The sequence below is a fragment of the Hordeum vulgare genome, chromosome 1H (assembly GCF_904849725.1).
Source record: "Hordeum vulgare subsp. vulgare chromosome 1H, MorexV3_pseudomolecules_assembly, whole genome shotgun sequence".
In the NCBI taxonomy this organism is placed as follows: domain Eukaryota; kingdom Viridiplantae; phylum Streptophyta; class Magnoliopsida; order Poales; family Poaceae; genus Hordeum; species Hordeum vulgare.
In genome coordinates, this window is record NC_058518.1 from 351568749 (window position 1) to 351640837 (window position 72089).

The window sequence follows — 72089 nt, forward strand, 5'->3', positions numbered from 1 at the left end:
TATAACGGATATTGACCCTCTTCTCCTTGTGAGCGACCTTCTTGAAGGTCTTCTTCTTGGGAGGCAGACCAGACGTGGCAGACCCCTCGGACACCTCTGTGTTGCGAAACTGTTTGGATGCCGTGTCCCGTGGGGGGTTCGAACGGCGAGCAGAGCCACCTGTGACACAGAACACAAAGCGAAAAAGAGGCGACAAGAAAAGTCAAGGCAATGAATCTTGAAAACGCAGAAAAAGGAAACATGCATTGCTAAGCAAAAGAAAAACAAAAAACACCGTGAATGCTCCTGGCGGTAGTACCGCCACCCCTGGCGGTAGTACCGCTGGGGCCTAGCGGTAGTACCGCTACCCCTGGCGGTAGTACCGCTGGGGGTCATAGCGGTAGTACCGCTACTCCTGGCGGTAGTACCGCTGGGGCCTAGCGGTAGTACTGCTGGGGGTTTTGACTTTCAGATCTGACAAATAAAACTCGTTTTCGAGGGCATGGACTGAATATGAACACTAAGACGTACACCCCAGCCCTACTGTCATGAGGAACACATATTAACACGAGGTACAAACATGCCTAGGTAGGAGAGAGCACGTTTTAGATCTAAATCAAAAGTTCAAGTATTCGATCTAAGACGATGAAATCCTAAACCATGGCAGCAATCATAACAACAAACCATTGGACCTATACTCCCCTCAAATATTTCCTTCATGCCATCCAATAACTAGCCATAGGATCAACAAGATGAATCCAATCCCCAATGCTCCTAACCCTAGAACACGAAGAACAACCAAATAGAAGAAGGGAGGAGCTTTTGTTACCGGGATTCATGGCTTTGGAGGAGGAAGAAGAAGTGAAGCAGCCCTTCCACACCAACGGGGAGAAGGAGCTCCACAAAGTGAGATCCAATCGAGGGGGTTTTCGGTCTAGGGGAGGGTGGAGCCGCGAGGAAGAAGAAACAGATGGGGAAATCGGGCTCCCCCTCCCTTTATATAGCCCAAGGGGTACAGACAGCGGTAGTACCGCTGGGGTGCAGCGGTAGTACCGCTGGGCTGGCGGTAGTATCGCTGGGGTGCAGCGGTAGTACCGCTCCCCTGGCGGTAGTACCGCTCCCCCTTGAAACCCTAGAAATTTTCTAGCCGGTCGTGGTAGATTTTGAATCCTGGCGGTAGTACCGCCATACCTGGCGGTAGTACCGCTGGGGTCCTGGCGGTAGTTCCGCTACCCCTGGCGGTAGTACCGCTGGGGTCCTGGCGGTAGTACCGCTACCCCTGGCGGTAGTACCGCTGGGGTCCTGGCGGTAGTACCGCTACCCTGGCGGTAGTACCGCTGTACATGTTTCAACACGGCTAAGGAAAGCGGGAAAACTTGGGCACATGACAAGTGAGCAAAAAGGGATGACTTCCAAGAAAAAGTACTGACTTGTCATTGTATAACCTCTCCTTTATACGCAAGAGAGGATGGAGGGGCGGTGGCCGAGGCCACCTATGTTTGAGACAATGGTATGACACCACGAAGAGTTATCCTTGGGTTCATGACCAATGCTCGTCTTTGAAGCACAAGTACCATTTGACAATGGCTAAAGTGAAAGACTAGATTGATTTACGCATAATGGGGGGAGGGAGAGTTCATTGAGAGAACAACACTCCCCCTATGTCTATGCCTACATCTAGACCAAGATGGAATGTGAAGTGAGGTGCAATATGCCTAGTTTCAATCCACATTACTTGAATCAATGATATTTAGCTCATGCCTTAACTCCCGGAACCTTGCTTCATCTAGTGGCTTGGTGAAAATATCTGCAAGTTGCTCTTCAGTGTGGATGAAGTGAACCTTAATATCACCTAGCTTGATATGTTCACGGATGAAGTGATGACGAATATCAATATGTTTGGTTTTGCTATGTTGCACTGGGTTGAGGGAAATCTTGATGGCGCTTTGATTGTCACATAGAAGAGGCACTTTGTCACAAGTGACACCATAATCCTTTAAAGTTTGCCTCATCCATAGCAATTGAGCACAACAACTTGCAGCCGCTACATACTCAGCCTCGGTGGATGATAAGGAGACACAGTTCTGCTTCTTTGAAGACCAACTTACCAAAGAGCGACAAAGGAATTGGCATCCTCCAGACGTTGACTTCCTCTCCACACAATCTCCAGCCCAATCTGAGTCAGAATAGCCAACTAGATTGAAGTTTGCTCCTTTGGGATACCAGAGGCCAAAGTTTGGGGTATGAGCCAAATATCGAAAGATTCGTTTGACAGCCATGTAATGACTTTCTTTTGGTGCGGATTGAAACCGTGCACATATCCCTACACTCAACATAATATCCGGTCTAGATGCACAGAGGTAAAGGAGGGATCCAATCATGGAGCGGTATACCTTTTGATCCACAGCTTTACCATTGGGATCACTGTCAAGCTTGCATCTGGTTGGCATGGGAAACTTGACCGGTTTGACATCTTCGAGCTCGAACCGCTTGAGCATGTTTTGAGTGTATTTGGCTTGTTTGATGAATGTCCCTTCGAGACCTTGGTTAATCTCGAACCCGAGGAAAAACTTCAACTCTCCCATCATGGACATCTCAAACTTCTCAGTCATTAGTGCAGCAAATTCTTCATTGAATGAAATGTTAGGGGAGCCAAAGATAATATCATCAACATATAGTTGGCATATGAACAAATCCCCTTTAACCCTCTTAGTAAAAAGAGTGGGATCAATCTTCCCAATTTCAAACCCGCGATCTTGTAACAACTCAGTAAGGTACTCATACCACGCGCGTGGGGCTTGTTTAAGGCCATAGAGTGCCTTATTGAGTTTGTACACATGATTGGGGAGCTTGGGATGTTCGAATCCCGGGGGTTGTTTGACATATACCAACTCATTCAAAGGACCATTAAGAAATGCACTTTCCACATCCATTTCCTGTAATTTTAAGTTATGATGAGAAGCAAATGCAAGTAACATGCGAATAGATTCTAGACGAGCAACAGGGGCAAAGGTTTCACCGTAGTCGATACCCTCGACTTGGGAGTAGCCTTGAGCCACCAATCTTGCCTTGTTTCGAATCACAATTCCATTTGCATCTTGCTTGTTCTTAAATATCCATTTGGTCCCAATGACATTATGTTCCTTCGTTGGTCGAGGCACTAAATCCCATACTTGGTTGCGCTCGAAGTTGTTAAGTTCTTCGTGCATGGCCATAAGCCAATCCTCATCATCGAGCGCTTCCTGTACCTGTTGAGGTTCACAATACGAGACAAACGCGTGATGCTCACAATAATTCCAAAGCCGTTGACGAGTAGATACTCCCTTTTTTAAACTGCCAAGAACATTCTTCATAAGGTGTGATTTGCCTCTCAGTTTGTTCGCATTCTTGGCTGCTCGACGCTCCAAGAGTTCTTCATTAGATAACGGAGGTGCGTCACCTTGTGTCACTTGTTTGCTCTTGCGTCTTGAGCCGGTTGTTGGAGCTCCAGACGGGAATTGTGAGGCAGTCTCCTGATCATCTTGTCCTTCGACTTGAGCAAGTTCACTGGTTTGGTCTTGTATTAGTGGTTGCTCTTGATCTTGATCTCGTGTTGGTTCAAGGTCTTGGGATAGTGCTTCAGTGGGCATATCACCATTGGTAGGCAATTGATCTTGACCGAGAGCTTGATCAACTTGTTGAGAGTCTTCTCTTTGTTCATCGGAAGCGTGTGGGGCTTGTGGGGGTGATGGCTCCACTTGAGTAGAGCATTGTCCTTCTCCTTCGGCCACAAGGGGTTCCTCAATGGGGAGTATTTGACCAATCCCCATTCTTCTTATGGCTTCGGGAGGAATTTCATCACCTATATCACAAAGACCACTTTGCTCCACTTGGGAGCCATTATTTTCGTCAAACTCCACGTTACACGTCTCCTCAATTAGTCCGGTGGACTTGTTGAGGACACGGTAAGCATGAGAGTTTGTAGCATAACCAACAAAGATACCCTCATGTGCTCTAGAATCAAATTTAGCTAACCGAGCTCCCTTTTTAAGAATGAAACACTTACAACCGAATACCCGGAAGTACTTGAGATTGGGTTTGTTTCCAGTTAGAATCTCATACGGAGTCTTGTTCAAGCCTTTGCGGATGTAGAGCCGATTGGACGCATGGCATGCTGTGTTGATGGCCTCTGCCCAGAAGTTGTATGGAGATTTGAATTCTGCCATCATTGTTCTTGCAGCGTCTATCAAGGTCCGGTTCTTCCTTTCTGCCACGCCGTTTTGCTGAGGGGTATATGATGCAGAGTATTGGTGCTTTATTCCCTCATCACCTAGAAACTCATCTAGGGTGTAGTTCTTGAACTCGGTGCCGTTGTCACTCCTAATCATCAAGATCTTTGCTTCATGTTGACGTTGCGCTTCATTGGCAAAGTTGATGACCGTTTGTTGAGTTTCACTCTTCCTTTTGAAGAAATATACCCAGGTATATCTTGAGTAATCGTCAACAATGACTAAGCAATACTTTCTGCCTCCAAGACTATCAAATGTTGGAGGACCAAACAGATCCATGTGAAGAAGTTCCAATGGCCTCTTAGTGTAGATAAGAGTTATTGGACGATGAGCAGTTTCATGAATCTTTCCTTCAATGCAAGCACTGCAAACACGATCTTTAGCAAAGCTCACATTTGTTAGTCCACGAACATGGTCCCCTGTCAGAAGACTTTGCAAAGATCTCATATTGACATGAGCTAAACGGCGATGTCAAAGCCAGCCCACGTCAACTTTAGCCATTAAACATGTCGAAGTCTTAGTGGGTCGCTTTGAAAAGTTTACCACATAGAGACCATTTTCGACATGTCCAACATAGGCTACTTTAAGAGTCTTGCTCCTTAGGAGGACCACAGTGTCAATATTAAAGAATGTGGAAAAACCCATGATTGCAAGTTGACGAACGGAAAGTAAATTGTAGGCAAGAGACTCAACAAGCATGACCTTCTCAATAGACAAATCTTGAGAGACGACCACCTTACCAAATCCCAATACCTTTGACGAGGATGCATCGGCGAATTGGACATGGGTGGGCATAGATGGAGAAGGATGCACATCCACCACTAAGTCCTTGCTTCCGGTCATATGATTTGTTGCTCCACTATCGAGCAACCATGACACCCCACCGGAAGCAAACTCCTGCAATAGATCAAGGCTTGGTTTTAGGTATCCATTTTTTAATGGGTCCTTTCATGTTAGAGACAAGGGTCTTAGGAACCCAGATAGCCCATTCAATATCTTCATCGTAGGAACCAATAAATCTGGCATAAACATGCCCATCACTAGCACAACATAACACATATGAGGAATTGAGTTTGCCGGCTGTGTTAGTAGGAGCGGCTTTGCCCTTCTTGAGGTTCCCATAATCCACCTTGTTCCTGTTCACCTTCTGAGTCCCCTCACCCTCCTTGACAAAGATGTCCATGAGGGTGAGAGATCGTTTGTTCTTGTTCTTCCTTTTACCTTTTGACTTGGAAGTAAGTCCAAGTCCTTCCTTTCCTACAACACCCTTTTGAGTGCTCAGGAGATCGTTCAGACTCTTCTCACCTTGTCTGCATGACACAAGGCCCTTCTCAAGTTTCTCCTTTAACTTGGCATTTTCCTCCACAAGATGAACATGCTCACAACAGGGGTTAGTTGCACAAGTATTATCAATTAACACAAAGGGAGGACAAGTAGAGATCTCCTTGGTAAGCTTTGCTTGGAGTTGATCATGGGACTCTTTCAGAGGGAAATGAGCACCTTTCAAGGCTTTGTGGGCCTTGTCAAGTATGTCAAATTCTTCTTTGAGTCTGTCACGGCCAACCTCAAGAGCATACTTTTCAGATTTAAGCATGCGAGTAAGAACAACATCATGATCTAGTTTCTTTTGCATTTTAGTGCAGTCATCGTTATATGACTCCTCAAGAGCCAAACGAAGAGTGCGCTCTTCTTCTAGAGTACTAGATAATTCGGCAATTTCATCGGCATAGTCACGGCTATGTCCATGAAGCTCGGAGATGGTCTCCTCATGAGACTCAATGAGGTCAGTGGCCTCACCCAGTTGTTCCAAGAGGGCAACAAAATGCTTCTTGGTTTCTCCCTTAATAGTGCATAGAAACTTATCAAGATCATGCTCATTAAGTTCTCCAACATCACTATTTTCTACACAATTTAACAATGAAGGAGCAGAAGCAATGTTGGTCTTAATGATAGGAGTTACCTCATTGGTACCTTTTGCCATGAGGCACTTGGTGATGTGGTTCTCGTTGGGGGCGTTGAAGAGAGACACCTTCTGGGAAGGGGTAGTGGCTATAGCAACAGTTGCCGTTGCCACTGTATCATCATCATCATCATCATCAGAAGGATACTCCTCCAGGGCCACCATTCCTTTTGGGTGAGGTTTCTTCACAAAGTTGTTCTTGATTGGAAATGATTTGGTTTTGTCTTTGCGAATGAGCTTGCCTCCGTTGTCTTCTCTCTTCTCATAGGGGCATTCTGCCACGAAGTGACTCACGTTGCCACAGTTATAACATGTCCTTACTCGTTGTTTGGGTTTGAATCCACTAGAGTTGTTCTTGTTGAAGGTTGGTCTTGAGTTCCTTTTATTTCCCTAGAATTGCCTTGATGCAAGAGCCATGTGCTCATGATAGGCATACTTTGTGTCTTCTGGGCAGCTCTCCTCTTCCTCATCTTCTTCTTCTTCTTCAAGCATTGCTCTTGCTTTCAACGCAAGTTTGGGTGAAGTGGTTTTTGATCGGACACGAGCAAGTGCATTGTCGGCTGTTTCGTTCATGATTGACATTGCAATGAACTCATCCAACACTTCACTGGAAGACAAGGAGTGAAAGTCTGGCCGCTCACGAATGACAGATGACATGGCTTTATTGAAAGGCATGATGGCTTTGAGAAACTTGCGCTTGACCCAAGTGTCATCCACATCCTTACTCCCATGGTCTTTTAGTGCCACAACAATAGCCGTCACCCTCCGATAGAGATCACGAGGGTCCTCTTCTTCCTTCATCACAAACTCATCGGCCTGATCAAGTATCACTTCATAGTTGGATCGTTGAATACTTGAGCTTCCCTTGTACAACACCATAATATGCTCCCAACAATCCTTGGCCAATGTGAAGGGACGTAAGTGGGGAAGATCTTCAGGTGGCACAGCAGACTCGAGAATAAACAGCGCAGAGTGATTATATTGATTGTCTGCATCTTCTCTTGGAGTGAGGTTGCTTGGGTCATGGGGGTAATATCCTTGCTCGATAATTCTCCACAAGTTTGTTGAGCTGTGATTCAAATGATACTTAATAGAAAATACCCAGTTAGAAAAGTCACCTTTTACAAGTTTAGGAGGAGGACCAACAGGATTAAGACGAGGTGCGAGAACGGGTCCTCCATATGTCATGGGAGGTGGAACCGAAGCATGTGTTCCCGTTCCATCTTTTTCGTGAGGTGAAGCAAGTTGCATACCTTTAGCCGCTTCCTTAGAGGAGTTGGCCTCCGAATCGGAAATGGTGGGTTTAACCACTAAAGCCGGTTCGGGTGAACTTTTAAGACCATCAATTAATTCCTTAAGCATGGTTTTGACTTCGCTCGTCAAGGACGTCTTGAGGGCGGCCATAGCTGTATTCAAGTCGTCCCTTGTGACGGAAGTCAAGTCCATGTCCTCGGGTTGCCCACGGTTAACTTCCTCTCCGCCTTCCATACTCTTCGGGTGGTTAAACCCTTAATAAAGAAACCTCGCTCTGATACCAATTGAAAGGATCGATATGGTTGGCTAGAGGGGGGGGTGAATAGACAACGACCACTTTTTAATTAATCTTAACAAGTTAAGGTAAACACTATACGGGTTCACAAATAATATGACAAAGAGGTGATCCCTATAGATGCTACCAACAAGACCTATTAAGGCAAGTAAGATATAGTCACAAGTAAAAGCAAATACAAAGTAAAGGGTAGAGATAACCACAAGTGGAACCGATGGAGACGAGGATGTGTTACCGAAGTTCCTTCCCTTTGACAGGAAGTACGTCTCCGTTGGAGCGGTGTGGAGGCACAATGCTCCCCAAAAAGCCACTAAGGCCACCGTATTCTCCTCACGCCCTCGCACGATGCAAGGTACCGTGATTCCACTATAGGTGCCCTTGAAGGCGGCGACCGAACCTTTACAAACAAGGTTGGGGCAACTCCACACAAAGCTTGGAGGCTCCCAACAAGACCACGAAGCTTCACCATAATGGAATATGGCTTCGAGGTGACCTCAACCGTCTAGGATGCTCAAACACTCAAGAGTAACAAGATCCGCAAGGGATAGGAGGGGGAATCAACTTTTCTCTTGGTGGAAGTGTGGATCTAGGCCTTCTCAACCAATCCCTAAAGAATCAACAAGTTTGATTGGGTAGGGAGAGAGATCGGGCACTTTTAAGCTTGAGGAGCAACAATGGAGCTTAGAGAGGTAAGATATAGGGTTCCTCAGCTAGAACCCTTTATATAGTGGGGGGAAAAATCAGACCGTGTTCCCACTCTCTGCCCGAGATCCAGCGGTACTACCGCTGGGAAGGAGCGGTACTACCGCTGCCCGGCGGTACTACCGCTGGTTGCAGCGATACTACCGCTGGGGCTTCCAGCGGTACTACCGCTGGCACCAGCGGTACTACCGCTGGCCCCTTGGTAGTGCATAAGCACTACTACCGCCGGGAAAGTATTCGCAAAAGGGTCCGTCCACGAACTACCGCTAGGTAGGTGGAACAAGGCACCTGGAGCGGTACTACCGCTGACCAGGGGGCGGTACTACCGCTGGCTAGCGGTACTACCGCTGACCAGGGGGTGGTACTACCGCTGGCTAGCAGTACTACCGCTGGCACCAGCGGTACTACCGCTGGGGACCATTTTGCAGAGAAGCTCAAGACGAAGTAGGCGAGGGCCGCTCCAAACACAGAAGGGGAGAATTGTGATGAGTGCGTGTGTAAAGATAGATTCCACCCAAACCTTTCCACTACGGATTCCCTCTTAATAGTACGGATTTCCTATGACTCAAATAAAGAGAATCGTAGAGAGCGCCGTGTTTCCGTTCCAGAAGAGAGGAGTTTCCGTTCCAGAAGAGAGGAGACGAGTTGTCTTGTGCCGTTGACGAGTGTTACCTGAAACCTTGACACACACGATTAGTCCTGTATGGTACTGTCATCAATCACCAAAATTACTTAGGCATAAACTATGCCTCAACACCTATTGCTTTTGACCTTTCTCACCTGCTTGTGTTATGGTTTAATCCATATGTCTAGCAGCATTCATTAAAATCCTTTGTGATTTTCCTATGATCTTATTGATTCTACCTTGGTGTGAATTCACACAATCATCTGTTGAGACTCATAAATTATCTTCCGGCTCAGACGTCCTTCCAGACGGAGCTGGTTATCAGCAAATCAACTTTGATTGATTGTCCATCTAAGTCCATTCAACTTACTTGTATTTGATCGGAGCATCTCATTAAGATACACCAACCTAAAAATCCTAATTCCTTTGGTAATTAAGTATCGATATTTTTCAGATGTTATATAATTCGATGCCTTGCGTTTTACCCCCCTCTGATTAAGTACCGATACTCGCATCAGATCTTTTGTGGACTGCCAGATTCATTCTGGGTTATTATCCGACGGCATCCTTTGCTTTCGAAAATTCTTGTGATTGCTTCCCCTGACACATGATGCCATTGGTAAATTGTGTCTTCTCCTTCTGATAAGTTGTATCCTATGCCCTTGTCAACCATGCTCTTCAAGCATGTGTTGACTACTCTTGAAGTTTGTGGTATAGGTTCCTAGGATTCCCCAATGGGTTGAACCTATGCCTTTCTAAATCAATATGAACCGAAGAGTTTTCACGAGTCTTGCTCTTCTGGTGTTTTGCCAGATAATCTTTTTAAGCTACAACCTGATCAAAGGCGAGGAGTAAATGGCAGGTGATGCATTGATGAAGTGGGAGTCGACCTTGAACATTGTGTTCATGCCCATGGAAACGACGCTGATCTTACCATAGAAACTTCTCGTATCAATAATCATTCATTATGTGGTTTAATCTGGTATCTATGGTTTGGTACTTTGCAACCATGGTTCCGACCATGTTGTCCTACCTTGATTTCTTTCTCAGACGAGTTAAAGTACTTATCTTCTTCAGATCAATACATTGGTCCAAGCCTTAATGTGGATCTGCCTCCGAGTGTTGTCCCTCGTATCCCGAGAATATCATAGAGCTACATAACTTCTTGTGAGCTCCTCATTAACTATGATATTTTCATTAATACCAGTTTTCCTCGTGTTTGAGTTGTTGGACACTCAAGGACACTGATAACTGAATTGAGTATGCATTGCAATTCAACAACTCTTAGTAATCTTCTTTGCTTACAAGTTTGTACTCGATCATGTCATTCCAAGCTTTTAAGCTACATCATCATCGTCATGTTGGAGCTTGACCATGCTATCTATGTCCTCCATCTCTGGAACACATTTCCAACTGTGTGTCAAGCTCACATCGAGCTTTTCCACATCATATTGGTCGTTTTCAAAGGCAATTTTGATTCTGAGCTAGCAGTCTTATCTGTGATTCCGACAACCTCTTGCTTCATCATTCCCTTGCTTGACATCGTCGATGAACGATTACATCTTCGTGAAGCTTATCGGAAAATGTGTCGTGATCATCATCAGCATCCCGAGCTCTTATAGGGTATCAATCGAATGCATGATGAGAAATGCCATCCTTGCCCCTCGATGATTTGTATTTTCGTCAACAACCTTTTTTGCCTTCCCTCCAACACAAAGTGTTCATGTTTTGTGTTGTCCCTTAAGTTCCTTGATATCTAGCTTATGTTATCTTCTACCTTGGAGTATTACCATCTTTATGTCAAGAATGTTGTGACCATCATTGCACCTCTTAAGAATTCTTTATATAGTAATACTTCTCGCCATCACCATTCATTTCTTGGTCCCGTGTTATTTCAAACCGGAATACCAACAAGTGAACTCTGATGTGTGATCCCAATACTTATGGCAACCCTATTGCCTTGAGGTTAACAACTGATTGTTTCCTTCTTAGTGTGTTGGGTGTTGACTCATCATTTTGACATTGGTCGTGCTACTCCGTCTGTATTTCCGAGCGCACCATTCAACCAGTGTCTAATTGTTGTTGTTCCCTCGAGCATACGAAATTATGCCATTTGACTTGACAAATGCTATCTCCTTGATATTATAAATTTTGGAAATTCAACCATGTCAAAACCTTGAGGGATTTTGTTGAGCCCATCAGCCACACCCTCAACTTCTCCATGTTCCACGATGAAGCTCTTGAAAGCATTATCCTTGTGCCTAGCTCATGAAGGATATGTTTGATATGAGAAGTGTTTTCCCAAGGTTCACGTACAATCCTGTCACCGTGAATATATGAAAGTTTTGTTTTGCTTCCTCTCGGGAAATACCAAATCATTCACGCATGTGCGAAGTGTTATATGTTTTGAAGATTTGTTATCTTCACTTCATATAACTTTCCCTTAACAACCCAAGCCTCTGACTGATTTGGTCAAGGAAAAGAAGTTCCTTCATAAGAGCTAATCCAAACTTACACATGGAACCTTGTTATCCTCTGTGATGGTTTCCAAATGAGGACTCAGTTGCATTTTGATGTAAAAATTCTATGTGGGCGCGAATGTCTTGACATTGTGTTCATATGTCTTATAGTCGAACTCATGATTCAAGAATTGCTTGTGTAGCTCATATCATGAGAATCTTGCATCTTCATCTTTCTTCTCAGGCATCTTGAGTCTGAGGTGTCCCGACACCAATCAGATCTGATTCTCGGGCATTTATGGTGGTTGGAACATTTTCCAATAATTATAACTTTGGTCTTATGTAACCCGGTATGGTGATGTCTTGTCTAGCACACCGGGCCGAAGGACCTATTGTTATAAATTTTACCATATGTAAGATCCGCCATCCTTTCATGCGGAAACTATATGACTTATTTCATAAATTGTTCCTCATGGTTCCTCTTTGTATACCCGTAAGTCCGACCTTTATCTCATGACCATGTCAATGCTACCGCGAAGCACGGATGTGGTACTTCAAATGTCAACAGGAACATTGGAAGCGCAATGCTAAATTGTTCTTGATCAATTATCCAAACCGTATCGCACGGGTAAATATCATGATTCTTCTTGCCTCTTTATCTAAAAAGTTATATACTTGATGACCTATCATGTATACCATACCCTATTTTTTCCCTCGGGAATGGTATACTTTAATACTTGTGTGGTAGCACATTTTCCTTCCCATTGATATTTTTTACCTTTCTTGTGGCATAACTTATCTAAGCAGTGTTAATTCCCTGCTTATGTAAAAATCTCGCTATACAACTTTGTCAGTAAAACCCTGTTACTAATGTGGATAACATTCCGGTAACCGCCGGTGGACGAGAGCCTGCCTATTGGTCCGCCTCGTTTCAACGAGCGGGAAAATGGTTCTATTCGTCCCCCGCCCTTGGTACCGACGTTGTTGCCAACATAACTGACATGTTATCCTGTGACATATCTTGTTATCAAGACCATATAAGATGTCGTCGCTCTGCCCACTCTCGGCCCACATGGTGGACCCATAACCCAAAGTTCCACAGGATTGAAACTTGACTCTCCTGTACATCTTTTACTCCAAGGTATCCCTTACACTTGGCTTCGTATATAATTTTCGAGCCACCATTCAATGGACCGATCACTCTTAGGTCCAGATGTTATCTAGCATGTTGAAGACCAATCCCGCATTATTCACGTGAATCTGAAGGCTGCTCAGTCTCGTCAGAAGAGTTAGTATGACCAGCATCATCAAGATATGGTCTATAACCTGGCAAAAAGGCTTATCTTCGAGTCACATCAATGAGAGGTGCACACCATTTTGGGATCAAGGGCAAGCTAGCTCCTCGCTATATTGGTCCTTTCACTGTTCTCGAAAGGCGTGGAAGAGTGGCTTATCAATTGGAATTGCCGACAAACCTTTCTCAGGTTCACAATGTCTTCCATGTGTCTCAGCTCCGCCGTTGCTTCAAGGATCCTACTCGAGCAGTGGACCATGATATGCTTGAGCTGCAACAAAACCTCTCTTATAAGGAACATCCGGTCCGCATTCTCGACCAGGCCGAACGTCAGAATCGTCGCAAGGTCACCAAGTTCCTTAAAGCAGTAGTCAAATCACTCTGAAGATGAAACCACTTGGGAACGCGAGGATCATCTTCGTGATGAATACCCCGAGCTCTTTCCTTCTACCTCTTAATTCTCGGGACGAGAATTCTTGTTAGTAGGGGAGAGTTGTGACGCCCCGGTAAATTAAACTATAGTAAACCTATGCAAATGGTGTCACGTCACCGGGATTACTATTGGTAATCTCACGTAGCTTCAAACCGATTCAAATTCAAGTTTAAAATAAAATCAAAACAATAGAAGTTTCCGAATCTTAAAATAAAAATGTCGGAGGAGTTATAAAAATTCCCTAACGAATTCTACAAGTGAATCGGGCTTTTTTGAATTTTTTTATAATCCCTATATAATTAAAACAGAAGCTATATATGAAAAAATAAATAAAATAAAGTAATTTAAAAAAAGAAGGAAGAAAACCCCTGGCCCAACTGGGCCTAAGTGGCCGAGCCGGCCACCCCCCATTCGGCCCACCCACCTCGGGGTATATGACCCCCCGGGGAGAACCCTAGCGCCCGAGTGCTCCCTCCTACCACCGCCAAAAAGGGACGAGGGCAACTCCCTCGTCAGCCCACTCCCCTCGCCACCTACCGCGTCACCCCCACCAACCGGCTCGTCGCTCGCGTCCCCCCTGGCGCTCGTTCCCCCACGCCCACCAGATCTCGCTCGGCCGCCGCCCCTCGCCCTCAACCCCCAACGGCCGCGCCGCCTCGCCCCCACCTCGCTCTCCCCAGCACCCACCCCGCCGGCCGACGCTCCCGCTCGACCCCTCCACTCCGCGCCACCGGCGCCACCATCCCGAGGCCACCGCCACCCCGTCCGGCATCACCCCTCCATCGCGCCTCCCTCCTCCTCAGGCCGACCCCGCCGTCAACCGACCGGCCCTCCGGCGGTCCTTCACCGGCCGGTGCCTGATACGTCTCCAACGTATCTATAATTTTTGATGGTTTCATGCTATTATCTTGTCAAACTATGGATGTTTTGTATGCCTTTTATATATTTTTTGGGACTAACTTATTAACTCAGTGCCGAGTGTCAGTTCCTATTTTTTCCATGTTTTTGACCCCTTTCAGAGGAGGATTTTGAACGGAGTCCAAACGGAATGAAACTGCCAAAAAGATTTATTCCGAAACAGAAAAAGATCGGGAAGCCGGAGAATCAGGGCAGGGGGCCTGCAAGGACCCCACAAGCCCTCATGGCAAGAATCGGGATGTCATAATAGCATTTAATAATTAATTAAATTTGTTTTTAATTCCTAAATATTAATAAAACTTTACAAATTAATATAAAATAAACCGTACGTCCGATCAAAATATTTTCAACATGAAAGTTGATCAGCAGAACGAGGCGAACCCGGATACGTGGTCCATTCGTTTGTCACGCGTCCCTAGCATAGAAAACGTGGAACTTTTCCATCGTTTTCATTCTGACCAGTAGTAGCCAAAGACCCGGGAAATATCATCTGATATATTTCCGACCCGTCTATGACGGATGTTACTGCGTTAGCTCATGCCTAGCATGCATATTCCCATATCATGCTTAGTGTTGCACGTGTTGCTATTATTTATTGTTTCTCCCCCTTTTCTTCCGGTAGACCCCGAGACTGACGCTACTGTCGGGAACATCTACGACCCTGTTGACCAGCCATTTGCTGTAGAGCAACAAGGCAAGCAAACCCCCCTTGATCATTCCTATATTGCTTATTCTTTCTCCCTCATGACTGCATTAGTTTTTTTTGCTATTGTTGTAGTTAGCTCCTATATCTGATGCATAGCCTAATTTTTGATGAACTGCTACTTTCAGTACCGCACTTTAAACTGTTTAGTATAGGTGGAGCAGTCTTCCCCTCTGACCCCGTAGTCCAGTTGCCCCGCTTAATTATCAAGTCTCGATCCCTGATTGACGAGCCAGACCCGACACATCACTACACCCCCCCTTAGTTGTGCGACGCTACAGAGATACTATCGGGTACCGAGGGTGACACCTCGCGAAGTACTCCTGATGATATCTCTGTAGTACAGCTAGTCCGTCGTGGTTATCGAGGGTGATTCCTCTTTAACCATTCCCGACGATGCCTCTGTCGTGCAACCCCTCCAGTGTGGGACCCTCGAGGGTGATTCCTCTAGGTCCACCTTGACGGATACATCGTTTGGAATCCAACGAGGGTGATGCCTCGGATCCCCCTAATGTTACAAACCACACAGTTACTTGACCATGTTACTCGGATCTTTGATGAATATATGTTAGGCGGGTGGATTCTCGCGTGGTTGTGTCATTGACTTAATTAAAATGATGATGGATTTGGGTATTTGATTTGGGTTGGTCGAAAGGCCTTATTACGCACTAACCGTCTGCGTGGTAAGAATTATGGGTACTCGACGTCGCGGTATCAGCCAAAACTCTTCAGATGTCAGCGATGGAGCGGCGCGCCCGAGTGGTCCCGAGATGCATCACTATTGTATTAAGGGGTGCTAGGACTGACATCGGCCGCCCACGCATCGTGCAGGAGCGCGAAGGGTAAGTGGGCCCACGAACCCTCTGTGCTTAGGAGTTAGACTCGCGGGCTGGCCTCTCTGCTCAGCTTAGGTGGGGCTGCGACGTGTCGACATTTCGAGGCTGGGCATGACCGAGAAAAGTGTGTCCGTCCAGAGTGTTATCGAGCGCGTCGGGAAATATGTTGTGCACCCCTGTAGGGAAGAGCTTATCTATTTGAATAGTCGTGTCCACGGTTACACGACGACTTGGAGTTGTGCCATGATCTTATACAACTACAATTGATACTTAACTGGTTTTAGTTGCCTCGGGATTGCTTCCTCGCAGGGAGTCGAGGGAGGATCTCTGGGCGTGACCTCATACTAATATTGCTGCAACAATATGACTATTAATTGTGTTACCTTGTTCTACTCTCGTCTATTGCTTCAAGACCCTGAAGATGCTAGTCTTCGATAGGACTAGGCCTTCTCTCTATTCTTGCATTGTTGCAGTCAGTCCACATATAAAACCCCTTCTTTGATACTGATGCATACTTAGCATAGTTCTGATATAAGTCTCGCGAGTACTTTGGATGAGTACTCACCGTTGCTTTGCTCCCCCTTCGCCCCCTTGATCCGTTGCTGCGACCAAATGCTGGAGCCCAGGAGATGGAGTATCTCGCCGACGACGACTGCTACCCCGACGGTGCCTACTTCTTTGTAGAGGCCGCTGAAGACCAGGAGTAGTTAGGAGGTTCCGAGGCAGGAGGCCTCGCCTCGTTCGATAGTGTCTCTTTTGTGCTAGCCTTCTCTAAGGCACCCCATGTTTTATGTTTGTACTCAGATATTGTTGCTTTCACTAACTCGTGTGTTTATCGAGCTTCCGTATTCTAGCCCTCGAGGCCCCTGGCTTGTAATATGAAGCTTGTATTTGTTTTGTTTGTGTCTAGAGTTGTGTTGTGATATCTTCTCGTGAGTCCTTGAGTTTGATCGTAGGCATTTGCGTGTATGATTAGAGATAAGATCGAGGGCGTCACAGTTTATTCTGCAACTCCTATTTCGAGTTACTAATATTACCAGCTGAACTGTATCAAATACCCAGGAGCTACAACAAGCACTGGTAAGGCACACGTCAATAACATGTATAACAAATATACTTTTGTTGATATTGTCAGCCTTCTTATCTGCCAAGCATGTGGGGGTAGTTCCGCTCTCAGTGACCGCTCCCCTTATAACAAAAGCACTCAGTCTCGAGTTTGGGTTCAACCTTGGATTTCTTCACTGGAGCGATAACTCGCTTGTCATCCTCAAAGTTTCCCTTTAGGTACCCTTCTTGAAACTAGTGGACTTACTAACCATCAACACTTGATGCTCCTTCTTGATGTCTATCTTCATGGTGTCAAACATCACGAATAGCTCACGGATCATCATCTCCATCCCTATTATGTTATAGTTCATCATGAAGCTCGAGTAGCTTTGTGGCAGTGACTTTGGAGAACTATTTCAAATACTATCTTATCTGGAAGATCAACTCCCACTTGATTCAAGCGATTGTAGTACCGAGACAATCTGATCACATGCTCACCGATTGAGTTATTCTCGTTCATCTTGTAGGCAAAGAATTCTTCAGAGATCTCATACCTCTCAACACGGACACGAGCCTGAAATCTTAATTTCAGCTCTTGGAACATCTCATATGTTCCGTGACGTTCAAAGCATTTTGGAGCCTCAATTCTAAGTCGTAAAGCAAGACGCACCGAACTATCATGTAGTCATCAAGACATGTCCGTGAGATGTTTGCAACATCCACAAATGACGCTTGGGGGGTAGCGCACCGAGCAGTGCATTAAGGACGCAAGCCTTCTGTACAACAATTAGGACAATCCTCTGTCTATAGACCGAGTCCGCATAATTGCTACTATCATCTTTCAACTTAGTTTTCTCTAGGAACGCATAAAAAATACAGGGGAGCTACAACGTGAGCTATTGTTCTACAACATACTTTGTAAAGACAACTTAGACTATGTTCATGATAATCAGTTCAATTAATCATATTACTTGTGAACTCCCACTCAACTCAACATCCCTGAGGTTGTTTGAGTGTGACATGATCCAAATCCACCAACCCAAGTCCGATCATCACGTGAGATGAGGTGGTTTCAATGGTGAACATCTTCATGTTGATCATATCTACTATATGAATCATGTTTGACCTTTTGGTCTTCTGAGTTCCGAGGCCATGTCTGTACAAGCTAGGCTCGTCAAGGTTAACCTGTTGTATGCGAACGTAGAGTCTATCACACCACATGTGAAAATTTGTCTTGCACCCGTTGTAGGCGAACGTAGAGTCTATCATACCCGATCATCATCTGGTGCTTCGAAACGACGAATTTTGGCAACGGTGCACACTCAGGGAGAACACAATTTTATCTTGAAATTTTAGTGAGGGATCACCTTATAATGCTACCGTCGCACTAAGAGAAACAAGGTGCATAAAAGGATTAACATGACATGCAAACCATAAGTCACATGATATGACCATGATCTTGTTCTTTTGATCTCCATCTCCAAAGCACCGGCATGATCTCCATCGTCACCGGCATAACACCATGATCTCCATCATCGTGTTGCCGTCAGGGTTGTCGCGCCAACCATGCTTCTACTACTATTGCTACCATTTAGCGATAAAGTAAAGCATTACATAACGCTTGATGATTGACACACATGTCATACAATAATTAAAGACAACCATATGGCTCCTGCCAGTTGCCGTTGCATCGACATGCAAGTCGATATTAACTATTACAACATGATCATGTCATACATCAAATATATATCATCATGTCTTTGGCCATATCATATCACAACATACCATGCAAAAGCAAGTTAGACGTCCTCTAACTTGTTGTTGCATGTTTTACATGGTTGCTATGGGTATCTAGCAAGAACGCTTTTTACCTACGCAAAACCACGAGGTGATACACAAAATTCTATTTAACCTTCTACAAAGACCACCTTTGTCGAATTCGATTCAACTAAGGTGGGAGAGTCAGACACCCTTGAGCCATCTTATGCAACAAAGTTACATGTCTGTCGATGGAACCGGTCTCTCGTACGTGGACGAGTAAAGTTGGTTTGAGCCACTTAATGCCACAATACCGTTGAATCAAGAAAATACTAAGGAGGGAAGCAATCTGAATACCAACGCCCACAAACTCCTTTGTGTTCTACTCGCGATGTCATTACGCATAGATGTAGCTCATGATGCCACTGTTGGGAACGTTGCATGGGAAACAAAAAATTTCCTAGGCACACACAAGATCTATCCATAGAGATGAGAACCTATGAGAGGAGAGATCAGATCCACATACCCTTGTAGATCACTAAGCGGGAAGCGTTAAGAAGCGCGGTTGATGTAGTCGAACGTCTTCGCGATCCAAATCGCATGTCGTCCCGCAATCCAATCACGATCTAGTGCCGAACGGACAACACCTCCACGTTCAACACACGTACAGCTTGATGACGATCTCCGCCTCCTTGATCCAGCAAGCGAGTGCGGGGAGGTAGATGAGTTCTTCGGCGACACAACAACATGGTGGCGAACTAATCCGACAGGGCTTCGCCGAGCTCTACCGAACTAATCTAGAGGAGAAAGATGATATAGAGAGGAGAGGGCAGCACGTGGCTTTTAAAGTGTTTGGTTGCCCTCAAACCTCCACTATATATAGGAGGAAGGGGTGGGAGAAGGCGCCCTAGGGATTCCCTTAGGGCCTTGGCCGCCGGCCAAGAGGTGGAATCTACCTCCAACAAGGAGGTGGGCGCGGGGGAGGAGTCATACTCCAACAAGGACTCTTCCCACCCTCCACCTTTTTCGTCTTGGGCGCATGGGCCCTCATGGGGTCGACTGCCCAGCCCACAAGGGGATGGTGCGCCACTTATTGGGACCATGTGTCCCCCGGGGTGGGTGCCCCCCAGGTGGACCCTCGGAACCCGTTCGTCACTCTCGATACACTACCAGAAATACCCGAAACTTCTCCGGAGCCCGAATACCACTTTCTTATATATAAATCTTTACCTCCGGACCGTTCCAGAGCTCCCCGTGATGCCCTGGAACTCATCCGGGAGTCCTAACAACCTTCGGTCACCAACATACATAACTCAATAATATCGAAACGTCACCGAACATTAAGTGTGCAGACCCCGCGGGTTGGAAAACTATGTAGACATGACCGAGACACTTCTATGGCCAATAAAAAATAGCGGGACTTGGATGCCCATAATGGTCCTACATATTCTACAAAGATCTTTATCGATTGAGATTCAGTTAATCCCATACGTTGTTCCCTTTGTTTATCGGTATGTTACTTTCCCGAGATTCGATCGTCAGTGTCTCCATACCTAGTTCAATCTCATTACCGACAAGTCTCTTTACTCGTTCCGTAATACAAGATCCCGTGGCTAATTCTTTAGTCACACTGCTTTCTAGCTTGTTGTGATGATGTATTATCGAGTGGGCCCTGAGATACCTCTCTGTCACATGGAGTGACAAATCACAGTCTTGATCCATGCCAACTCAATAGACACCCTTGGAGATACTTGTACAACATCTTTAGAGTCATCCAGTTATGTTGCGACGTTTGATACACACAAGGTACTCCTTCGGTGTGAGTGAGTTGCATGATCTCATTGTCATAGGAACATATACTTGACTTGTAGAAACAATAGCAATAAGCTAATACGATCAAATGCTACGTTCATAGATCATTCTCCTAATGATGTGATCCCGTTATCAAATTACAACGCATGTCTATGGCCAATAAATCTTGACCATCTTTGGTCAACGAACTAGTTCTTTAGAGGCTCACTAGGAACAGTGTGTTGTCTATGTGCCCACACATGTATTTGAGTTTCCAATCAATACAATTCTAGCATGGATAATAAACGATTGTCATGAACAAGAAAATATATTAATAACTAATTTATTATTGTCCCTTGGGCATATTTCCAACACTTTCTAGTACTTGAAATCTTCCCTAATGCCGTAAAATGTTCCTCATTGAATATGAAATCAGCGTGACGGGGTGTGAACAGATTCCCAATAAGGGGTTCAAGGTACTTGATAATCGACGGCGATTTATACCCCACATAGATCCCCAACTTTCTGTATGGGCACATAGATGTCAGTTGTGGTGGTGAGATCGGGATGTATGCAGCACACCCGAAGTTATGCAAATCGAAAATGCTAGGAGGATTTCCATGTACCAATTTCATAGGGGAAAACTGTGATATGCAGTTGGCCTCAATTGTATTAAGTCAGCAGCGTGTAAAACAACGTGGCCCCAACAAGAGGTTGGATAGTTGCAATTCATCAATAAAGGTCTTGCAATGAGTTTAATCCTCTTAACCAATGCTTCAGCCAAATCATTTTGTGTATGGACATATGAACCAAAGTGTTGAACTTCAATCCCCAAAGCCATGCAATAATCATTGAAAACATGTGAGGAGAATTCTGCAGCGTTGTCCATTTGAATTGACTTATTTTGACTTTCATGATAATGGGCTTGCAACTTAATGAGTTGCCTCATTATTTTGCCAAATGCACGATTCCGTGTGGATAGAAGACACACATGTGACCATCATGTAGATGCGTCAATCAGAACCATGAAATACCCGAAAGATAGACAATGGTTGAATGGGACCACAAATATCTCCTTGAATACGTTGAAGGAACCGAAGTGATTCATCTAGTATTTTGAGGTGTGAGGGCCTCAAAATTAGCTTTTCGAGGCACAAGATGTGCACAAAAAATCAGAAGATCGAGGAAATTTTGACTCAAGCAAATTATGACCAATGGAATCGTTAGTAATTTTTCTCATCATCCCTATTCCAGGATGGCCTAGGCGACCATGCCAGGTTTGGAATGCGTTAACATTCTGAAGAATTACTTTGTATGCAACACGTTTCATGGGTTTGATCTACATATTGTACAAACTAGACGTTAGAGAAGGAATTGTCTCATATACCTTTTGGCCATATCCGTGATCTTTAGTAAAAAGTAGATACTCCTCTTTGTTGTTTTCATGGGTTTCAATATGAAAACCACTCTTACGGATATCTCGATAACCGATGAGGGTACATGATGAGTCAGGATACCATGATCGAGATTTTCATCGATGATTACAAAATATCATTTATATGCTCTGAAAAGACAACGGTAGAGACACTCATCAGTTTCAAACACGCGTCTGTGTGGAAGACAACCGCACGGCGATTGGGCAAAGAAAGATTTTTTCTAATTACATTTGTAACTAATCTTAACAGGTCCCAGGACCCCACCCTAGATCCGCCACTCGTACAAATATGTGTACCGAGCCATCCGAGTGTAGAGTTGATGGCACCATTTTGAGGAGCTCCACCCCGTGATAAAGATTATTATACATACACCAGCTTGAATTTGCAGCAAAATCAGCAGCAGTGAGGGGGTGTTTGTTTTCACGGACCTTTTGGTGTAGGGACTAAAAACAGTCCCTTTTAGTCCTAAAAACAGTCCCTTTTAGTCCTATGTGAAACAAACAAGAGGGACTTTTAGGGACTAAAAGGGGTATTTTGGGACTAAAGAAAGAAATCTCCATGGGAGGGTCTTTTTGGGACTTTTTAAACACTTTTTCCAACACTACCCCTACTTTTAGCATGTCATTTAATAACTTCTAATAGTATATTACTAGGGGTAACATGGTCTTTTTATATGTCATTTAATAACCCCTAGTCCCTGTTTAGTCCATGAAAACAAACATGCAGGGACTAGAAACTTTTTAGTTGAAACTAAAAAAAAGTCCTCAGACTTCTGAAACAAACAGGCCGCTGCACGAGGCTGACTATTTCTGCTCAAAAATCCAAAGTTGGAAAGAATACTTTACGTTCACCGAAGTAGCGTGTCTTAATGTGTCGAGTTAATGTGGATCCGGATTAACGTGGCAGAAATTTCATGGGCAGCAGTTTAATTCTCGTGGGATTCATGACGCATAAACAAAATACCCGTTGCGCCCCTGACCAACCCCCACCGCTAGCTTGCACAGGACGTAAATACCACCCGCACCCACGGGTAAATGTGACAATTCGGAAAAGGAGAGGAAAACCCCCACGGAGGCGCACGCAGCGCTCCTCTACTTGACTCGGAATACAACAGCACGAAAACGAACGCACCGCTCGCTTCCGCCTCTCCCCAACCTCCGTAGTCCGTACCCTCCCCACCCCCACCGCCGCTCCGTCCGCAGCGGCGGCCGCCTCGGCTGAACCCCTCTCGGCGGCGGCGATCGACGATGGTGGTGGCCACGGAGGAAATGGCGGTCTACTGCTTCGACACCCTCGTCGCCCACTACAGCGGCGAGCAGCCGCCGCCGCCCGCCTTCGACGAGGGCGTCCAGTAAGCCCCCTCCTCATCCTCCCGGGTCGCGATCGGACCCTCCCCTCCAAGCCGGAAAGGATGGGCTTATAAGGCGGTTTGGCGTGGTTTCCGGTCAATTTCGCGGCGGATTTGGGGGGAAGGGCGTGCCTTTTACGGCGGCAAGAGTGGATTTGGGCGTTTTCTTGGCTTGGATTCATCCAGCGTACTGGCTAATTTCAGATGCAGAGATTATCTCAAGTAGAGAAGAGGAAATATTTTAAGAAATACTCCCTCCCTCCCTTCACAGATATAAAGATGTTGCAGCCTTTTTTTTTGAATCGGATGCGTATAGACACCTTTTAGTGTGTTTGTTCACTCATTTCAGTCCGCATGTAGTCCATATTTAAATATTCAAAACATCTTATATTTGTGAGGGAATGATATTTTTTGGCCTTAGCTTAAAGGATATACAGTAGAATGTTTTTGCATGTTTGGCCTTCCAGCTTTTGGTACTAGTCACTATCCTGCCATTCGTAAAATGTTGTCACACTTCCATCACAATATTGTAGGTTTATTAAGGCTGTTTGGTCTTCCAGCTTTTGGTACTAGTCACTATCCTGCCATTCGTAAAATGTTGTCACAGTTCCATCACAATATTGTAGGTTTATTAAGGCTGTTTGGCTAATAGCGTAGTTTCTGAAAAACGTTTTAGTGTTATCTGGGAAAACATATACTCCCTCCGTCCGGAAATACTTGTCCTAGAAATGGATATAATGGATGTATCTATAACTAGGACAAGTATATCCATTATATCCATTTCTAGGACAAGTATTTCCGGACGGAGGGAGTATACATATATACCATGTCTGAGCTCAGTGGGTTAAATCTTGTAACTTCAGCCCACTGTTTGTCACCTGGAAGAAGGCTACCAATGGTTCCGAGCCACGCCTAAGGGGATGCATCGGAACTTTGGAGCCCCGTCAGATTGTAAGCGGCTTCAAGGATTACGCGCTGACCAGGTATCAATATTTCCCACAAGATTTTCTTGTGCACTACCAGGCAGTGTCACACACCATCTATTGATTGGATTATATTAACTCAAGAAGATCTCACTTGTAGTGCCCTGAGGGATCGGCGCTTTTCTCCGATACAGTCCAAAGAGCTGCCGTATTTGGAATGCACGGTTTCTATATTGACTGAATACGAAACTGCACTCAACTACCTTGATTGGGAGGTTTGCTCCTACATGCTATTATCTCTAATTCCATTGGTCTCTATGGTCTTACAGCCAACATTTGCATGAGCGCTATTTTTTTATGCGACTGCAGGTTGGAAAGCATGGTTTAATTATTGAGTTCACCGATCCTGACTATAATGTAAGACGGAGTGGAACATATTTACCTGAGGTTGCTGCCCATGAAGGTGAGCACTTATCAGCTACTTGTCCCTCTCTAAGAATACATCAGTTCTTAAAACTGCTACACATAGTTAAATAATCATCCCAAACCCCGTTGACAATTTCTATTGAATTACAATGCCATTGTGTTGATGAGAAATTTGGTTCTAGTTGCCAACGCATTTTGGCTTTATGTATCTCTATATAGTGTGTGCCATTATCTAGCAAAGCAAACCCTCCAATCTGCACCCTGTTTATCAAGTACTCATCATGGTTAAGTCACTTGCTTGAATCTCTACAGAACGTCAATGTAAGAGTGCCTCAAGTGCTGGATATGTTAACTTAATGAGATTTCACAATATCACGTGTCCATATGGTTGAAATAAATGAAACTGAAGAGCTTGGGAGAACAAATGAAAATCTTTTAATCAGTACATTCCCATTTTAGTTGCCTATGTACATAACATAAGCCTGATACCTGGCAGGATGGACACAACTAGAGGCTATTGACTCGCTCATGAGGAAGGCCGGCTACAATGGCACCATCACTGAGTCTTTGAGGAAGAAAATCCGCGTCACCCGCTACCAAAGTACCCTGTACACCATGCAGTACGGTGAATATACTGCATATGTCAAGAAGAACAGAGGTGAAATTAACGGGGCATCCATAGTTAATGGATTCAAACCAGGCCAGTGATTTATCTGTCTGTAGCAGGTAATATAATTATTTATAATTTGGCTTGGAAGCAATTGGTGTGAGAATTTGTTTGGAAAAATCAGTTCTTGCCATTGATCTGCCATCATGCATTTCGTTCCAAAGAATGTGGGGTGCCATGTCAACGGCCCCCATGTCATTTGAGACAAATTAAATGGTGATGGTTATGTATCTGTAAGCCTATGAACTTTGATTACAAATAATTGCGTGAAATTAATTGATTTAAGTTGTTCATTCACTGATTATGATACCAGTGATCCTGATCGAAAACTCTTTTTGCTTGAGATTTGATCTAGAATGTTGGTCAAAACCTCAAATATAACACCATTGACAATGAAAATAGGATGAAACTTACAATCTGATCTTTGTTGTGACCCATGAAGCATGAAGAATAGTTCTGAGTTTACTTGGTACTATGGCAGTGGCCTTCTGTTCCTTTCCACTCTAGACAACTGGAGGCAGGCACCTCACACAAAGAGCAATAACACTGCATTGTATAGAACAACAAATTTTTTGTATTGTAAAGGATTTGTCATGCTTTGCAAGCAATCATGGATGGGTAGTCAGTCAGATTACCTTGCGGCAACGGCTCTCGTGTGGAGTTGTATCAAACGGGTAATTTCCACACAGGTGCCTTGGATGTGGAAAATCTTTTAGTGCCACCTAGTTATTCATCATCATGGAGCATATCAGAAATTTTGCCACATTTATATGGATTCAACACAATAAAAAATTCAACAACAACATCATAAAAGATTAAACAGTTATTGTCACACGATGTCTGATTGATTTGTACTTAGTAGTACTAATTGGTGGAGCTTAATACACCGTTTCTTATTGCAAGCATACTCAGAGCACTTAATACATAGATGTAATATGGCAAGAAGTTGGGAAAGCCAGTTTAGAGAGCCTCTTTTGCTACTACGACAACGTAGTCACCGTCTTCCTCATCAAAAACTCCTCTTTCAAGGTTGAGCCTATCCATCTCTGGGAGATGGTCATAACCGTCTTCTCCAACACACTGATCGTCTTCAGGTTCGTGCTTTATTGGCGACATGACAGGAACGACGACATCCTCAAAGTATTCAGATTCAGACTTCGGCAGCAGCTTGTCAGGGATGGTTTCCTCCGAGAGTTCAGCCGTGCCACCGGCGTGCTTTATCAGCGACATGTCAGGAATGACGACCTCCTCGGAGCATCCAGACCCGCATTTCAGATGCGGCATGCCAGGGATGGTTTCCTCTTCGAAGGGTTCATCCACAGCATCGGGACGGTCTTCAGTCTCGCACTTCCCGGGCAGAATGTCAGGAATGACAACCTCCTCGAAGCATTCAGATTCGCGCTTCGCCGGCGGCATCTCAGGGATGACTTCCTCCTCAGAGACTTCATGTTCATCGGCACCACTGATGCCATCTTCAGTTTCGCACTTCACCGGCGACATGTCATAAACGCTCTTCGACAGCTGCACCTCTGGGACGGTCTCAGCGAAGTGCTCATCGGCGCCGTTGTCATCTTCTGGTTCGTGCTTCACCTGCAACATGTCAGCACCGACCTCCACCAAGGGCGATTCGGTATCTGACATTACCAGCAGTGGCTCGCCAGGGATGCTCTTGACATCAGGCTTGGCCTCAACAGTCTCCATCTGATGGATAGCTGGTTCATCTTCTTCATCTCATAGGGGTTATCCAATTTATCACCAGCAATGCGTTCATGCAGGCCGCCATTAGCGGAATGCTCTGACCAATCTACTTCCACCTTGACTTTGATCTACAGGCCATGACAGGAAAAAGAGAAGATGTTCCCGTGGTTCATGAATACGGTCAAGAAAACAAACAATTTCCTTGGCGACTTCCGATTCATGTTATATGCAGCTACTGAGTTAACAGAACAATCACTGATCTGAACTCCAACAGAAAATTAACCGGCCAGACATGTATGGGAGTTGTGGAGGATAATGAGAGGAAGGGATAGTAAGAAAGAACCGTACCGGGCCTTTGGCCGCAACCACGACCACATCGTCGTCGTGTGTTGCTTTGAGGTTCACCTTCCTGGCGAACTCGGCGGGGTCTATCTCGCAGCAGTCGTCGTCGTCCTCGGTGTCGAGCCGCGCCCCTCCGATCTCCAGTATCTTCACCATCGCCTTCGCTGTTTGAGCTTCTCCTTGCTCTGCTCGGTTGAACGGGTGATTGCCATACGGGAAAGGTGGGAGCCCTTTATGAACAGCGGATAGCGAAGCCTGATTTATTGTGAGCCCAATGAGAACGGGCTGCGGAATCCCAAACGGCACGCCGGTGAACGAGGAGCCGCGTGTGGGAACCAAAGGGGCTCGAACGAAGTCATCAATATATTCCTACCAAGCATTAGAGCAAGTACAATAAGGTATACTCAGCAGGCTGTAAAGATTAAAATACTTTCCGATATTGTGGTGTTGTTAAAAAAAAACACTCCCCAATATCAATGCCAAATAGTAGTGTTGTCCTCCATTTTTTTTTTTTGAAACGGAGTTGTCCTCCATTTTGCTAGCTAACAGATCAGTTGTTGTGTGGGCTTCGACAAGGTGATCTATTATCCTTAGAAAAAAGTCTATTTTTAAACCCTGAATTCGTAAAGGTTGGCCGGAATGAACCCTCAAGTCAAAATCCCGGTCGATTGTACCCTAAAATATGCAATACCGGTCTAAATCAAACCTTCTGACCATTTTCCAAACAGGGATTGTCGATGTGACACACGATGACCGGGATTGGGCCGGCCCAGTTCATGGAATTGCGTTTTTTCGTTCGTTTTTCTTGTTTTGTTTTTTTCTTTTTCTTTTCTGCTTCTCCTTTCATTTTATTTTCCCCTTTTTCTTTTCTGATTTTTCTCCTTCCGTTTTTATTTTTTATTTTTGTTTTTTTGTTCTTCTATCCTTGCATTTAAATTTATCTTTTTTGCTTTTATTTTCTGGTTCTTTTTTCCTTTCGTTTTTCTTTTTTTCCCTTTTTTTTTCCCTTCCTTTTTTTGGGGTTCTTTTTTCCTTTCATTTAAATTTATCTTTTTGGTTTTTCTTTTCTGTTTTTTTTCTTTTCTTTTCTTTTCTTTTTCTTATTCCTTCCGTTCTTATTTTTGTTTTTTGTATTTTTGGTTCTGATAGTCATATAACTTGCATCTGATGTGCAGTTTACTGCTAGATCTTTCAAAATACATTTTTTTGATCTGCTAGCTTGTGAATTGGTGCAAATACGGTCAGTCCTCCTAATTGCCCGCGTACTCGACGCTGGTGTGGCATGCCACACATGCAGGTGTCCACTGTCAGCCTCCACAGTTATGGAGCGACGCTCGCATGGTTTCAGTGATGACACACTTTTGATGCTTTCTTTGAGGCGGCAGATACTGAATTTTGGCACAGTTTTCTATTGAATCTTGGTCAAAAAAAATATCTGAAACTCCCATTAAGATTTTACACACAGCGACCATCATCCATAATTAACAGCAAACAAATCTAAAAAATTCAGCACATTCAGTCTGCATGAAAAGAGGTGCAGCACATTCAGTTCACTGAATTTGCAAGTATATTGAGTGTACACATTGTCACAAAAATTCAGTAAACATCTGACAAACCGAACTATACCTTCTATCGATTCAGGATCAACTACCTATGGTCTAATGGTTGCCTAATAGATTGTAATGCATAATCTGCAGATCGGTTTAACCAGTTCATCACATAGGCGACTGAATCAATGGTTGGCCTACCACATGAACCCGACCCAAGCCAAACGAGGCCATAGAGATCTCAGCGGTGAGTAGAGAAGAGAAACAGAGAGGACGGTCTAACGGTACAATGGCGCTGCTTTGCCCGGACGTCAACGACGCGGTTCCTCCGTCTCCTCCTTTCGCGGTGGCCGTGACGCACAGCCTCACCTGTCTCCGCCTCGAACTGATCACGAGATGAAGCAGCGAGGAGTACCAACCCTCGACGTCCGACACTCGCTTCAGCCGCCCCCTGCGTGGCCGCGCGCAGCGCCGACTCCTTCAAGGTGGCACCCTCGACCTCACCGCCAGTATCGAGGACCGCCGCGAGCTTGCCGACGGCCTCGTCCGCGGTGTCCATCTCGTTGCTGGTGCTGATTTGGCGACGCGCGCGACGGTGGTGAGCTGATGGCAGCGCCCACCGCGGGTCGATGAATAGGATGGAAGGGAGCATCGACAGGGCAGGGGAGGAAGCGACGGCCCCGGTAGACGAGCATGGCGGGCGTGCGGCTGAGGGAGGACGGGGACGGGGGCGGGGACGAGACGAGGTGGGGCGCGAGGCGAGAGAGGAGGCGGCGGTGACGGAGGCGATCAATGCGGGCAGCGATGGCGTTGCACGCGTAGAGGAGCGCGGCCCAACAAATTTTAAATGAAAAAAAACTAAAGCGGACCGGTATGAATCCCGGTTAAAATTTGCTAGGGTTCAATTTAGACCGGGATTACATAGTTTAGGGTACGATCGACCGGGATTTCGATTTGGGGGTTCATTCCATCCGACCATTACAAATTCAAGGTTTAAAATGGACTTTTTTCCTTATCCTTATAGTGGGATTCGAAGGATTTTAAAAACATACGAATAGAAAAAGTAGAGGGATAGAATGGCATGTCCATTTAAACCCTATAGGATTAAAAAGTGTTTGATGCCACAGAAGAAACAAAAGAATTATAAAAAAGGTTGAAGTGGATATTATATTTCCTATTAAATGTAGTATAGAAGATTTCATAGAAAAAATTCCTATGAGATCCAATCCTATGAATCGAAGGACCGATGTAGGAAAAAAAATCCTAGGGATTTCAATGATTCGAAATCCTTTAGAATTCCTTTGAATCAAAGGAGCCCTAAGGCCTCATTTGGTTCATAAGGTAGGAATATCATAGGAATAGGAAACTTGTAGGAGATGAGATGTCATGCATCTCAAACCCTATGTGAATAGGAATAGAAAAAGAGATGTCATTTGATTCACATCATAGGAATTTTTTTATTGAGTCTAGGCTAATGTTTATTTTCTTGTGAAATGTGAAGGATAGGAAGAATTTCTCCATAGGAATAGGATTTTATTCCTACAAACCAAAGGATAGTGAATTACTTTTTCCTAGAAAAATCCAATCATACACATTTCCTACAAAATTCCTCCAAAGCAAAGAAGGCCTAAGCAGCTTTTGCAGGTATACTCGCAAGCTACCGGTCAGCCTCTTTGACTCTTTGAAATCATCCATTCTATTTGGTAGTTCCTGCCCTGAACCTATCATAGACAAGGTTAGGATTGTACTAGATGTCACTACTACGAAAGAAAAATTCTAGAAACTTGCAAGTTATATTTACTTAGCCATTGTTCTCCTATGGACATCCAACTCATGCAAGTTATATTTACTTAGCCATTGTTCTCCTATGGACATCCAACTCAAGCTCGCAAGGAGGTTTTGATCAAATTTGTTGGGTCCTGATACGTCTCCAACGTATCTATAATTTTTAATGGTTCATGCTATTATCTTGTCAAACTTTGGATGTTTTGTATGCCTTTTATATATTTTTTGGGATTAACTTATTAACTCAGTGCCAAGTGCCAGTTCCTGTTTTTTTCGTGTTTTTGATCCTTTTCACAGGAGGATTTTAAACGGAGTCGAAACGGAACGAAACTGCCATTTTTTTTTCAAAACAGAAAAAGATCGGGAAGCCTGAGAATCAGGGCAGGGGGCCACCGGGGACCCCACAAGCCCCCTAGCCGTGGCCAGGGGGGCCCGCGCCTCCCAGGCTTGTGGGCTCCATGGGCCTCCTCTGCCCTAGGTATTTCGCCTATAAATTCCCTAAAATCCCAGAAAAAATCAGGAGATCATCGAAAGTACTTTTCCGCCGCCGCAAGCTTCTGTCTCCGCAAGATCCCATCTGGGGCACGTTCTGGTGCCTTGCCGGAGGGGGGATTCGGATACGGAGGGCTTCTTCATCAACACCACGACCTCTCCGATGATGCGTGAGTAGTTCACCATAGACCTACGGGTCAATAGCTAGTAGCTAGATGGCTTCTTCTCTTTCTTGGATCTTCAATACAAAGTTCTCCATGATCTTCATGGAGATCTATCCGATGTAATCTTCTTTTGCGGTGTGTTTGTCGAGATCCTATGAATTGTGGATATATGATCAGCTTATCTATGAATCTTATTTGAGTTTATTCTGATCTCTCTTATGCATGATTTCATATCCTTGTAATTCTCTTCGAGTTGTGGTTTTTTTTGGCCAACTAGATCTATGATTCTTGCAATGGGAGAAGTGCTTGGTTTTGGGTTCATACCGTGCCGTGACCTCACCCAATGACAGAAGGGCTAACGAGGCACTCATGGTGTTGTTGCCATAAAGGGTAACAAGATGTGGTTTTCATCATTGGTTTGAGATTATCCCTCTACATCATGTCATCTTGCTTAAGGCGTTACTCTGTTCGTCATGAACTCAATACACTAGATGCATGCTGGATAGTGGTCGATGTGTGGAGTAATAGTAGTAGATGCAGAAAGTATTGGTCTACTTGTCTCGGACGTGATGCCTATATGTATGATCATTGCCTTAGATTTCGTCATGACTTTGCGCGGTTCTATCAATTGCTCGACAGTAATTTGTTCATCCACCGTAATACTTGCTATTTTGAGAGAAGCCTCTAGTGAAAATTATGGCCCGCGGGTCTACTCCACACCATATTTTCAGCCTTACACCTTTTTCGTTGCACTTTCCGCCTTCAGATCTCACTTTGCAATCAATCTTGAAGGGATTGACAACCCCTTTATAGCGTTGGGTGCAGGCTCTTTTGTGTTTGTGCAGGTACTCTGGACTTGACGAGATTCTCTGTCACGCCCAAGATGCGACCCTATCCTCAATTTGGCACGGGGGCCTCGTCAGGGATAGAAGCGCATCTCGTCGTGTCGCAAGGATGGATATCATTACAAGTACATGTACTGAAAAGATGAGATATATGAAGGGTTGGCTTACACTCGCCACAAGCTACATCAGAGTCACATCAGCACATTACATAATCATCAAAAGTAAGAGCAGGGTCCGACTACAGACGAAAACAAACGACAAAAGAAGAACGACGTGCATCCTTGCTATCCCAGGCTGCCGGCCTGGAACCCGTCCTAGATCGAAGAAGGAGAAGAAGATGAAGAAGCAACTCCAAATGAACAATCAACGCGCTCACGTCGAATAACCTTTACCTGTACCTGCAACTGGTGTTGTAGTAATCTGTGAGCCACAGGGGACTCAGCAATCTCATTTCCAAAGGTATCAAGACTAGCAAAGCTTAGTGGGTGAGGCATGGTTAAATGGTGAGGTTGCAGCAGCGACTAAGCATATATTTGGTGGCTAACTTACGAGTACAAGAAATAAGAGGGGGGAGATCTACGCATAACGGACGTCACTACAGATGATCAAAAGAATGATCCTGAACACCTACCTACGTCAGACATAACCCCACCGTGTCCTCGATCGGAGAAGGAACTCACGAAAGAGACAGTCACGGTTACGCACACAGTTGGCATATTTTAATTAAGTTAACTTCAAGTTATCTAGAACCAGTGTTAAACAAAGTTTCCACGTTGCCACATAACCGCGGGCACGGCTTTCCGAAAGATTTAACCCTGCAGGGGTGCTCCAACTAGTCCATCACAAATTACCACAAGCCGCATAGAAATCCTCAATCACGAAGCTCGCGATCTCGTCGGATTCCCTAGTGGAAAACCTCAACTCTGAGATTACCCAAAGCATCACCGGAATCCCGATGCACAAGATATCTCGTCAAAGGTAAAACTAATCCAGCAAGGCCGCCCGACGTGTCGACGATCCCGATAGGAGTCGCGTACCTCGTTCTCAGGACACGACGGATAAGCACAGCGTACGGTGGCCTGATAGAAATCTCCCGAGTTGCCCCGGGTTGGCCCCGCAAACGGCTCTAGTTTTGGACCAGCACCAACAGCACTGGCCCCCCTGTAATATGTAGAATTACTCCTCGGGTAGTGCTAACTCCCTATGCATTTCAATATTATCAAGTTATTATGTTGGGCAAATGTAGAACCAAAGTTGGGCCTTGCCAGACCAGCTTTAATCTAAAACGAATTATCAAGGGGGTCCCCATAACAACCCCGAACGTGTTAGGAGCGCTCGATTATGGAACATAACACCGGTAGCCGAATCTAAGGGGCAAAGGTGGAACAAAACACCAGGCTAGAAAGGCCAAGCCTTCCACCTTTTACCAAGTATATAGATGCATTAAATTAAATAGTATTAATATGGTGATATGACAAGGGACCCATGTTATCACATGGAAGCATCTGCACCTGCAACTAGCAACGCTATCAACAGGGTTAAGCAAGCAGTAACATAGCCAATCAGTGGTTTGCTAGGGTGAACAGGTTGATGGTTTCATGGCATTGTAGAGAGGCTGATATTTAACAGGTGGTAGGCAACGAGACGTAAACGATAGCAACGGTAAAACTAGCATGGCAATGATAGTAATGGTATCTGGGGAAATGATCATCTTGCCTGAGATCCCGCTGAGAAGAAGAATGCCTCCGTGAAGCAGACGAACCGACGTAGTCGAACGGGTCCTCACAATCCGGCACGCTGCGGAACTCTATGAGACGAAGCAAACCGGAAACACAAATCAACACACGAGATTCACCACACGATGCCCAATACATATGATGCATGAGCTACTGCATACATGCAAGTCACGGCATGACAAATCACACAATCACACGTTGCACTTCTAATAACAGCTAACAACAACTAGCATGGCAGCAAGGAGCACTAGGAAAAGAAGACACAAAATGGCATCTCACGCACTATTTCAGACTTAGTGAAAATAACACCTCGTCAAAGTGCAGTTTTCAGCCTGAAGCAATATTGACAGCAGCAAAACCTATAGCTACAGGACTCCAAATGTCATGAAACTTCACAGCATGCTAAAGAAACATAAGGGGTACATATAACTCCATTGGACCAACCCCAAAAGAGCTACAGGTCACAAGCTAGAAGCAAAACAAAACAGCAACAAAATAATAACAGATTCCAGACTTAGAAATATTTCAGCTCCTCTGAAACAGCACTATTCAAGCAACTTGAGGGCAGTCAAACAACACCTAAACATGCATTTCTATTGCAACCAAAAATACCAGGGACTAAACAAAACATCCAAGATCAACTCTCTAGTTGACAACTCCGTCAAACGACGCACGGATTAAATCCTACGAATTAATCAAAAGGGCAACATAGCAAAATATCTCGCGAACTAACCTCCTCGAAAGCTAAAACTAATTGCACAGAAAAATCCACGGGATTTTTCTACCCCGAAAACATATAAAATAAGTGGGGTTTGCAACTCAAAATAAAGCCACACATTAATGCGAGATAATACCTCTAAACGGGAAAATAAACTACCGGCAAAACCCTACACGGAAAAATACGAGTGACCGTTCTAAAAAACGTAGAAATATGGTCCCTGAAACATGGACATAAAATCTATGGCATACGGGCAATCTGGATACACACGAAAATTAACTACGGAATGGATCCTAGCTAATCAGCACGTAAAACGAGGCATTAGGCACTCTAACCAGCGTTAAATAAATATGCATGTTGGATAAACGTGTTCTACTCGCGGAGCTACCCCAAAACGATATATAACACGTTGCGATCCGACTAACGGAACTAAAGATACGGGCGTTTTAAAATACGTCTACTTCTGGAATTAATTATATCGCAAAATAGGAAAAGGTCTAATGGGCCGAATCTACATATGGGCCAATGGGCAACACGCTAAATATCGCCCGGGGCGGGGGTTAGGCGCTGGAGCTCACCTTGGGGGGGAGCCTCTTGGGCCGGTTAGGGGGAATCGCCCTGGACTAGGCCTGCTCGAGGTGGGCCGCGCGGGGCACGTGGGAGGCCGGCCCACGCGGCTACGGGAGGGAGAGGCGCCCGGCCTCGTCGTCCTCCTCTGGCCGAGCCGCACGAGGGGATGGCGGCGCCGACCTGCGCGGAGGCGCGAGCGCCACGGCGAGCCTCAAGTCCGGCAGATCCGGTGGCTAGGTCTGCGGCAAGCCCTCTGGCTGCTCGATCCAGGAGCTCGCCATGGAGCTCGGGCGGCTCCTGGTCGTCCACTGCGAAGAGAGGAGCAGAGAGGTTAGGGGGAGAGAGGAGGAAGAAAAGAGGAGAAGGGACGCGCTGGCCGGACCTGCGGGGGCGGCGCTCCGACGGCTCGCCGGCGGCGGTCGGAGGGAGGTGGCGGCGAGAGGACCAGGCGGCGGCGAAGGTGGCTGGAGGCGCGGGGCACCTCGGGCGCTGAAGGCGGCTCGGGAGGCGGCGGCGGCGGTTCGGGCCTGGCGGGCCCCGGATGGGCTTCGCGGGCCCGGCGGCGCTGGCAGGGGAGAGAGTGCCGCGGCTAGGGTTAGGGTTAGGGCGCGGATTTCGAGGAGGAGAGAGGAGGCTGTCCAAAAATAATAGGAGGGTCTATATATAGGCAAACCGGGGGGCTCGGTTAACCGGAATCGCGATCCGGATCCAACCGCGGGGTCGGATTCGGACGATTCCGAACGCGGGGCGTGCTTCGGCCGTGTTGTGTAGACATCCGGAGACGAGAGGGAGAGCGGGCGGCACGACACGAGTTTTTAACAACACCGATAGACGTCCGACGAATAACCGAAGACGGTGCCGCTACGGTCAACCGTTCGGGTACCAGTCGGTCTCCGATCGCGACGAAATTCGACAGGCGGCCTAGCTACATCTAATCGCGACAGCGTGCCAAGTTTCACCTCGATCAGAGAGAGTTTTAAACGTACTTTAAAACAGGGTTTCGACGGTGCCGCGGGCGCGGTCGGGCTCGGAACGGACAACGACGCAAACCGGCGACTATCAACGCATGCAAGTTTGAAAACTGGCGGCAACGGAGACAACGATGCAATGCTGATGATTCGCATGATGCGATGATGACACGACAATTAAAATAAGCCACACGACGAAAACGGAAAGAAAAGGGAAGCTTCTAGAACGTCGGCATCGGGCTGTCACATTCTCCTACTGGATTGATACATTGGTTCTCAAACTGAGGGAAATACTTACTGCTCCTGTGCTGCATCACCCTTTCCTCTTCAAGGGAAAACCAACACAAGCTCAAGAGATGACAGAAGGTTTCTGTCGACGTAGGAGAAGGATTTCTGGCGCCGTTGTCGGGGAGGATCAAGTCAAGAACTCATCCAAGTGTGTCTCAAACTCATCTCTTGCATTTACTTTTTTGCCTCTCGTTTTCTTCTCCCCCACTTCTGAAAAAAAATTACAAAAAAAATCTTTGCCTTTTTCGTTTGCCTTTTTCGTTCGCCTTTTCGTTCGCCCTTTTCTCTCGCTTGGTCTTTGTTCGCTTGTGTGCTTGCTTGCTTGCCGAAGTCACCATGACTGAAAACACCAAACTTTGTGACTTCTTGAATACTAATAATAATGATTTTATTAGTACTCCGATTGCTCCCGCCGCTAGTGCGGAGTCTTACGAAATCAATGCCGCTTTGCTGAATCTTGTTATGAAAGAGCAATTTTCCGGCCTTCCTAGTGAAGATGCCTTGCGATATGCAAAAGAAGAAATATGTGGATAATGATGTGATTAAGTTGAAGCTTTTTCCTTTCTCGTTGCGAGATCGAGCAAAAACTTCGTTTTCGTCTTTGCCCAAAAATAGTATCGATTCTTGGGATAAGTGCAAAGATGCTTATATATCCAAGTATTTTCCGCCGGCTAAGATTATCTGTCACCGTAATGATATCATGAATTTTAAGCAACTTGATCATGAACATGTTGCACAATCTTGGAAGAGAATGAAATTGATGATTAGAAATTGTCCGGCTCATGGCTTGAGTCTTTGGATGATTATACAAATCTTCTACGCTGGCTTGAATTTCGCTTCTAGAAATATCTTGGACTCCGCCTCAGGTGGAGCGTTCATGGAAATCACGTTAGGGGAAGCCACAAAACTCCTAGACAATATCATGACGAACTACTCTCAGTGGCACACTGAAAGGTCACCTGCTAGTAAGAAAGTACACGCTATAGAAGAAATTAACTCGTTGAGTGCTAAGATGGATGAGTTAATGAATTTGGTTGCTAGTAGAAGTGCTCCTTTAGATCCTAATGATATGCCCTTGTCTTCTTTGATTGAGAGTAGCAACGCTAGCTTGGACGTTAATTTTGTTGGTAGGAATAATTTTGGCAACAACAATGCTTTTAGAGGAAACTATGTTCCTAGGCCTTTTCCTAGTAACTCCTCTAATAACTTTGGCAACTCCTACCACAATACTCATGGAAATTACAATAGATTACTCTCTGATCTAGAGAGTAATATCAAAGAGTTTATCAACTTGCAAAATTTTTTCAATGCATCCATAGAGGAAAAACTACTCAAAATTGACGATTTGGCTAAGAGCGTTGATAGAATGTCCAATGATATTGATGCTTTGGCTCCTCCCAAGATCAATATGGATGAAACTTTGAAAGCTATGCGTGTTTCCATGATTGAGAGCAAAGAAAGAACCGCCCAAATTCGTGCTAGACATGAATGGCTTAAAAAGGTGTGTTCTCGTGATAAGAATCACGAAGATCTTAAAGTGCTTGGTGTGACTCCCATTGAATCTTTGTTTTCTTGTGTCAAATACAATGATGATGGGGCTGGATATGAATCCACTTTGGTTGAAAAACGCCCCAATGATTCGGAGTCCATCTATCTTGATGCTAAAAGCATTGAAAGTGGAGTAGAAGATATTAAAACTTTGAGTAGTAATGAAATTACTACTTTGGATTTCAAGGAATTCAATTATGATAGTTGCTCCTTGATTGAATGCATTTACTTGATGCAATCCATGCTAAACTCTCCACACGCTTATAGCCAAAACAAGGCCTTTACCGATCATATCGTCGAAGCCATGGTAAAATCTCTTGAAGAGAAACTTGAATTGGAAGTCTCTATCCCTAGAAAGCTTCATAATGAGTGGGAACCTACTATCAAAATCAAAATCAAAAACTATGAATTCAATGCTTTGTGTGATTTGGGTGCTAGTGTTTCCGTGATTCCAAAGTCTTTATGTGATGTTCTGGGTTTTAATGAGATTGAAGAGTGTTCTCTTAATCTGCATCTTGCGGATTCTACTGTCAAGAAACCCATGGGAAGGATCAATGATGTTCTTATTATTGCAAATAGGAACTATGTACCCATGGATTTCATTGTGCTTGACATTGGTTGCAATCCTACATGCCCTATTATTCTTGGTAGACCTTTCCTAAGGACTATCGGTGCTATCGTTGACATGAAGGAAGGGAATATTAGATTTCAATTTCCTTTAAAGAAGGGCATGGAGCACTTTCCTAGAAAGAAAATAAGATTGCCTTATGAATCCAGGAATGAGGGCCACTTATGGTTTGAGCACCAAAGACGACGATACGTGATTCTATCGCCTTATGCCTAGCTAAGGGCGTTAAACAATAGCGCTTGTTGGGAGGAAACCCAATGAATTTATTTATTTTTCTTTCTGTTTTGTTGCGTCCACACCATCATAATTCTGTTATGATTGTGTTTTTTGTGTTTGAGCCAAGCAAAACCTTTATGACTAGTCTTGGTAATGGTTGTTTGATCCTGCTGGAAAAAGACAAAAACTTTTTGCTCACGAGATGATTTTTCATTTTTATTCAGAAAGAGTTTTTGAGTTGATTCTTTTTGCTGCTGGTTGATATGCCTTTTTCCCAGCCATTCGTAATTGTTCAGAATTTTTGAGGTACCAGAAGTATATGAAGTATACAGATTGCAACAGACTCGTCTGTTTTTGACAGATTCTGTTTTTGTTGAGTTGGTTGCTTGTTTTGATGAAACTATGGTTAGTATCGGGGGTACTAGCCATGGAAAAGTGAGAATACAGTAGCCCAACACCAATATAAATATAAATCAAGATTGCTACAGTACCTAAAGTGGTGGTAGTTTGTTTTCTTGTGCTAATGTTATCACGAGTTTCTGTTTAAGTTTTGTGTTGTGAAGTTTTCATGTTTTGGGTGATGTTCTCATGGACAAAGAGATAAGGAGTAGAAAGAGCTCAAGCTTGGGGATGCCCAAGGCATCCCAAGCCAAATTCAAGGTCACCAGAAAGCCTAAGCTTGGGGATGCGCCGGGAAGCCATCCCCTCTTTCGTTTTCAATCCATCGGTAACGTTACTTGGAGCTATATTTTTATTCACCACATGATATGTGTTTTGCTTGGAGCGTCTTGTATCATAGGATTCTTTTCTTTTTGTTGTTTCACAATCATCCTTGCTGCGCACCTTTAGAGAGAGACATGCACTCATCATGATTTTGCTAGAATGTTCATAGTGCTTCACTTATATCTTTTGAGCTAGATAATTTTGCTCTATGTGCTTCACTTAGATCTTTTAGAGCACGTCGGTGCATGACTTGGTAGTTAGATTATGCTGTGAAAGTAGTCCCAAAGGTGATAGGTACCCAAAGAGGATACAAAAACCTGCATCTTCATGTGCATTGAGTAGAAAGAGAAGTCTTGATTCCTCTTAATTAGTTTTGAGACGTAGATTTGGTAATATTAAGAGTTATGTTAGTAGGGTGTTGTGAATCTAGAAATACTTGTGTTGAAGTTAGTGGTTCCCGTAACATGCACGTATGGTGAACCACTATGTTAGGAAGTCGGAGCATAATTGATCTATTTATTGTCATCCTTTGTGTTGAGGTCGGGATCGCGCGATGGTTAACACCTACCAACCCTTCCCCTAAGAGTATGCGTTTAGCACTTTGTTTTTATTACTAATAAAAAATTTCGCAACAAGTATGTGAGTTCTTCATGACTAATGTGAGTCCATGGTATAGATCCACTTTCACCTTCCACCATTGCTAGCCTCTCTAGTGTCGCGCAATTCTCGCCGGTGCACAAACCCACCATATGCCTTCCTCAAAACAGCCACCATACCTACCTACTATGGCATTTTCATAGCCATTCCGAGATATATTGCCATGCAACTCCCACCGTTCCGTCTCATGACTTGTGTTGTCACTCTCATATTGCCATTGCATGATCGTAAGAGAGCTAGCGAGATGTTTCAACGTCATACGCCAAGCTAGATCGTTGCACATCCCGGTACACTACCGGAGGCATTTCCTATAGAGTCATTTCTAAGCTTTGAGCTGCGAGTAAATAAAAGTGTGATGATCATCATTATTAGAGCATTATCCCATGTGAGGAAATAAAAAAAAGAGGCCAAAGAGCCCAAATAAAAAAAGAGAGGCCCAAGAGCCCATAAAAAAAGAAAAAAAGAAAGAAAAAGAGAGAAGGGACAATGCTACTATCTTTTTCCACACTTGTGCTTCGTAATAGCACCATGTTCTTCATGATTGAGAGCCTCTCGTTTCGTCATCACCATATTCTAGTGGGAATCTTCATTATGTAACTTGGCTTGTATATTCCAATGATGGGCTTCTAATTTCCCTAGGTTTTCGTGAGCAAGCAAGTTGGATGCACACCCACTAGTTCTCCTTTTGAGCTTTCACATACTTATAGCTCTAGTGCATCATTTGCATGGTAATCCCTACTCATTCACATTGATATCTGTTAATGGGCATCTCCATAGCCCTTTGATACGTCGAGTCAATGTGACCATCTCCTCCTTTTTGTCTCACAACCACCACTACACTCTATTCCACCTATAGTGCTATATCCATGGCTCACACTCATGTATTGCGTGATAGTTATAAAAAGTTTGAGAAAGTAAGAGTGCGAAAACAATTACTTGGCCAATACCGGGGTTGTGCATGATTTACATTAGTTGTGTGAGGATGATGTAGCATAGCGAGACTATATGATTTTGTAGGGATAACTTTCCTTGGCCTTGTTATTTTGAAAGTTCATGATTACCTTGCTAGTTTGCTTGAAGTAGTATTGTTTTCATGTCAATAGCAAACTATTGTTTTGAATCTTACGGATCTGAACATTCATGTCACATAAAAGAAGGTACAAAGTACAACTATGCTATGTAGCACTCCACATCAAAAATTCAGTCTTTATCACTTACCTACTCGAGGACGAGCCGGAGTTAAGCTTGGGGATGCTTGATACGTCTCCAACGTATCTATAATTTTTGATAGTTTCATGCTATTATCTTGTCAAACTTTGGATGTTTTGTATTCCTTTTATATCTTTTTTGGGACTAACTTATTAACTCAGTGCCAAGTGCCAGTTCCTGTTTTTTTTCCATGTTTTTGACCCTTTTCAGAGGAGGATTTTAAACGGAGTCCAAACGGGACGAAACTGCCAAAAAGATTTTTTCCGAAACAGAAAAAGATCGAGAAGCCTGAGAATCAGGGCACGGGGCCACCAGGGCCCCACAAGCCCCCTAGCCGCGGCCAGGGGGGGCGCATCCCAGGCTTGTGGGCTCCCTGGGCCTCCTCTGCCATAGGTCTTTCGCCTATAAATTCCCTAAAATCCCAAAAAAATCAAGAGATCATCGAAAGTACTTTTCCGCCGCCACAAGCTTCTGTCTGCGCAAGATCCCATCTGGGGCACGTTCTGGTGCCCTGCAGGAGGGGGGATTCGGATACGGAGGGCTTCTTCATCAACACCATGACCTCTCCGATGATGCGTGAGTAGTTCACCATAGACCTACGGGTCCATAGTTAGTAGCTAGATGGCTTCTTCTCTCTCTTGGATCTTCAATACAAAGTTCTCCATGATCTTCATGGAGATCTATCTGATGTAATATTCTTTTGCGGTGTGTTAGTCGAGATCCGATGAATTCTGGATTTATGATCAGCTTATCTATGAATCTTATTTGAGTTTCTTCTGATCTCTCTTATGCATTATTTCATATCCTTGTAGTTCTCTTCGAGTTGTGGGTTTTGTTTGGCCAACTAGATCTATGATTCTTGCAATGGGAGAAGTGCTTGGTTTTGGGTTCATACCGTGCGGTGATCTCATCCAATGACATAATGGGTAGCGAGGCACGCATCGTGTTGTTGCCATCAAGGGTAAAAGGATGGGGTTTTCATCATTGGTTTGAGATTATCCCTCTACATCATGTCATCTTGCTTAAGGCGTTACTCTGTTCGTCATGAACTCAATACACTAGATGCATGGTGGAGTAATAGTAGTAGATGCAAAAAGTATCGGTCTACTTGTCTCGGACGTGATGCCTATATCTATGATCATTGCCTTAGATACCGTCATGACTTTGCGCGGTTCTATCAATTGCTCGACAGTAATTTGTTCACCCACCGTAATACTTGCCATTTTGAGAGAAGCCTCTAGTGAACACTATGGCCCCCGGGTCTACTCCACACCATATTTTCAGCCTTAAACCTTTTTCCTTGCACTTTTCGCCTTCAGATCTCACTTTGCATTCAATCTTGAAGGGATTGACAACCCCTTTATAGCTTTGGGTGCAAGCTCTTTTGTGTTTGTGTAGGTACTCTGGACTTGAGGAGATTCTCCTACTGGATTGATACCTTGGTTCTCAAACCAAGGGAAATACTTACTACTCCTGTGCTGCATCACCCTTTCCTCTTCAAGGGAAAACCAACGCAAGCTCAAGTGACGACAGAAGGTTTCTGTCGACGTAGCAGGTCCATGTTTAAACTTGATGCTAGCAATGGACCTAGCTACTTAGGCTACTCCCAATGCTCCACCTTGTACATGTGCTAAGGCTGCCACATAGGCAAATAAATTGATGTGGCAAGCTAATTAATAGAAGAGAGATGAATGTGGTGATCCCAGGAAGAAACAATGCTAAGCGCATGAACCTAGGTAAAACAATTAAATGAAAGAAATGCTTCAATATGCACAACGTTAGTTGAAAATGCATTAAATAAGGAGGCTTAGCTACAATAAGCTAAGCAACTATGTATTGGGGACTTTAGTTGCTAAAGTATTTAATGTGGTTAGCACCTCATCTTAGCACCAATGCATTAAAAGTGGCCTTAGGGCCCGATCGGAATTTCTTTGGCTTCCCGCGCAACCAGCTTCTTGAGGGAGCCAACGCTAGCCAGCTTCCCACGGGAGCCAAGAGTGTTTGACAACTCCGGGTTCTTTTTTTCCAGTCCAAATCCATTCATCGCAGATTTGAATGGAGAAAGTTAGGGGGAGGGTCAGCTCACCATGAACCAGGGGGTGCGAGGAATCGGCGGCGGCACGTCGTCCAGCTGGCCGGTGGCAGGGTGGCGTCGGGATGGTCAGCTCCTAGGGTTGACAACAGAGAGGAACAAGCGAGTCGATCTTGTGCAGCCAGTCGATCGGGATCGAGTGGGGGCTTTTGCGGTCGTTCGATAGCATGTATGTGACATCCCCGAATTATGCTAGAGTAATCTTTGTAATCAAGGTACAGTAACCTCGGGATTAAGCTAATTCATTTATGCTAATCCAGGAATGATCTCTTCTGGAGTCAAACTCCAATTCAAATTTTCTTGTAATTCAAATTCATTTGAAAAGTGAATTTAAAGTTTTGCAAACCAGTAAATAAAAATCATGAATGGGTTCTAAATATTCTATAAGCATTTATGAAACTGTAACCAGTATTTTATGAGTTATTCTGGTACCTCAAAATAAATAAAATAGAAGCCATATTGTTTTAATTATATGCCTTTTAGTTTATGTAACGCCCAAACTTATTTCAAGCCATCCCAAACTTTTGTGGCAACTTCAAGTATTGCAATGAGGTTTTTTGAACAGGTTTCACTATTTTACAAAGGGACAAATTGTGTTAAACAATTGCAAGGCAAAAATAAATAATAAAACTAAAATGGAAATAAAATAAAATAAAGCAAAAAGGCTAAAATCCCTTCCCCCTCCCCCGGGCCTTGGCCCACATTTCTGCCAGGCCAACAGGCCGGCCAACCACTCCCCACCGGCCCACACCCGGGAGGATATAAACCCCGAGAAAACCTATCCCCCACCGGTTCCCCCCACTTCCCTCACTCCCTCTCCCCACACCACCCAACAACGGCTCCCTCGCTGCGCTGCGCCGCCCCGAATCCCTTCGGTCGCGCCCGTGCCGCCCTGCAGCTCCCTACCGCAGCCCTCTCTCCTCACCGCACGCCCTCATGCCTCCCCGACGTGTGCCCTGGTCGTGTTCGCTGCGCGCTGGCCGCGCCCCGCACCTGCGCCCCCTGCACCTCGCCGCAACTCGCGCGGCCGCCGCTAGCCGCCACCACCGCCGTTAGCCACCACCACCGGTGTCCATCGCCACTCCGGCCACTAGGTCGCAGCCCCGAGCCCCCGTGGTAGCAGCCCCGACCCGCTCGTGCCCTCGCCCCGTGACCCCCAGCAGTCCCTGCCGTTGCCGCTTACCCAAGCCGCCTCGTGCGCCCCTAACCCAGCGTCATGTCAGCCGTCGCCCGCGCCATGCTATGGTCGCGCCACCGCTCCCCTGCTCGCCACACCATTGCTCTGCCGCTCGCGCACCCCGTCGCCCGTCGCTCGTTGCATCACCGACAGCCCCCACTGGCCACCGTCGCCGGCTGCTCCCACTGCTGGCCTCGGTCAGAGCCGTGTCCACCTCGTGGACCGAAATGATCAATGGGGATTAACCCCTCACTAACCTCCTCTCTCACTATTAACAGTTCCCCACCACATGACACGTGGCCCCACCCCTAAAAACGTGTTAAAACTAGAATAAAATAAAATATGTAAATAATAATTTAATTAATTAATAAGTTATTAAATTTAATTATTAAATTAGGTAATTTATTAATTAGCCTAGTTAACCTGTGCTTAACCTCCAAAGTAATTAGAGTAATTCATTGGGTTAGTTAAACTTAATATAATTAAATTAATTCTGTTAATTAAGTTAAGCAGGGTATGACATGTGGACCCCACGTGCTAATTAATATTGTTGGAAATATGTCCTAGAGGCAATAATAAAATAGTTATTATCATATTTCCTTGTTCATGATAATCGTCGATTGTTCATGCTATAATTGTATTAACAGGAAACAATAATACATGTGTGAATAAATAGATCACAATGTGTCCCAAGCAAGACTCTAGTTGGCTAGCTCGTTGATCAATAGATGATCATGGTTTCCAGATCATGGGAATTAGATGTCATTGATAAGGGATCACATCATTGAGAATGATGTGATGGAGAAGACCCAATCCTAAGCATAGCACTAGATCGTATTGTTTATATGCTAAAGTTTTTCTAATGTCAAGTGTCTTTTCCTTCGACTGTGAGATTGTGCAACTCCTGGATACCGTAGGAGTGCTTTGGGTGTATTAAACGTCACAACATAACAGGGTGACTATAAAGGTGCACTATGGGTACCTCCGAAAGTTTCTGTTGGGTTGGTACGAATCGAGATCGGGATTTGTCACTCCGTCTGACGGAGAGGTATCTCTGGGCCCACTCGGTAGAACATCATCATGAGCTCAATGTGACTAAGGAGTTAGTCACAGGATGACGTGCTATGGAACGAGTAAATTGACTTACCGGTAACGAGATTGAACAAGGTATAGGTATACCGATGATCGAATCTCGGGCAAGTTTTATACCGACAAACAAAGGGAATTGTATACGAGATTGATTGAATCCTTGACATCATGGTTCATCCGATGAGATCATCGTGGAACATGTGGGAGCCACCATGGGTTTCCAGATCCCGCTGATGGTTATTGGCCGGAGAACGTCTCGGCCATGTGTGCATGTTTCCCGAACCCGTAGGGTCTACACACTTAAGGTTCGAAGACGCTAGGGTTATAGGGAAATGTTATACGAGGTTACCAAAAGTTGTTCGGAGTCCCGGATGAGATCCCGGACATCACAAGGAGCTCCGTAATGGCCAGGAGGTAAAGATTGATATATAGGATGGATGGTTTTGGACGTCGGAAATGTTTCGGGCGTCACCGGTAGCGTACCGGGACCACCGGAAATGGTCCCGGGGGTCCACCGGGAGGGGCCACCAGCCCCAAGAGGTAGAATGTGCCAAAACGTGGAGGGCAACCAACCCAAAGTGGGCTGGTGTGCCTCCCACAAAGGGGCCCAAGGCGCAGGAGGTGGAGAGGGGGGGGGGGAAACCCTAGGCGCAGGTGGGCCTAAGGACCACCTAGGGGTCCGCCACCCCCTCCCCCTGCCCTGGCCGCCTTACCTCCCATCGGGGGGGGGGGGGCTACCGCACCACCTAGGGTGGGAACCCTAGGGGTGGCACCCCCTCCCCTCCTCCTATATATACCTAGGGGTTTGGGGCTGTTTTGCACACAGTTTCTTCTCTCCCTCGGCGCAGCCCTGCTCCTCTCCTTCCTCCTCTCCCACGGTGCTTGGCGATGCCCTGCCGGGAGACCTCGTCTCTCCATCGACACCACGCCGTCGTGCTTCCGGAGATCTTCCCCAACCTCTCCCTCCTCCTTGCTGGATCAAGGTGCGGGAGACGTCACCGGGCTGCACGTGTGTTGAACGCGGAGGTGTCGTGGTTCGGCACTAGATCGGAATCACACCGCGATCTGAATTGCCGCGTGTACGACTCCATCAACCTCGTTCTAGCAACACTTTCGCTTAGCGATCTTCAAAGGTATGAAGATGCACTCACCCCTCTCTCGTTGCTGGTCTCTCCATAGGAAGATCTGATTATGGCGTAGGAAATTTTTGAATTTATGCTACGTCACCCTACAGTGGCATCCGAGCCAGGTTTTCTATGCGTAGATTCTATGCACGAGTAGAACACAAAAGGTTGTGGGCGATGATTTGTCAATTGCTTGCCGCTACTAGTCTTATTCTTTTCCGGTGGTATTGTGGGGTGAAGCGGCCCGGACCGACCTTACACGTACGCTTACGTGAGACTGGTTCCACCGACAGACATGCACACCGTGCATAAAGGTGGCTAGCGGGTGTCTGTCTCTCCCACTCTAGTCGGATTGGATTTGATGAAAAGGGTCCTTACAAAGGGTAAATAGCTTTGGCATATCATCGTTGTGGCTGTCACGTAGGTAAGAAGGCGTGATACGTCTCCATCGTATCTACTTTTCCAAACTTTTTTGCCCTTGTTTTGGACTCTAATTTGCATGATTTGAATGGAACTAACCCGGACTGACGTTGTTTTCAGCAGAATTACCATGGTGTTGTTTTTGTGCAGAAATAAAAGTTCTCGGAATGTCCTAAAAATTTACGAAGATTTTTTTTGGAATAAATGAAAAATACCTGCGCAAAGATCCACCGGAGGAAGTGTGCCAATGGGCCACAAGCCCACAGGCCGCGACCACCCCCCCTGGCTGCACCGTGAGGGCTTGTGGGGCCCACGTGGCACCACCGCCTCCAAACTCAGCTCTATTTATTCCGTCTCGCCCGGAAAAAATAAGAGAGAAGGATTCATCACGTTTTACGATACGCAGGCACCGCCACCATGTGTTCTTCATCTGGAGGGCAGATCTGGAGTCCGTTTTGGGCTTCGGAGAGGTGAAATCGTCGCCATCGTCATCATCAACCTTCCTCCATCGACAATTCCATGATGTTCTTCACCGTTCGTGAGTAATCTCATCGTAGGCTTGCTGGACGGTGATGAGTTGGATGAGATCTATCATGTGATCGAGTTAGTTTTGACGGGGATTGATCCCTAGTATCCACTATGTTCTGAGATTGATGTTGCTACGACTTTGCCATGCTTAATGCTTGTCACTAGGGCCCGAGTGCCATGATTTCAGATCTGAACCTGTTATGTTGTCGCCAATATATGTGTTTTTTAGATCCTATCTTGCAAGTTGTAGTCACCTACTATGTGTTATGACTGGGCAACTCCGGAGTGACAATAGCCGGAACCACTCCCGGAGATGACCATAGTATGAGGAGTTCATGTATTCACCAAGTGTTAATGCGTTGGTCCGGTTCTTTATTAAAAGGAGAACCTTAATATCCCGTAGTTTCCATTAGGACCCCGCTGCCATGGGAGGGATGGACAATAGATGTCATGCAAGTTCTTTTCCCTAAGCACGTATGACTACATACGGAATACATGCCTACATTAGATTGATGAACGGGAGCTAGTTACTTATCTCTCCATGTTATAGCTGTTACATGATGAATCACATCCGCCATACTCATCCATTACTGATCCACTGCCTACGAGTCTTTTACTACTGGTCCTTGCTACGTTACTTTGTTGCTGCTACTGTTGCTACTGCTGTTACTTGCTGCTGCTGTCACCACTGCTGTTACTCGCTACTTTGCTGTTACTTGTTGCAATACTTTTCTGAAGCCGTTGCCAGGGAAGAATAGTTCCCCGTCCACGTGCTATTTACTGGCGCCATTGATACAACAGTTAGGAATAGTCTGCCATCTACAGATCTTTTTCTGACACCGTTGCTATCATACTGCTTTGCTACTGATACTTTGCTTGCAGACACTAATCTTTCAGGTGTGGTTGAATCTGGCAAACTCAGTTACTAATACTTGAGAATATTCTTTCGCTTCCCCTTGTGTCGAATCAATAAATTTGGGTTGAATACTCTACCCTCGAAAACGGTTGCGATTCCCTACACTTGTGGGTTATCGAGACCATTTTCTGGCGCCGTTGTCGGGGAAGGCACAACTATATTCTCTGAGTCACTTGGATTGATGTCTGCTGGTCACTATGAGGAATCCGAAAGATCCTAGAACTAAAATCTTGCCTTCCACTACGAGGAGAGGTAAGGAGCTGCCATCTAGCTCTGCACTTGATTCACCTTCAGTTATGAGTAAGTTTGCGACATCGCCTCGTGCTAGAAATCTTGATATGTCGCCTGTGCTTGATGATGATACTTCTACTGCCCATGATGCTATGCTTGATACTATGCTTGATGATGCTATGCTTGATACTATGCCTGATGATGCTATGCTTGATACTATGCCTGATGATGCTATGCCTGATACTGCTTTGCCACTAGGTGCATTCCTTGATGCACAAATTGCTAGAGTTGCTGCTAGATGTGATGATACTTCTGAAACTGCTGATACTATTGAAGTAGAACCTGCTATTATGCTTGAATTGCATGTTATGCCTGATACGCGCTATGTTATGGAGGGAGAGATAGCTGAGGATTTTCTTGCGTGTAAGGATAGCTATAATGTTGAGAATTTACTGCGCAAGTGGAAAGAAAAATCTCTGAATGCTAGGATGAAATACGACCCGAAGTTTGCCACTTCGCCTATCTTTGTGACCGATAAGGATTATGAATTCTCTGTCGACCCTGAGTTAATCACTCTGGTCGAATCTGATCCTTTTTAACCGTTATGAGTCTGAAACGGTTGTAGCCCATCTTACCAAACTGCACGATATAGCCACCCTATTCACTAGTGAGGAAAAGATCCGCCACTACTATATCCTCAAGCTATTTCCTTTCTCGCTAAAGGATGATGCTAAGACCTGGTTCACTTCTCTTGCTCCTAGTTGTGTGCGTAGCCCCTAGGATATGGTCTACTACTTCTCTGAAAATTATTTCCCTGCCCATAAGAAGCAAGCTGCCTTGCAGGAAATATACAACTTTGCTCAAGCTGAAGAAGAGAGTCTCCCACAAGCTTGGGGGAGGCTTATCCAGCTACTGAATGCTTTGCCTGATCACCCTCTTGAGAAGAACAAAATACTTGGTATCTTCTATAATGGACTTACCGATGCTTCTAAAGACCACCTAGATAGTTGTGCCAGTAGTGTTTTTAGGGAACGAACCATAGAACAAGCTGAGATTATGTTGAATAACATCTTGTGTAATGAGAATGCTTGGACTATTCCCGAACCACCTCCTAAGCCAACTCCGAGGAAAAGAGGTATTCTATTCCTCAGTCCTAAAGATATGCAAGAAGCCAAGAAATCTATGCGAGAGAAAGGCATTAAACCTGAAGATGTCAAAAATCTACCACCTATCGAAGAGATCCATGGCCTCGATAACCCGATACAGGCAGTAGAAGTAAATTATGTGCGTAGGTTTGATGAGAGTGATATTCCTTTTGATAAATCTGTTAGCTTATGCATGGATGAATTTGACAACTTTGTTGCCAAACAACAGAGTTTTAATGATTATGTTAGCAGACAGTTGGAACAGAATGCTCGTATGCTTAGTCATTTAAGTGCTTGTGTGGACAGAAACGTCAACGATCTTAAGCTTCTGAGTAAACATGCCTCTATGGTTACTACTCAGGTAGAACAAGTACTTAAAGCTCAAAATGACTTGCTCAATGAGTTGAATGACAATTCTGTCAGAGTCGTCACTAGAGGCGGTAGAATGACCCAGGAACCTTTGTATCCTGAGGGTCATCCGGAGAGAATTGAACAAGATTCTCAAGGAGTTAGCACTGATGCACCTAGTCATCCTAGAAACAAGAAGAAAGATGATAGGAACTTGCATGCTAGCAACCCTGTTGCTGCTACACCTGAGAGTCCAAACGATGTCTCTGTCTCTGATGCTGAAACACAATCTGGTGATGAACATGAGCCTAATGATAATATCAATGGTGATGTTCATGATGATGCTCAACCTAGCAATGAAAAGGATGTGGAGATTGAACCTGATCTTGATAACCCACAACCTAAGAATAGGAGATACGATAAGAATGACTTCGCTGCTAGGAAGCATGGTAAAGAAAGGGAACCATGGGTTCAGAAACCCATGCCCTTTCCTCCCAAACTATCCAAGAAAAAAGATGATGAGGATTTTGAGCGATTCGTTGAAATGATCAGACCCGTCTTTCTGCAAATGCGTTTGATAGATATGCTCAAAATGTCTCCGTATGCTAAGTACATGAAAGATATTGTGACTAATAAGAGGAGGATACCTAAGGTTGAGATTTCCACCATGCTTGCTAACTATACCTTCAAGGGTGGAACTCCTAAGAAACTAGGTGATCCCGGTGTGCCCACTATACCTTGCTCCATTAAAGGCAACTACGTTAGAACTGTGTTATGAGACCTTGGAGCCGGTGTTAGTGTTATGCTTCTCTCTCTTTATCGTAGACTTGAACTGGATAAGTTGACACCCACTAAAATCTCTCTGCCAATGGCCGACAAATCAACCGCTTTCCCTATCGGTATTTGCGAGGATGTGCCTGTTGTGGTTGCTAACGTCACTATCTTAACAGACTTTATTATCTTGGATATTCCCGAGGATGATGCCATGGCTGTCATCCTCGGAAGACCCTGTTTGAACACAACAGGGGCTGTTATAGATTGTAACAAAGGCAATGTCACTTTCCATGTCAACGGTAATGAGCATACGGTGCACTTTCCGAAGAAACAATATCGATTACATTGCATCAATGTATCAAAAAAACTTCATCGATTCTTATTGGGAGCTTTGAATGCCCTATTCCTCGTGTCAAGAGTAAGTATGATTTTCTTGTTGGGGAGATACACATCCCCATTGAGGTGACCTAGTGACTATTCGAAAATTCTCCGATCTCTTTTGCGATTCGAAAAGTTTTGTCGAGGGGATTTGATTAACCCCATTGACGGATTTCTTTCGATGATCATGAGATGGATGAATCGAGGAGTCACAAACCTCTGTTCCAAGCTTTCACTTTAGGTTGCTTAGAAGAAAAATGATAGATTTAGTTTAGTTTTCCCTGTTTTCTGTTTTAGCGTCCGGTAGAAAAGTACCCGAAAAATAAAAGTTTTCCAAACGTCCTGAAAATCAAGTATGATTTTTTCTGGAATTTTTGAAAAATACTGAGACAAAGAGCCTGTCTGGGGGCTGCACGAGTGGGCCACAAGCCCTTGGGGCGCGGGCACCCCCCTGGCCGCGCCACCCAGGCTTGTGGGGCCCACAGTCACCCCCTCCACTCATTCTTGCTCTCATCTGGTTCTCCTACCTTTAGAAAAAATCGTTTCACAGCTCAAACTCGTGTTCTTGCTCCTGTTGCTGGGATTTTTGATCTCTTTGCTCAAATCACCGTTCTACGAACTGATTTGGGGAAATTACTCCTTGGTAAGTGACTCCTCCATTGGTCCAATTAGTTTTTGCTCTAGTGCCTTATACTCCGCGTATTTTTGCTGCCTTGGTGACCATGTTCTTGAGCTTTGCATGATGATTTTAGCTGGTCCCAAGTAGTTTTGATGCGTAATATGGCCTCTAGGCACTTGTGGGAGTAGTTGCTACGAGTTTAGTTGAGCCTTATTCACTTTTCCTTAGAATCACTAAAAATTTCAGAAATTTTCAGAGATAGAAAAGGGAAAAGATGAGGAGGTTCTTAAGAGGCTCGTCGAGCCGTGACCCCAAGGATGATGGGAGTGAGAATAAGCCCAAGTATCTGGTCCCTCGAGTCGCAGAAGTTCGAGCGTGAGACTGGCCAAGCGACGTGTTCTTACGCGCCGCTGGAATTTATGATGACTTTTATCACTTGGTGGAGAACGCAGGCCTTACTGCCTTCGTTGAAGATAAGTGTCCGCAATACCTCCTCCTCAGTAATATCTTCGTACAAAGCTTTAACTTCTATTCGAGGAAGAATCCTCCTATGGTTGAGTTTAAACTTTATGATATCCCCGAGCGCATGTCACTTCAGGATTTTTGCAATGTTTGCAAATTGCCTTTTGTTGGGGATATTCATGAACCTCGTCCACGGGACTTGGAAGCTTTCGTTGATACAATTGTTGTAGGAGAGGAGAGAGGAGTGTCTTGCGCTAGAGCTGCTAGCATACATTTTCCCGTGCTTCGGTACTTCTCACTATTTGTGGGAAAATGTTTGATTGGCCGTGGGAAAGCTGGGTCACTTAGTTCCCCAGATCTTGTGGTCTTGCACGAAGCCCTTTATAACGATAAAACTTATAGCTTGGGCGCTGTAGTAGCTCAACGGTTGAACCTGAACCGTTCTAAAGGTGTTGTCTATGGAGGTATCTATGCTACTCGTCTTGCTAGACACTTTGAGATACCTATTAGACTGGACGAGGAAGAAGAGATTCTTCTTCCAGAGAGATATCTAGATTATGATAGCATGGTTCGCCATGACTTTCTTGATAGATATATAAATAGAAGGATGATTTATAACCTGGTATTTAGTCAGGGTACTCGTCAGACTATTACTTTGCCTCCTCCTTCTTTGTTCAATCTTCATGCAGGCAGGTACATTATTATGCCCTCGGACATCTACGCATATTGGGGCCTAGCCCAACCACAGGTTCCCGTGCCCGAGCCGCCAGTCGAGTACCAGATGCCATTTTATCAGTGGGAGCCAGAGGAGCTCACACAGTAGTGGCATCCTCAGTCCACTCCGGAGTCCCTCGGAGATGGTTATTTCTCTCCTTGGGAGTTGACCAACTTAGGACAAAAGCCTAAGCTTGGGGGAGTATGTGTTCTCACCGACTTTACATTCTTGGTTATGCTTTCACTTTGTTAGCCGGTGTTCACACTTTGCCACTGTATCATCCATGCTAGTTTATTTTCTTTTTCTCGTTTTCTTTTCGTGTGTCTGTCTAGTTTGAGAAAAAACCAAAAAGATTTTCTTTTCTTCTTTTGCTTGTTGGGAGCTTTCCCGTGTAAATAGTTCTCTTTTTCTTTGGGTCAAGGTAGAAGATAATGGTTACAATGTTTAGTGGCTCTTGCATGCATACCTGTTTAGCTTTCAAAGAGACATATTACTTTGTCTTCTCCTTTGTGTTTGCTTGCAGATTCCAACGTAGTCCAATGCACGAGCACTCTTATTATTGTTCACATCGTTCGGTCATGCAAGTGAAAGGCAATAATGATGATATACGACGAAGTGACTGAGTGTCGGTGAATACTCACAACATATGTCATAGGTAGGCTAAAGTCGGTGAGGACCGAAGGGACAAAGGAGGGCGCTGGGAACAAGGTTGGTACAAACATGGAACGCATGATGTACCCAGGTTCAGGGCTCTCCATAGAGATAAGACCCCTAGTCCCGTCGGAGTGTTTGATGCGTATGAATGGATTACAGGGTTGTTCCTGGAGTTGTGTTGGGAGGAGGAAGAGGGGAGCAGCTGGCTCGTCTCTACCTCTCTCTATGTGGTTGGTGGGTGTGAAGTGTTGTTCGACCGAGTGGATCCCTCTGCATGGAGGGCGACCGGGGGGTTTTATAGACGAACCCACGAGCCTACAATATGGATAAAGGGTACAAGAGTGGGACCCGACTGGCAGCCTCGCCGGCTGGCCAGGGGCCCACGAGAGTCTTGTCTTGTCGCTTGAGGGGCCCGCCGACTGATGGTCTCGATTGGCTGTGGGACCCGCCGGCTGGCCAATGAAGCTCTCGCGTAAGGTTGACGCCGAGCACGCGCTGTACGTCGAGAGTCATCCAGCGAGATTCGTCATGGGCATGTAGTACGATCGCCTCCACTGTTCCCCACGCCGAGTGCAGTAATGGAGTGGGAGTGTGACGGTCCGACACTATGCTAGGTGATGGATCAGAGCCGGGGTAGGTCAGCGGCGTGGCCGCCGACGCTCGTACCTGCTGGACGCTCCGATCCACTACCTTTGCTGACACGTAGCTACCTTTAATCGTAAGGTCTCATCCTGACCTATGATCTGATGTGACTTGTGATCCCCGGCCGGCTAGCCTGCTTGGCCAACTGGCTTGGGCACGGCCGCCTCGTTCCTAGCTGGCTGGCTGGACCAGGCCGGCCAGGAAGAGGTACTTGTCTCGACTCTAGCCGGCAGGGGCTGCCTGGCCGGCCACAGGGATGACCGCCTCGTCCTCCAGCCAGTAGGCGCGGCCTAGCCGGCCAGAAGGCTTGGGCCTTAGGGAACTGTATTTGTTCATATCCTTTGGGCAGGAAATGAAGGAGCAGGCTTGAAGAGCCTACCCCGGGGTTATCCCCCCGACAATAGTCCCCGAAGCTGGAGAGGCCTGCCGTTTACGGACGGACGGCCTCACCGGCTTGATGATTTGTCTTGGTATTTTTGCCGCCATTCATGACGGGGAGCACTGGCTCCAAAACCGGCTGGCTTCGAAGCGACGCCTCGGCTTCGTCGTAGGTTGCCCAGAAGGCGCCACATCCCAGGCCCCGCCTGGCGTAATGATGGTGATTATTGGTGACGGGACCGGGCCTGGGCCCTGGGTCCCGCCACGATGTCCCCTCGGCCTCCGCGCGAGAGATCCTCTGCGGATTTACTCCACGACAGTTGGGCTTAGGGAAGCGTTACCGCCCGTAATACACGGGGCTAGTGGGGGTCCCGCGCACACCGGATCCCCTCCACACGATGCTTCGTGGGGTTTAAATGGGATGCGGGGTTCCGAGGAGGCCATTCGCCCCCCTTCTCGCCCCGCATCTATGCTCTCTTCCTCCCTGAGCCCAGAGAGAAAGAGCTCGCCTTCTTCGTCTTCCTCGCCTTTGTCGCCCCAAAGCCACCAGCTCTTTCGAGCTTTAGTCGCCCGTAGCCATCGCCGGCGGCTCCACCTCCAAAAAGTCATCGTCGCACAAGGCCTCGTCGCATGGAGCCTGGCTGGGCAGCGATATCGGCGAAGAGCAAATCGAGGTGCTCCGTCATCACCGTCTGCTGCCCCGAGCCTCCCAGGTGCTGGTGCGACTCCCCGACGCCGAGACCGCTCCCACACCTGCCGTGGGAGAGATCGTGGTCTTCAACGAGCACTTCTACCGGGGCTTCGGGCTTCCGACCAGTGCTTTGTTCTCTGAGTGCCTTCGCTTCTTTGGCCTGCAGCCGCATCACCTGGCGCCGAACGCCATACTGCAGCTGTCGGCCTTTGTGATCCTGTGCGAGGGCTTTGTGGGGATCGAGCCCCGCGTCGATCTATGGCACAACTTGTTCTTCTTCAAGCACCAATCCATCGCCATGGAGAAGTCTGAGGTGGAGAAGCTCACCGGACCGCGCCCGATGACGCCGTGCGGAGCCGCGTGCTACGGCAACAAAAGTCCTTCCATGGCGCTTAGGAATCCTTCTTGTTACTTCTCTGGTTTGCGTCGGTTTTTTCCCTTGAAGAGGAAAGGGTGATGCAGCACTGGAGCAGTAAGTATTTCCCTCAGTTTGAGAACCAAGGTATCAATCCAGAAGGAGGGCCTCATCAAGTCCAAAGTACCTGCGCAAACACAAACAAGCTTGCACCCAACGCTTCAAAGGGGTTGTCAATCCCTTCAAGATTGTTTGCAAAGTGAGATCTGAAGGCGGAAAGAGCAACGAAGTAAAAAGTGTAAGGCTAAAATATGGTGTGGAATAGACACTGGGGGCCATAGTGTTCACTAGAGGCTTCTCTCATAATAGCAAATATCACGGTGGGTGAACAAATTACTGTCGAGCAATTGATAGAACCGCGCAAAGTCATGACGTATCTAAGGCAATGATCATGCATATAGGCATCACGTCCGAGACAAGTAGACCGATACTTTCTGCATCTACTACTATTACTCCGCACATCGACCGCTATCCAGCATGCATCTAGTGTATTGAGTTCATGAGGAACAGAGTAACGCTTTAAGCAATATGACATGACGTACAAGGATAATCTGAAACCAATGATGAAAACCCCATATTTTTACCCTTGATGGCAACAACACGATGCGTGCCTCGCTACCCCTTCTCTCACTGGGTGAGGTCACCGCACGGTATGAACCCAAAACCAAGCACTTCTCCCATTGCAAGAATCATAGATCTAGTTGGACAGACAAAACCCACAACTCGAAGAGAATTACAAGTATATGAAATCATGCATAAGAGAGATCATAAGAAACTTAAATAAGATTCATAGATAATCTGATCATAAATCCACAATTCATCGGATCTCGACAAACACACCACAAAAGAATATTACATCGGATAGATCTCCATGAAGATCATGGAGAACTTTGTATTGAAGATCCAAGAGAGAGAAGAAGCCATCTAGTTACTAGCTATGGACCCGTAGGTCTATGGTGAACTACTCACGGATCATCGGAGAGGTCATGGTGTTGATGGAGAAGCCCTCCGTGTCTGAATCCCCCCTCCGGCAGGCACCAGGATGTGCCCCAGATGGGATCTTGCGGAGAAAGAAGCTTGCGGCGGCGGAGAAGTGATTGCGATCGTCTCTTGATTTTTTTGGGAATATTTGGGAATATATAGGCGCAAGATCTAGGTCAGGGGACCTCCAGGGGGCCCACAAGCCTGGATGGCGCGCTCCTGGCCGCGGGGTGGGGGCTTGTGGGGCCCCTGGCGCTCCTCTGGCTTGGCTCCCAAGTTCTCCGATCTTCTTCCGTTCCAAAAAAAATCTTTTCAGGGATTTTCTTCCGTTTGGACTCCATTTCAAAATCTCCTCCGAAAGGGGTCAAAAACATGGAAAAAACAGGAACTGGCACGTGGCACTGAGTTAATAAGTTAATCCCAGAAAATAAATAAAAAGCATGCAAAACATCCAAAGTTTTACAATATAAAAGCATGAAACCATCAAAAATTATAGATACGTTGGAGACGTATCAAGCATCCCCAAGCTTAACTCCTGTTCGTCCTCGAGTAGGGAAGTGATAAAGAATGAATTTTTGATGTGGAATGCTACCTAGCATAGTTGTCCTTTACAAGTTATTCCATGTGGCATGAATGTTCAGATCCGTAAGATTCAAAACAATATTTTTCTATTCAAGCAAACTAGCAAAGTAATCATGAACTTTCAAAATAACAAGGCCAAAGAAAGATATCCCTACAAAATCATATAGTCTGGCTATGCTCCATCATCCTCACACAACTAATGTAAATCATGCACAACCCCGGAATTGGCCAAGTAATTGTTTTCGCACTCTTACTTTCTCAAACCTTTTATAACTATCATGCAATACATGAGCGCGAGCCATGGATATAACACTATAGGTGGAATAGAGTGTGGTGGTGGTTGTGAGACAAAAAGGAGGAGATGGTCACATTGACTCGGCATATCAACAGGCTATGAAGATGCCCATTAATAGATATCAATGTGAATGAGTAGGGATTGCCGTACAAGAGATGTACTAGAGCTATAAGTATGTGAAAGCTCAAGAGGAAAACTAGTGGGTGTGCATCCAACTTGCTTGCTCACGAAGACCTAGGGCAATTTTGAGGAAGCCCATCATTGGAATATACAAGCCAAGTTATAAAACAAAGATTCCCACTAGCATATGGTAGTGACAAAGCAAGAAGCTCTCGATCATGAAGAACATGGTGCTAACATGAAGAACTAGTGTGGAAAAATATAGTAGCATTGTCTCTTCTTTCTTTTTCTCTCATTTCTTTTTTTAATTTGTTTGGGCTCTTAGGCCTCTGTTTTTCCTTTCTCTCCCTTTTTTGTTTTTGGGCTCTTTGGCCTCTTTTTTATTTCCTCACATGGGACAATGCCCTAATAATGATGATCATCACACTTTTATTTATTCACAGCTCAAAGATCACAATGATGATGACTCCATAGGAAATGCCTCCGGCAGTGTACCGGGATGTTCAACGATATAGTACGATCATGCAATGGCAATATGAGAGTGACATCACAAGTCATGAGACGGAACGGTGGGAGTTGCATGGCAATATATCTCGGAATGGCTATGAAAATGCCATAATAGGTAGGTATGGTGGCTGTTTTGAGGAAGGAATTTGGTGGGTTTGTGCACCGGCGAGAATTGCGCGGCACTAGAGAGGCTGGCAATGGTGGAAGGTGAAAGTGCATCTATACCATGGGCTCACATTAGTCATAAAGAACTCACATACTTGTTGCGAAAGTTTTTATTAGTAATCGAAACAAAGTGCTAAACGCATACTCCGAGGGGAAGGGTTGGTAGGTATAAACCATCACGCGATCCCGACCTCAACACAAAGGATGACAATCAATACATCAATTATGCTCCGACTTCCTAACATAGCGGTTTAGCATACGTGCATGCTACGGGAATCAGTAACTTCAACACAAGTATTTCTAGATTCACAACACCCTAATAACATAACTCTCAATATTACCGAATCCACGTCTCAAAACTAATTGAGAGGAATCAATACTTCTCTTTCTACTCAATGCACATGAAGATGGAGGTTTTTTGCATCCTCTTTGGGTACCTAGCACATTTGGGACTACTTTCATAGCGTAAGCCAACTACCAAATCACGCACCGCCGTGCTCTAAAGATATAATTGAAGCACAAGAGAAAAAGTATCTAGCTCAAAATATATAAGTGAAGCACTAGAGCAAAAGTATTTAGCTCAAAAGATATAAGTGAAGCACTAGAGCAAAAGTATCTAGCTCAAAAGATATAAGTGAAGTACTATGAGCATCCTAGCAAAATCACGATGAGTGCATGTCTCTCTCTCTCAAAAAGGTGTGCAGCAAGGATGATTGTGACGCACCAAAAAGAAAAGACTCCTAAGATACAAGACGCTCCAAGCAAAACACATATCATGTGGTGAATAAAAATATAGCTCCAAGTAATGTTACCGATGGATTGAAGACGAAAGAGGGGATGCCTTCCCGGGACATCCCCAAGCTTAGGCTTTTTGGTGTCCTTGAATTTGGCTTGGGATGCCTTAGGCATCCCCAATGTAGCGACCCGACTCAAAATGAGTCAAGCCTCTGTGTTTCTGTGCCATCCCTGGATCAGTATGCTGGCACACACAGTACATCAATGTATATATCAAAGTGCAATCACATGTAAATAGCATAAAACTGATATATACCTTAAATATCTCAGCGGAAGCACTCAAGGGAGTGGAGTCCCAATAAACACCAACGACAAGTTGAGTGTAGACCGTAAACCTGAATCGTACTCTTACTCGTCGAAGAAAAATATCCGCAACATAAGACGTTGCAGCCGTGTAGGTCAGCATATTGAATATTCCGGCAAGTCACATAAGGGAGGGGTAAAGTAAGAATCAACTATCTCTACATGCATATCTGGTCGGTGGAGCTAAGTTTTGCATAAAGCCAGTTTTATCCTACAACAAGAGGGGTTTGAAAGCAAAATGTTACTACAAGGTTTGTTGTTAACGAGATGGTTCCGCCAACCAGTTCTCGTACCCGAGTTGTCAATAATTACCCTCATCAAATATATATATAATGGTGTTGAGAAATCCAGATAACTTCAGTTCCTTTGGCTCAAGTTGTCCATGACCATGGACACGGCTAATCGATTAGGTTTGAGTACTCTGCAGAGTTTTGCACACGTTCCCCACAAGATTTGATCGCCTCCGTGTATGTCCTCGCACTTCAGGGTGTTTGAAGACCGGATGATCAAAACATGGTCTTTCAACGGGTCCCTCTGAATCCTTGTCGGTGCCCATCCATTCCTACCGTTCGTCTACATCTGCTAGCACTGCCTGTCCAGAGTCTCCGCGTTGTCCAACTAAGCCAGAGCCCATAATGACTTGTGGTTGTGCAGGTAAGCCTTGGGTCTTGAAAATATCCGTCCGTCTCTTTGAGCCTGGGTGAAGCTTTCCGCAGGATGACATGGCCTCTCCAGCATCCCGGGCATCCACTGGGTTTTCCAGGGAGCCGATCAACCGTCCTTCACCCAGTGTTGCATTGCGTCCGAGGTGTTGAAAATCTTGTCTTAGTCCGGTCTTGATTATTATATCAACCTCGCATCACTCGTGGTATACACTCAACCGATAACCCGTCTACTCAAGCATAGCATTAAGAATTTGTCGTCCCGGGGCCAAGTATCGGGGTCGTTGTGTACCTACCACATGATACTACAACTTATACTAAAGTTTCCAAGTACCTAGGCAGCATGCAATTGGGCATAGGATGGTAGAACTACAATGCATAAAACATAGGTGATAGTATGATCAAAGTGACTTGCCTGTGATGTTGACGAAGAAGAATTTCTCGAGAAAATAACTTGATAGACTACTCGTCACTCTCCGATGAAATCTATATAACAAACATAGCATTCACAAAAGCACACATACTAGAAATCATTCTAGCAATTAAACAAAAGAGAGAACGAATAGAAATCCGAAAGAAACTTCAAATAAGACTAGGGAGTTTTCTACTACATCAAACACTAAATAGTTTTGTCTAACAGAAAATAATAACAAAGAACTAAGTTATAAGTTTAACTAAGATAAAATAAAGTATTTTTCACAAAACTTTTTGAAAGTATTCCCAAACGGGATTTGAAACAACGGTGAAAACAATTGCACGTTACTACGGAGCTAGAATTGATTTAATGAAAACAAATAAAAATAAAATAAGGACTTGTTGCAAAACTACTGTTAACTAACAAAACAAAACATAATAATCTTTGTGGAATAATAAAGAAAATATTTTAAAACAAAAGTAGAAAATGAAATAGCCGAAATCCTAAAAACGGTGAAATAGAAATTGTTTCACATGAAATAATGAGTAAACATACTCAAACAAATCTGAATTTTTTACCACTGATACATAGGATCACTAGTGATCAGTACCAAAAGGAGTCAAATTAGAAGCTATTTTTAAACTCCTGGAATAGGCAAAACAAGGTTTAAACTAAATCTTCTCTAACTTATATTTAAAAATTTGAAACATAGACAAATTATATATTTTTAAAAACTACAGGAAATTTGTGAGCTACTGGAGAAAGAATCAAAGTCATTGGACTTAGGGATAAAAAGTTGTAGCCAAAACAAGATTGAAAGTTGCTGTTTTTGCAGTCAAAACAGAAAAAAACTGCTGCTACTAGTACTAACACGTGGCAAGCTGCGGAGGGGTGTTTGTTTCTACGCTTCGGGCAAACGGCCGAGCTCTAATAAAGGTGCTGGTTAATTCCTAAGTGAAAATAAAACCCACTGGTTTTCTGGGTTAAACCGAAGAGGTACAAAAGTTCTAATCTGAACCGTTGCATGAAGATCTAATGGCTAAGAAAGGATAAAAAAAACAGAGAGAAAGAGAGAATCTACCTGCTGGGCAGTGTTGCACCGGCGATGGCGGAAGATGTCGTCGCCGGCGAGGGAGAGGGGGAGCTCCGGGGCGGCAGTGGCGTTGGGGAGGCGGCGGCGGTGTCCTTCTCCTCCGCGGGGAGGCGTCGGGCGGCTCGGGGTGCTGGTGTTGTTCCTGGAGGCGAGGCCGAAGGGTGCAGTGGCTGCAGCTCGTGGTGCAGCGACGGCAGGGTGGTGGAGGGGTGGCGGGGGTGGCAAGGGGCGGCGGGGGGTGGCAAGGGGCGGCGATGGAGGGGTGCAGCGGCTCGGGTGGTGCAGCGACGGCAGGGTGGTGGAGGGGTGCAGCGGCTCGGGTGGCAAGGGGGCGCTGGTGGCGGTGGTGCAGCGACGGAAGGGTGGTGCTGGGGCTGGTGGCGGCAGGGGAGAGGGGAGGCGGCGGGGTAGGGTGGGAACGGGGTGGAGGGGTGCAGCTTATATAGGCCATGGGGCTTGGGGTAGAAGGAAAGGGAGGGAGTACTCGGGGAGAGGATCCCGTGGTTCCTGGGAGGGCTGCGGTGGTGCAGAGAAAGAAGGAAGAGACGAGGGGAGAGGAGAAGGAAAGTGACGGGGAGAAAAAAAAAGAAAAAAAGAGAGGAGAGGAGAACGAAAGAAAGAGACGTGGGGGAGAGGGGTCGGGTCGGTTGTGGGCATGGGATTTGATCCCAAGGAAAAGGGGCTCGGGCCAGTGGCGGTTAAAGAAAAGATTTTTTTTAAAACCTAGCCAAAACAGAAAAATATAAAGGCTAAAAGGAAAAAATAAATCAATATATCCATATATGGTATTATATACCCAAAAAAAATCAGAAAATAAATCTCTTTCCGAATAACGTTTTTTTTAAAGTCAAAATAAAAACTTTAGAAAAAATTATTTTTCCAAAATCCCTAAAAGTATTATTTCTTGTTGCAAATAATTTTCAAATGATCCTCTAAGTTTGAGGTTGCAAATAACATTCAAAATGCCCGGGTATTTGAGGGTCATGTTCCTCCGCTCTTTTCTGTTTGACAGAATGCGTTTCCCGGCATTTTGTTGCATGAAGAAAAACGAATGGAAATGCAAAGAATTCAAATGCAAATATCTCCGTTCAAATTCCGTATAATTGAAGAAGTCATGTCATCTTCTCTCGTTGCTTTTAAAAGCTTAATTTGAATTCATCGGAGAAGGGGAAAGTCATTTTATTCCCTCTCATTCAAAAGTTTCGAAAAGTTTCAAATTTCACACGAGTTTCAATCACTCAGCAAACAAACAAGCAATCAATCTAATAATTATATTAACATTCCAAAATTTATAATTTTGGGATGTTACAAACTACCACACTTAAAATGAATCTCGTCCTCGAGATTCGAAGAGGCTAGAAAGAAAGGTTAGGGTTCGGGGGTCTTCTAACAAATCCAATCTCCGGCAAGGTGGGATGCTACCACACTTAAAATGAGAGGTACTGGTCCCTCAAAATGCTTTAACGGTCCTGTGGGGTTTTTGGCAACTGACATCACACAGTCTTCATATCTTCCGTTGATATAAGCTTCTTCCGTCACTGGGTCTTCTTAACTGACAGTCTCGTGGTCAATTCTAAATAACATATCGATGGTTCTCATGGTGGTCTACCATTTGTGGTTATCCTGCAGAGAGAGGGGTCTTGGTTTCATCCTCACCGTAAATTTTCCTACGCGTGACAACAAGTGCCATGTACATGGGCTTTTCTTATACCACTCTAAGGCTTAAACAAAAGCTTCAAAGAATGTCGTCTCTCTCTATGGGTAAGTCTCTCAGATTTACCATTCCGAATAGCAAGATAAATGATAAGAGTAAGTCGTCATGGTGATCAATCCATTCCGCACCCAAATCATTTCTCTGTATAAGGTTTAGCGAATCTCGCATTCTAACACCTGGGCATCCTCACAAGCATTGCAGAATATCTCTTGTCCACGAACGAAGTTCGGATAATCCATTGGTTTTGCAAGCTCAACAAAACATCTATCGTATCTTCACAACTCTCGGGTATTCGTATGCTCCTAAGAAAACGTTTGCTGATCCATCACAACTTCTTCCATAAATCATATCCATTTCATAATCAATCCTTTATTACATCCTTAATTTATCCTCAAAAACTCCAATTCAAAAGCACTCTATTACAAATGCTGCCATCCACATGGTTCGGTATTGTCGAGCATTTCTGCCAACTTTATTCATCTGCCTCTCTTGGAGGTACCTTAGTTCCACTGGAACTTTCCAATGTGCTCCTTGAAATCATCCATCTTTTGTTTCACCATGGTGGCCATTAGCTTCATCTCCATCATTTCCGCACGTACTTCACTCAGGTATTCCTGGGTATGACGGAGTCTTGCTTCAGGTATTTCTCCAATCTGACGTATGGCTTCCATGGCAGCTTCATGAACAACATCAAAGAAAGTTGCTCGTGGTACACGTGAAATGAAAAAGTAGTGCCCCATAGTCTTTGGACAAACTCCTTTCACATGGTGGAGGTGTACTTCCACGTACCAAAGTTCTACTCCACTTTCCATGAATGGGTAGCCTTTGTAGACTGCATCTCCTTCAAGATGAATGTGCTTCATCATGTCCTTCAGGATTTTTGGGTAATCATGGTCACTGGTCAGGGTCATGATCGTTTCTGGGCCCTTGAGGAATGACTCGTAGAGAGTTGTCATCTGCAGGTGTCAGTAAATAGGTACTCAGAGGAATGTATGTGTCTCCTTGGAAATCATGGTACACTCCTACTCCATGGATCCTGTGGGGTTTACCGATTACTACCACATTTAAATGGATTATACTCATGCCTGCATAGACCATATTTTCTCATATCCTCCAAATGGTCCGAGATATTTGCTCGTAGAGAAACAACACATACATTTTCAACATAGACAATCATGAGACAATAATTTCCATTTATTCATGATGTTATTACAATCTCAGGGACTTCTGTTACAAAAATTTCACTCCATGATCTCAATGAAAAACAAGAGTGCTTCGGATCACACTTATTGCCCTGGTCAAAACTTAACTACTCCATTCTAGCTTTCTTCCTTTGCGGACAATCGCTAGCAAAATGTCCTACTTCCTTGCAACGAAAGCAAATGAGTTCTGACAAGTCTCGAGGCTTCTTAGCTTTTGCTTTTGCTCCTTGGATTTCCGGCTTCCTTCCTGAGCACATGTATTTGTGGTGGCCAAATTCCATACACTTGTAACATCTGACATGACTCAGGTCTATGTCTGCAGAGATTTGGTTCTTCCGAGGGTACTTTTTCTTCTTTCCGGACTCCTTTATTTTGGCCAGTTCTTCTATTTCAAGTGGATCAAACTCCACTTCTTCCGTCGGGAAGTTTCCCAGATACTCTTGGCTTCTCTTCGTGCAGTCCTGTGAATAATGTCCTTCTTCTCCACATGAGTAGCATGCATTGGAGAAAAATCTGGTCAGACCTTGTCCATCAGGGTCTTGAATATTTTTGTTCATCACCGTTTCTTCTACAATCTTCTTCTTGAGTGTTTCCTTCACTGTATCTTTCTGCTGCTTGACAACTTGTTCTACCTTGGGGTAAATGTGACACTGAGCTGGGAAGTGGGTGGTTCCTTCACACAAGAAACAAGTCACCTGACTAGTTGGGCATTCCTCAGCTGGGTGATTTCCTTCACAATGAGGGCATCCATCCTTCTGTTCTTCCTGGGTGTGTCCTATTTCTCCATAGATCTTGCATGCACAAGGTTTCTTCATCGGGCTTATCATAGCACTTCTGAATAAGTCGGGATCTTAACAGAGTGTTCTTGAATTCGTCCCAAGTTTCTGCTCCACTAAATCCTTGTATGGCATGGTGCATTTTCCTCCAAATAGGAGCACCTTGGGTAAAGTACTGAAGAGCGTGTGCCACTTCATATTTCCTTGAAATCAAATTGCTCCCGAAGTGGTTCTCCATGTTCTGAATCCATATATCAGCCTCCACCTGGGTCATTGGTCCAGAGATTACGAGTCCAGCTTCGTACTCCATCTGGTAGGGTTGAGGTTTTGGGGATGAGATGGGTAAGAGAGAGAGAGGGATATACACACAATACGAACAGTATTTTTGAGAATAGGTTTTTGTTGTGGCCGTCGGAAAACACACACCAATGACGGCTCACAAATCATCGTCACTAACGTGGGTATATAACAGGGGTTTGGACTTCTAATGGTCATATAAATATTCGAACACTTCAGGGTCTTCGAGTTCTTCGGGTCTTGAGAGTCTACTGTTGGTGTAGCTTCAATTCTTCAAACGCGTGGTGAAATCCTCTTTACTTTGAAGTGGGAGTCAGTTGATTTTCCATGAGGTCAAAGGGGTAAGGGTATTGTCTAACTATTGGAGGTGAGAGAGAATGTCCGATAAAATCAGAAGGGATGAGAAGTAAAAGGTGTAATTGAAGAAATTTTGGAGAGATCCTATCCTAAGAAATTTCCAGTTTCTAGGGTCACGTCCTACAGTCAACATGTGCTCTGATACCATTTCTGTAGCGACCCGACTCAAAATGAGTGAAGCCTCTGTGTTTCTGTGCCATCCCTGGATCAGTATGCTGGCACACACAGTACATCAATGTATATATCAAAGTGCAATCACATGTAAATAGCGTAAAACTGATATATACCTTAAATATCTCAGCGGAAGCACTCAAGGGAGTGGAGTCCCAATAAACACCAACGGCAAGTTGAGTGTAGACTGTAACCCTGAATCGTACTCTTACTCGTCGAAGAAAAATATCTGCAACATAAGACGTTGCAGCCGTGTAGGTCAGCATATTGAATATGCCGGCAAGTCACATAAGAGAGGGGTAAAGTAACAATAAACTATCTCTACATGCATATCTGGTCGGTGGAGCTAAGTTTTGCATAAAGCCAGTTTTATCCTACAACAAGAGGGGTTTGAAAAGTAATCATCTATACTATATGCATATATGGTAGGTGGGGCTATAAGTTTTTAGCGAAAAGCAAGTTTTTTCCTAATAAAAGTGATCTCTTTCCTATTTTCAAAACTAGGAAACTAAAACGTTAAAAAGGAAACCAAATCAATTCGGAATAAAGAGTTTTTATATACTAAAATCATCAGAAAAATAAAATATAAATGATGGGCATTTTTCCACGGCAAAAATAAAAACTTTAGAAAAAAATGTTTTTCCAAAATCCCTAAAAGTATTATTTCTTTTTGCAAATAATTTTCAAATGATCCTCTAAGTTTGAGGTTGCAAATAACATTCAAAATGCCCGGGTATTTGAGGGTCATGTTCCTCCGCTCTTTTTTGTTTGATAGAATGCGTTTCCCGGCATTTTGTTGCACGAAGAAAAACGAATGGAAATGCAAAGAATTCAAATGCAAATATCTCCGTTCAAATTCCGTATAATTGAAGAAGTCATGTCATCTTCTCTCGTTGCTTTTAAAAGCTTTAATTTGAATTCATCGGAGAAGGGGAAAGTCATTTTATTCCCTCTCATTCAAAAGTTTCGAAAAGTTTCAAATTCACACGAGTTTCAATCACTCAGCAAACAAACAAGCAATCAATCTAATAATTATATTAACATTCCAAAATTTATAATTTTGGGATGTTACACCCAAGCTTGATCTCTTTCCACTCCTTATCTCTATGTCCATAAGAATGTCACCCAAAACTTGAAAACTTCACAACACAAAACTTAAACAGAAACTTGTGATAACATTACTACAAGAAAACAAACTACCACTTCTTTTGGTACTGTAGAAAACTTGAATTCCATCTATATTGATGATGGGCTACTGTATTCTCACTTTTCCAGGGCTAGTACCCCCCGATACTAACCATAGTTTAATCAAAACAATTAACCAACTCAACAAAAAAACAGAATCTATCAAAAACAGACCAGTCTGTAGCAATCTGTATACTTCGTATACTTATGGTACCTCAAAAAATCTGAAAAATTACGACGGACTGGGGCAAAAGCATATCAATCAGAAGAAAAAAGAATCAACTCAAAATCTCTTTATGAACAAAAATGAAAAATCATCTCGTGAGAGAAAAGTTTCTGTCTTTTTCCAGCAGGATCAAACAACCATTACCGAGACTTGTCATAAAGGTTTTGCTTGGCTCAAACACAAAAAACACAATCACAACAGAATTGTGAAAGTGTGGACGCCACAAAACAGAAAGAAAAAGATAAATTAATTGGGTTGCCTCCCAACAAGCGCTATTGTTTAACGCCCTTAGCTAGGCATAGAAGCGATAGAATCACGTGTCGTCGTCTTTGGTGCTCAAACCATAAGTGGCCCTCATCATGGATTCGTAAGGCAATCTTATTTTCTTTCTAGGAAAGTGTTACATGCCCTTCCTTAAAGGAAATTGAAATCTAATATTCCCTTCCTTCATATCGATGATAGCACCAATAGTCCTTAGGAAAGGTCTACCAAGAATAATAGGGCATGTAGGATTGCAATCAATATCAAGCACAATGAAATCCACGGGTACATAGTTCCTATTTGCAATAATAAGAACATCATTAATCCTTCCCATGGGTTTCTTCATAGTAGAATCAGCAAGATGCAAATTAAGAGAACACTCTTCAATCTCGTTAAAACCCAGAACATCACATAAAGACTTTGGAATCGCAGAAACACTAGCACCCAAATCACACAAAGCATTGCACTCATAGTTTTTGATTTTGATTTTGATGGTAGGTTCCCACTCATCATGAAGCTTTCTAGGGATAGAGACTTCCAATTCAAGTTTCTCTTCAAGAGCCTTTATCATAGCTTCGACGATATGATCGGTAAAGGCTTTGTTTTGGCTATAAGCGTGTGGAGAGTTCAACATGGATTGCATCAAGGAAATGCATTAAATCAAGGAGCAACTATCATAATTGAAGTCCTTGAAATCCATGGTAGTAATTTCATTACTACTCAAAGTTTTAACGTCTTCTACTCCACTTTTAATGCTTTTAGTATCAAGATAGATGGACTCCAAATCCTTGGGGCACTTTTCAACCAAAGTGGATTCATATCCAGCCCCATAATCATTAGGTTTGACACAAGAAAACAAAGATTCAATGGGAGTCACACCAAGAACTTTAAGATCTTCGTGATTCTCATCACGAGAACACGCCTTTTTAAGCCATTCATGTCTAGCACGATTTTGGGCGGTTCTTTCTTGGCTCTCAATCATGGAAACATGCATAGATTTCAAAGTTTCATCCATGTTGATTTTGGGAGGAGCACATCTAGCTTTCAAAGCATCAACATATCAAGAAATCCTATCAATGCTCTTAGCCAAATCGTCAATTTTGAGTAGTTTTTCCTCTATGGACGCATTGAAAATCTTTTGAGAGTTGATAAACTCTTTGATATTACTATCTAGATCAGAGGGCAATCTATTGTAATTTCCATGAGTATTGTTGTAGGAGTTGCCAAAGTTATTAGAGGAGTTACTAGGAAAAGGCCTAGGAACATAGTTTCCTCTAAAGGCATTGTTGTTGCCAAAGTTATTCCTACCAACAAAATTAACGTCCAAGCTAGCGTTGCTACTCTCAATCAAAGAAGACAAATGCATATCATTAGGATCCAAAGGAGCACTTCTACTAGCAACCAAATTCATTAACTCATCCAACTTAGCACTCAACAAGTTAATTTCTTCTATAGCGTGTACCTTCTTACTAGTAGGTGACCTTTCAGTGTACCACTGAGAGTAGTTTGTCATGATGTTGTCTAAGAGCTTTGTGGCTTCTCCTAACGTGATTTCCATGAACGTTCCACCTGAGGCGGAGTACAAGATATTTCTAGAAGCGAAATTCAAGCCAGCGTAAAAGATTTGGATAATCATCCAAAGACTCAAGCCATGAGCGGGACAATTTCTAATCATTAATTTCATTCTCTCCCAAGCTTGTGCAGCATGTTCATGATCAAGTTGCTTGAAATTCATGATATCATTACGGAGATAGATGATCTTAGCTGGCGGAAAATACTTGGATATATAAGCATCTTTGCACTTATCCCAAGAATCGACACTATTTTTGGGCAAAGAAGAAAACCAAGTTTTTGCACGATCTCGCAACGAGAAAGGAAAAAGCTTCAATTTAATCACGTCATTATCCACATCTTTTTTTCTTTTGCATATCGCAAAGCTCAATGAAGGTATTTAGATGGGATGCGGCATCTTCACTAGGAAGGCCAGAGAATTGCTCTTTCATAACAAGATTCAGCAAAGCAGCATTGGTTTCGTATGACTCCGCACTAGTGGCGGGAGCAATCGGAGTAGTAATAAAATCATTATTATTAGTATTCGAGAAGTCATAAAGTTTGGTGTTTTCGTTCATGGTGACTTCAGCAAGCAAGCCAGCACACGAGCAAACAAAGAGCAGGCGAGAAAAAGGGCGAACGAAAAGGCGAATGAAAAAGGAAAATTGGTGAAGTGGGGGAGAGGAAAACGAGAGGCAACTGGCAAACAAAGTAAATGCAAGAGATGAGTTTGCGACACCTACTTGGATGAGTTATTGACTTGATCTTCCTCCCCGGCAACGGCGCCAGAAATTCTTTTGCTACGGCAACAAAAGTCCTTCCCTGGCGCTTAGGAATTCTTCTTGTTACTTCTCTGGTTTGCGTCGGTTTTTTCCCTTGAAGAGGAAAGGGCGATGCAGCACCGGAGGAGTAAGTATTTCCCTCAGTTTGAGAACCAAGGTATCGATCCAGAAGGAGGGCCTCGTCAAGTGCAAAGTACCTGCGCAAACACAAACAAGCTTGCACCCAACGCTTCAAAGGGGTTGTCAATCCCTTCAAGATTGTTTGCAAAGTGAGATCTGAAGGCGGAAAGAGCAACGAAGTAAAAAGTGTAAGGCTGATAATATGGTGTGGAGTAGACCCTGGGGGTCGGCCCGGGCATAAAAACCGACAAACCGAAAACTGAACCGAAACCGGAACCGAAGTAACCAAATTTTCGGTTTATTTAGTATGGGCAGGAAAATTCGGTTAGCTATGCTAAAAACCGAACCTAATTCGGTCGGTTCGGTTTTTAAATCGGTTAACCGAAGTAGAAACCGAAAAGTAGCCCATTCCCCCCGCCCCCCGGCCCAGGCTTTCAGCCTTTCACCATGCAGCCCACCTAGCAAAACCTAACAGTCGCAGTCCCGCACCCCCACTCAGCCACTCCCTCACCCAGTCACCCCGCAGCCGCAACGCACCCCGCACTATCGCAGGCCAGCACCCCGCAACGCAGAGGCACAGACCTAGATCATGGTTTGGCGTCGCCGTCCCCCAGGCCAGTCGCCGCCGGCCCGCCGCTGCCCCGACTACTGAGCCGCCGTCGCCGCCCCTACTCGGCTACTCCACTAGTTCCTCACCAAGGAATAAGAAGCCGCCGCCACCCCTACTTGCAGCACGTCAGCAGACTCTCGCAGCAGACCCACAACCCACAGGTAATACACTTGGCCCCTACTACTCTCGGGTCTCGGCTCGGCCCCTACTGCCCTACTGGATCAAGAGCATGTGCAGGATCTCACCACCCGCATCTGCAGGACTTCAGGATCACATCAGTCGCATCTACAAGAGCTCACCAGTGTCTTCTCCAATTCGTCACGACGTCTTCCACGGGAGAAACTTAACATTCAGTCAATGTAAGAACTAAGAAGCCCAATATCACATCCTTTGTCTGCATTTTTTGTTTCATTGGTGAGATCAGTAGATTAGGTCCTGCACTAGGTTCAGTAGATTAGGTCCTTGTTTATTTTTTTGTCTATTATGTGTAAATCAGTAGATTTGGTTCAGTAGGTTCAGTATACTTATGTGTAAATCAGTAGACTAGGTTCAGTAGATTAGGTCCTTGTTTAATTTTTGTCTATTATTTGTTGATTTTCTGATGCACTTGTTTAATTTTTGTCTATTATTTGTAGATGGTTGAACCTGGTGGGTTTGGTGATATTGAGATGACAGAAGAGGAGATGCAAATTTATGAGGAAGAAGAACGGAAGAATGAGGAGTTTGAAAAGAAAAAGAAAGATATGGATGAACGACCTGAAAGAAGGCTGATGAAAAAAAGATCACCGATGTGGGATCATTTTTCTGAGGTACTAGTTGCTGGTCGCCTCACGTTTGGAAAGTGAAACTATTGCAACAGTAATAT

General features: G+C 44.7%; 2 protein-coding genes across 3 annotated transcripts; one reads left to right on the top strand and one right to left on the bottom strand.

Annotated features, from left to right (window-relative positions):
• Nucleotides 1–22856: 22856 nt before the first annotated feature.
• Nucleotides 22857–25419, top strand: LOC123435933 (uncharacterized protein At2g38710). The gene is made up of 5 exons (XM_045115600.1): nt 22857–23109; nt 23970–24089; nt 24190–24304; nt 24399–24492; nt 24952–25419. Exons 1-5 carry the CDS (start codon nt 23006–23008, stop codon nt 25161–25163), a joined length of 645 nt encoding a protein of 214 aa, XP_044971535.1. The 5' UTR covers nt 22857–23005; the 3' UTR covers nt 25164–25419.
• A 92-nt stretch (nt 25420–25511) lies between these two features.
• Nucleotides 25512–27915, bottom strand: LOC123435912. 2 transcript variants are annotated; one of them, XM_045115599.1, is made up of 2 exons: nt 27169–27915; nt 25512–26948 (listed from the first exon to the last, which is right to left on the bottom strand). In XM_045115599.1, the coding sequence occupies exon 2, from the start codon at nt 26821–26823 to the stop codon at nt 26083–26085; it is 741 nt and encodes a 246-aa protein (XP_044971534.1). In that variant the 5' UTR covers nt 26824–26948; nt 27169–27915; the 3' UTR covers nt 25512–26082. The 2 variants fall into 2 exon arrangements, 1 of the variants encoding a protein (XP_044971534.1); XR_006627160.1 differs by having other exon boundaries at nt 25512–25668; nt 25758–27910.
• Between the last annotated feature and the right edge of the window lie 44174 nt (nt 27916–72089).

Excerpts from the sequence above, each read along its gene's own strand:
- LOC123435933 (XM_045115600.1), top strand. The coding sequence starts at position 23,006 with ATGGTGGTGGCCACGGAGGAAATGGCGGTCTACTGCTTCGACACCCTC. Across the intron at positions 24,090-24,189 it reads AAGGATTACGCGCTGACCAG|TGCCCTGAGGGATCGGCGCT; the intron begins GTATCAATATTT and ends TCTCACTTGTAG. Across the intron at positions 24,493-24,951 it reads TGAGGTTGCTGCCCATGAAG|GATGGACACAACTAGAGGCT; the intron begins GTGAGCACTTAT and ends GATACCTGGCAG.
- LOC123435912 (XM_045115599.1), bottom strand. The coding sequence starts at position 26,823 with ATGGAGACTGTTGAGGCCAAGCCTGATGTCAAGAGCATCCCTGGCGAG.